Here is a 72,089-nt window from a genome sequence, read left to right as displayed (position 1 = left end):
AAGTTTCAGCCTTCTCAATTTTGATGTTATCTCTACCACAAACTGCATGCATGGCTTGAGGCAAATCACTTTCTCTTCCTGACTCTCATTTTTCTCACCTATAAAATGAAGCATTTTTCTGTGATTTTTGCTTAAGCTTACTTTCTGCTCCAGTAGCCTATGATTCCTATGCAAATGCAAGGGCTACTTATTAAATGGCTCAGAGGCTCCACTAAGCAGATCTTAAAGACTTTAAATTTTGTATACTGAATGTCTGGCTTTAGAAAGGGTTAGGGAGAATGCCAGATTTGAAGGGAATTAATAATGCTAGAACTATTTTTAATATTTATTTCTTATAAATTTTCAGAGAAAAGGAAGAAGAAACACAAAATATCATTTTTGTCTTCTAGATAGACATTCAGAGCTGAAGAGGTAGAGAGAATTTATTAAGTGTCCAGAGATATCTTAGGTGTCCCTTCAAATAAAATGATCGAGTTTCCTAACACATGTAATTTCAATTTTCGTAATGATTGGTCTGCAGTACTAGCTGTATCTGCCAAAAAAAAAAAAAGTTGACATTTATTACAGGCTCAGACATGGAGAAAATGATTCTTCACATGAATACATTTGCCTAAAGCAATGATAGTCTCGGAGGAAAATCATAAACACAGAGAAAATGCTACCTGACTCCCTCCACAATCGGGGAAACCTACAGAGAATGAAAAAGAAATAATTACATTCAGAAAATTTTGCTTCTCTTTTTGCTTAACTTACTATAGCAGCTTTTCCTGGTTCTCTGCTTATACCTCTCTGGAACTTACTTTCCTATATGTGCTAGTAGCTTCCTGTTGCAAACATTTGTGGTTGTCCTCCTGGACTGTCTCAGACTGAGCATGCGGCAAGCCAGGATGATGCCAGAAAGTTGGTGCCAAATGCTAGATGCTCATGGAAGCAATCTATAAGTATTTTTTTTTCTTAGCAACTAGTTGATAAGTATCTTTGCTTTATCATCCACAAGACAAGACAAACTTGAGGTCCCCAGCATGCTGGAGCAAACCCAGTCACGGTGCCAATAGTGCGCCTTTAGTGCTTTTTGCAGTAGCTTCTGTGCTGCTCTAAGAATAAACCCACCAGATCTAAAGCAGAAAAGTAATTGAAAAAGAACCCCAATTGTGAGCTTTATGTTTGTTTGTTTGTTTGTTTGTTATTCTACATCACATTTTCACTATGACTACTTCTCTATGAACGAGACAAAGGACCTGGATACAGGAGTGCAAATGTATGTGCGGCCTTCCTTTAATATGGGCTAAGGACACTCGCTGTTCCTAAGCACACATTCTCAGTAAAATAAAATATTTCTACCCACATATACTTCCCTCTTTCTCTCCTTACTAAACATCAGAGCCCACAGCAATGTGACCACACAGTTCTTTACAAATGTATTTCTACCTAATCATCCCTTTACACATACAATCATGGCTTTGACTTTAGCTTATCAAAGGACCAGGAGAAACCCAGCTTCCTTGCCTTCCCTGTTTTATTTTTGTGCTCCTTTCCGTGGTTTCTGATATGATTCATGATAGTACTTACAGTCAAATGCTAGTTTATTTTTCCTCCTCTGGGAGAATTCAACTTGAGATATTTCTTCCCCTTCAATCCAAAATATACCTTATGTTAATATTTTGACGTCTCCAAACCCATACACACAAATCACAGTGCAGTACTTTAATAAAAATACTTTGCATGAGTTTACCTTGAGAATAGATACAGAATGTTAAACTCTGACTTACATTCGAGATTTAGGAGAAAAATCTTAAATAATGTTAGTGAATGCTCAACTAATCTCCTGTACCTCCTTATCTATGAAAAAGAGCCACTTATCCAATCCACCAAGAGCCACATATCCAAGCCATGATGACTTCAAGTATGCCATTTTTGTCCAATATTTCACCTTTTTTCCTGTTGACTTTACCTCAGTAATTCATTTTCCTGACTTACTGCCTAGCACATGTATCTTCTCTCCTGTTACCCAATAAATTGCCAGTCACCATAATTAATACAAGAGTTCTCATGATATTATAATGTGGCTTATTGGCCTTTTTCCCTCAAGCATTTTATTCACATTGGAAATATAATGAAATTATTATTTTTAACCTTTATCAAATGTTTGCATCCTCGTATAAAATTTATGTGGAGTGGGAGTATAATATAGAAAAGTACTGAAAAGAGACTATATGGAACTCTGCTGGATAAGGTTTAAGTCAGACTTAGCCAATGTAGATCAGTCTATTTAAACAGACTCCCTTTTCTCAGCAAGGTTCTCTACTCCCAAATCCCCCAAATCTGGGTGACCACAGACCTTGTAAAGAACATCACATAGCCCTCGGGGCAGATTACAGGACCCTTTCCTGATAGGAAAACTGGTCCAACAAGCATCTGGATATTCCTGAAAATGCTCCACCCAACTAAGGGGATCTTACTTTTGAGAAGTGACCTTCAATTGTATTTGGGGATTCCCTTGTCCATGGTATAATTAAGTACTCTAGCCTCCTTTTTATGCTAGGACATGATGCTCTTGCCTGTAAATGAGGTACTGAATCACTCATTACATTTAAATCAAGCATCCTTGACTCCTTGATCCCAGTGAATAAAACACATTCACCCTCAAAATCCTTCCCACGTCCCAAGCTTTATAAATTCCTAATTTCAAATAAATGTGCTTCAGGTATGCCTCTAGCACGCAGAATACTGCATGCTGCATGCCATATGATACTGTCAGCCTTCCACCTCGTTTATCTCCCTCTGGGCTGCATCTCACTTAACCTGACCTCTAGTCCTCTGGAACTGGACCGCACCAGGCCTCTTTCTTAATTGCAAGCCCAAGAGGCATAGGCTTTAACACTCGTCTCTGCTGTGCTCAACACAGCAGCTTAACCAAGAGCTGAAACACTTTGGTATCACCATAGGCTTTGGGACAACCAAGTTTCCACTGCCATGAGTGATCTCATTCTAAAAAAGCTAAACTGTAACACTCTGTGGAAATAGTTTTCCACACCCCAGCGTAGTGCACAGGCCTCTTGCTAAAGCACTGTAGCTGCTCCACAGAGAAACAGAACCCCAATCTGGGGGTTGTCCAGTTCTCCATCCAGAAGCCTAGTTCCAGTTCCCCACTGAAATCCAGGCCTCCACTGAGCATTGAATGATAAGACTATGGAATAGTAACTAGATGCTGGCCATTCTACAAATCCCATAAAGTACACTAAGCAATCTATTTCTTTTGTTCAGATATGATATTTCTGTGAAATTCAGACTCCCCTTGAACTTATGATTTTTCTGAACCTAGTGTCCAAAGACATCCAATAAAATTATTGGATATTAAAATAAAGTAGTCTTGGCAAAGGTAAATTTTAATTTTAGAAAGAATAAAATGAGGTACATCTTGGTATCAAAGTCATATTTAGCTAAAATTTCAGCCAAGCATAATAATCATAACAGTCAGGATGAGAAACTGTGCCTTGGGATTTTGCTATAGGCACCCTATGTTCAGAGATGTAAAATGGGAGTCCAATGAGTAAGAATAAGTCAAAATCATTTCTAACTTTTATAATCATAAAATGGCATATAAAATAAGAGTTTCTACTACTTTATATAGATATTTTCAAATAGTCATCTTTAAAAAAAATTCTTACCACTCCCTGAAGTGGAAGTTTCTGGGTTTCTTTGAAGACTCAGTTGAGTCATTTGATGTTTTGCTGGGGGCCATCTTGAGAGAGACATGTTTGTGGCCAAATCCAAACCTCCACTGCCTTCAGGAGCATGTATTAGATCTTCAGTATTACTTCTGATTCTCTAGTTGGTACCTCTTGGCTGACGGAAGGAAGATGGCTCACATTATTTGTTGTGGAGCCTTGAGCTGACAGGCCCCTTCCTTCATTGAAAGAGGTTACCTGTATGTCTCTTTTGGACTTATAATCACTAGACCAATGTTTTCTCTTGGCACAGTGCCTATAAAACCCTAGAAGCTTTTTCATTACATTGCATCCAGAAACAGCTTGTTCCACTCTATGAATACCATTTTCTTCAGAGTATACTGTTTTGTGCCTACTATTTTGAGCTCTGAAGCTTCTAGTTTTACAATTATTATTAATTTTTTTTTTTGGAAATGGCCAAATTCACCACAATTATAACACTGGGCATTTTGAATTCTGGGATTTCTAGCTACAGCTTGTCCAATGATTTTGGCATTATGCTCCTGAGAGCTAATATCAGTTGTCTCTCTTATCCATTCATGTACTGAGGCTCCTTGTGCTTTTAATGGTCTAATTGCTCTCTGACATTCAATATTTGAAGTTTCAAACTCCAAGATCTCTATCAATGACTTTCTGGTTTCAGGGTCTAGAAAGGCTCTATTGACAGCAGAAGTCAATCTCTGCAATAATTCAGTGCAGGCTTCTCCAGGGCCTTGTATTATCTTAATAAAGGGGGTGTTTTTCTCCAGTTCCTCAACCATGTGCAATGCTCTCAAAGCTGCAGCACAACATTGTTCACGAATGACATTATCAGACTGGATTTGCTCTTGTAAATCAGCATAATGCCCGTCACCAAGCAATTGGTCTGAAACAACATCTATCTCCCATGCGATATTATGTTGTTCCATTTTCCTGGCTTTGTTCCTACACCACAATAACCACTGTAATTAGTTGACCAGCTTCTAAACAGCTGAACACTTGAACAGCTTCTAAACAGTTGAACAGCTTACACTAAACTCTTGCAATTTGGGGTAATAAGTCTGTTTTGCATAGTCCAGTTATTTAATACTTATTTAATGAATGGTGAATGCATTCCATACCTTAAAATAAACTCTTTAAAAGATTTTAAATCTAGCATGTCCATTGGATGCCACATCATAAGCTTCACCATCATCATTAGCAGGCATCTACCACACAAAGACTGTGAAGATTGATGTTGCCTGTATAGCCCTAGGCAATTTCTCTGGTGGTACACTTGGATTGACAGTAACACTCCTGCTCTTCCCAGGCCCTTGTCTCAGGGAGGTGCTCTGGGTACCTGGTATCAAAAGTGGGTTGAGCAGGGTGGGGTAGCAGCCTGCCTTACCACCTAGTTTTCTTTCCTCTTAAATCATGTGGGAAACGTGTGGGACACCAAACCTGAACCCTGTTGTTCTCTTATTTTGCTTATTTTGCTTTCCAAGCACCTCAGTCTCTATTCCAAAACTCTCTAGGTGTTTAGACAACTTTGCAATCCTTTCTAGCACCAGAGAACTGAGTGAACCTTCTGTTTTCAGCTCCCCACTCCAAGCTATTTCAAAATGGTATATAGGAAGACCACAAAGCAAAACCAGAAAACCCCTCTGGGAGCAAGACAGGAGACCACACAGCAGCAATAGCTGTTCTTTTGCCAACCTCCTTAAACAACATTGCCAGTTCATCAAAACCTGAATATTCCTCCACTACATTAGAAGCAGCGTTACCCATTGTGCTTAAGCCACAGCTGGGTACCACCTGTAGGCTTAGATTTTTTTTCACCTAACCTACTTTATTTAAGGTTCTTAAACACCTTTACCTGTATTTCACTCGCTCCCCTCCACCCCCGCACATTAGGTAGAAAATTAATAGGGAAAAGGTCTATAGACTTCTTTTACCTACTTCCTGCTGATTAGGGTTGATGGATCCTTAGGGGATTACCAAACTCAGTCTTCAGGATACCAGCAGTCCAGCCCAAAGGCCTACACCAAGCAGTAACATGAACCAGCATGATTCAGACCAGGAAAAGTCAGAGAAAGCTGCAAGACTGTTTTATTGTCCCAAGTTCTCTGGAGCACTCCACTCTTCAAAGTCAAACACAAAGATCAGCGCAGTGATGTTGATAAAAAATAAAAATAAAAAGGCTCTCTGTTTGTGGGCTTTTACATATCTCCTGGTCTCATAATCCACCAATGGATGTTCTCAGCCTACCAAAGTCACACCATGCACATGATAGAGCTCACAGCAAAACATCATGTGCCCTCTCAAAAGCTAACCTCCAGCAAAACATCACATGCCCTTTCACAAGACAGCCCCCAACAAAACATCACATCGCTCAACTGAGTCTTCAAAAAATCAGAAACTTCTATTTCAACTCTCCTCATCCCCCACACTTAAATATACAGCTTCTGGTTGAGTACATATGGATTCAAGTGCCTAAATAGTGAGATAATATTAATGAAGATAATGTGAGAAAAGATGACAAGAGTCCAGCCAGAAAGGACACAGTAAGCAAGATGCTGGAGACTCAAGCAACTACACTGGGATGGAGTAAGAAACCAGCAGGAAGCCAAAGTCCCAAAAGGGACTCAGAACAAAGTTCTGTTTGGATCTATTAGGTTGCTATACATTTATTGGTTAGTAATTACTTATCTCATTGCAGTGACAAAATCCTTGACAAAAGTAACCTAAAGTAGGAAAGATCTATTTTGTCTCACAGTTGGACAGTATAGTCCATTGTAGCTAGAAGCAGTAAAGATGAGAACCGCTTTTCCTCTAGCAGCAGGTGGATGGTGCAGCTGGCCACATTATGTCTAGAAAAGAAAGGTGGGGGAAGGGGAGAAGAATGCTGGTGTTCATTTGGCTTTCTCCAGTTTTCCGTTTATACAGTATGAATCTAGATCATGAGACAATGCCATCCATATTCAAGGTGGTTTTCCTTCCTCAGTTAAACATATGTGTAAATACCCTAAGAGACACATCAAATTCAGCCATGGTGACAGCAAAGATGAACATCTCAAGTCACCCCATAACAACTCATTTATTCCATCTTTGACATCGTAGGATCTCCACTAAAACTTAAGTTATATTTATCACTTCTTCATTCAATGACCTTTAAGGACCTACTTGCAGCAGATCTTACCCTTCAACTAATTTCTCACAATGAACATCTTTCTGCAAGCACCTTTGTCCTTCTCCCTTTTCTACATTATGTGTGAGTGCAAAACCAGTACCTGTGGATGACTCTTCTAATTCTGCTTCCAAATAGAAACTCAGTGTGCCCCCTCCTACCGCAACTCTAGTGACCTCTTTCCATCTGGCTGAGTGACCCTAAGAAAAACATCCTTAGAGAGATTTGGGGGCAGGGAATGTAAGCTCAGGTCTGTCTTTGTTTCCAATGGATTTTTAGAAGCCAGGATTTTTGATTGGTAGGGATCCTCCAAGGAAAGCTTTGCCTATATTTGACCTTTGCTCCCAACACAGTGTGGGGTTTTTCCTTAATTGTGTTAATCTCTTTAACAATTATGTCTACTTTTTTATCACCTTCACAACCTACAGGAGTCATTTTTAAAATGTGTTTGCTCTACTTGCTGTTATTTCTCACTGTAAATCTGGTCCAAAGTCATAAGTAACTACTACACAGCCTAAATGGTGCACACTCTTGAAATTTCTCCCAACAAACAAATTAGTTTATTACTTTTGAACTCAGTCTCACTAAAGTGCTCAGGACAAGAAAGTCATGCACTAACTTATTTAAAGACTATAATATGAATGGTCTCTGGCCCAACACCTGATACAGTCTTTGTTCCCCTGTGAAATATCGTATGAATCCTCCTTATTGTTCACATTCCTATGGGCATACTAGTCTTTGGAGCTTCCACCAGAATGGCCTACTAAATCCTACCTATGGCACTTTAATGCTTCTCTAGGCCACTGCTTTAGATTCTTGCACACCATTCCTATGAGTCAGTTATAGAGATCTAAGAGTCATATGATCAGATTTATTACAGCTGAAGCCCTTATTCTTGGTACCAATTTCTGGATTACTTGTTTTTCTACTATGACAAAATGAATGATGAAATAAGGAGAGATAGTGTTATTTTGGCTTATATACACCAGCATGGTGAAGGAGGTATCACATCAAGAGTGGTCCTATCTGTAACAACTGCAGCATGAGGCAGCTAGTTCAATTGATTGCACAATCATGGAACACAGAGTGACAAATCCTGATGCACAAGCTTGCTATCTAATTTTTTTCTGTCCATTTTGTCTGGAGCCTGAGCTCACATTCAAAATGTGAAGCCTCTCCTGCATTACTTCTTTTTTTCTGGAATCAATTTCAGAGATACAACCATGAATGTGTCTCCTTGGTAATTCCAAATCCAGTTAACAAAGCAGATAGACAATCAAAGGAAGACTGGAAAATCCCAAGAGATAGTGACTCATGGAAAACCATATAATAGACATATTGGAAACATAGATGGTTGTAGCTTCCCTGGGTTTCATGAATAAAAGATGCTAGGGTAGAGACTACTGTATCTATAACCTCTCAGAACCTCAACAATGCCAGTAAGTCCAGAGAAGACTTGTGGTTCTGTAACTGAATAAAGCTAGGCAATGTTGTAGGAGGTCTCAGAGTTTTAGTCCATTGTGTTCAATCTAAATACACTGAGACATTTCCCATCCTTCTGTTTCATTTCTAAATAGATGTAGGGAAGTGGCTCAATATCAAGGTAAAATTTACCTCCCAGTGTATAGTTGCCAATATTTAAAGAAATTTCTATTTACACAGCTGTATGAGTTGTCACTGATACATCACGGGTAGAGAACAAGAGTGTGAATTAACATCCCACAGCATTCTCTACCTCATGACAATAGGATATATACTTCAAAGTACCATTATTTTCAGTAGGGGAAAATTCTAAAATATTGTGATATTTCTGAAGTTCTCAACTGACAATAGCATAAGGACTCACTTGACATTCTCATTGGAAAAACATTACGCTCTCTAAGCATATAGCATGACCAAGGTCCAGAACCTATTTGTCTGTTGTAGACCAAGAGCAACAAAAAAGGAAGTACAGTCACCAGCAAAGAAAGAAATACCTGATAATTCAATTTAGGTCTAACTTTAACACAAATGTTTTTGTTACAGAGTGCAAAGCTGAAACTAGGCCCCTTTCTTGTTTCAAAATGGAAATCATTTTCATTGATTGCCTATAAATTTTAACAAGGCACAAAAATGTCATGGTCTCCATGACTGGTTTTATATGTCAATAACTTTAGTCCAATCTTAGTCACATTTTAATAAATATAGACATCATGATATTGGAATAGTTATTTAATCATTAAGGCTTTTTAAACACTGAAATGTTATGAGTTATTTTATCAGAAAGATTGGACTATGGATTATTTTCATTACAAATTGATTTGCTGAAGTTTCTGATTGTTTTTATAATAACTGTATATTAAAAACTATAAAATTGACAAATGCAAATATTTTAATGTAGTGAAAGTTAGAGATAGGACAAATTACATATATGAGAGATGTGGATCGATTTATTTTTGTATTATACAGATTTTCGCCAAGAACTCTAAAATTTACTACCACTGAGTATTATGTGCACTTCTATCTGTGCCGTAATCATGGAGGTGGGGTGTACAATTCTGTGAGATTACAAATGAGCTCATAAAATGTAGCTTTGTCCAAATCAATTCAATTTTTTGTAGTGCTTCCCCCACGCAACTTTTTTTGAGTTTCTCTGTAAACCCACAGACAACTCTTACTCCATCATTTTGAAAAATATTCCTGTCATTATTGAGTATAATATTCTTCAAAACCCTGGTCTCATAGTCCCTTGCCTGAAAGTCTTTCTTGTGGGGGAGGTAGGAATTTTTCTTAAGATGGACTGTTATTCTGTGGCCCAGGTTGACCTAGATCTCACTATATAGCCTTTTGTAGCCCAGTCTAGCTTCAAACTCCCACCCAGCCTCCAGCCTCACTGGGATTATAGACATGCATCATCATTCCTGACTTTATAATTTGAATTTCCACATAACATTTTACCTGTATTATTCTCCTCCAAATTGTGTGCTTCCAAGTCCAGATTTTGGCCTCATTTAAGTATAAATTCCCTATCACCTGGTGCAGCAGCGTGCATGTGGTATAAAGCAATAGCCATTCATTTGGTTTGTATAATTTCAGCCTTAGGGCCAGGGTGTTAGCAGAATGCCCTCTTCTAGAGTTGAGAGAGGTAGTTACATGTTGCAAAGACTGTCTGTGCTTAGCAGGCACATTTTTGTTTAAGGTTGATGACCTCTGTTTTTAATTTACCTGATTTTTTCACAGTATTGACTGGGGTTTTTTGTGAATATTTCTTTATTTACATTTCAAGATCAGAAGTCATTCACGTTAAAGCCCTTCCTACGCATACATTTATGAGCTGTACTCACAAAATGTTCAGTAACATTAAAAATTCCTGACATGAAAAATGTGTTGCATCACAAGGTCTTAAGATGAACCAAGAAAATAAATATGCAGCTCTGCTCTTTGGAGAGAAAATGGCTAAAGTGCTGCTGCTCAAAGCTTAAGGCTGCCTCCAACAGGTGTTGGCAAGAGCCATCAGAACAGCGAGTCATTCTTGCCATCTACAGGCCATAAGGTGTATTGCTCAGAGAGGCCTCGATCTGGCTGATGAGATGTTGGGTCACACTCAGACATTCCATTACTGAATTAATATTCAGTGGAAGCAACTAAATACACAATTAAAATTGTTTCACGTGTCTACTGCCTTTACCCAATATATCTCAATTCCTTATCCCATTAAACCTACTTGTCTCATTAAACCAAAAAATAAGATTTTGGATCTTTCATTATTTATTGTTATGTCTTGCCCTTTTCCCTTTGTAGTTATGTCTATATATGTCTAAATACACCAGGAATAAGTTATTTCCTACAGTTCATTCAATCCATATTATTTATTTCTGTGTGTTTTACTGATCAGAAGATTGTCTGATATGTATTAAATCATTCATAACGAGTGATAAATGAATGATTCAGATAATTAATAAATAAATATATAGGCGAATGAAGTGGTATAACAATGTCTTAGTATGTTGTTCAAAAATTTTTATAAATGTTTGAATAAAAGTGGTGTCAAGCACATATGCTATGTTAATTTACTTACTTATATGTAAATATGTATATATGTGTGTGTGTGTGTGTTTATACGTACAGAGAGGACGTGTGCGTGTATGTAAATAGTCTGTGATTTTATATACTCACATGTTTTGGAATTTGTATAATACTTGATTATGGCCTATATTTCATTAAAACCCTTGAATCCATATATTTAGAGCCTTGTAATTTATATTTGAGGTCTAGCTCTGACATTGTATCTGACAAAATACTTTGCAAGTATCATTCTACCTATAAAGTTTAAAGGGCACTGAGGTCAAAATTATCACTATACCTTTGTTTGTCCTGTCTGTGACTGACTGCAGAAATCTTGTCAGATGAAATGAAAACCAATAAAACAATGTTTGCACAGCATTATTATAGAGAGTAAAAAAGAAAAAACAAGAGCAATATTGTTTCTTTTAAGAGACTACAAGCTTCTTGGCAGTTTTCCTTCTATAAACACAATTTTGAGACAGATTTTCAGTTTCCAAAATTAATTATATTTAAAGAGAAAGGACTACTATTCTTTGTGCAACATGTTCTGTATAGCAGGTACTATGCACCAAGCACCACTCTTGGAATTTCCATGAGTTATCACATTTCACATGAGACATTTATTGATATGCCCATGTCACATACCACTTAATTGAATTTTGAGAAGACTATTTTGCAACATTACCTTGTAGGAGGTATAGTGCCACACCAGACCTGCCTTACGCTGGGAAGAGATAATGCCCTCTGTGTTGTCACCTTGGTAGATTTATGTCAGCCAAGGGCGTGGGGATATTTACAACATATAGACTGTCCACACCAGTATAAGGATAAGCAGGTACCAGGGATGCTTTTAAAGCAAACTGACTCTCCCTTTCCTAGGCAGTATCATTTGTCATAGCTCATCAACACAAGAACATAATTCCTCTCTTCATGTTGGAGTTTGGTCTGGCCTGAGATTACATGGGTCTTATGACATAGTTTTAAAAAATAATACTATCCTAATAAATTCACAAATAACAGTATAACAAAGTTAGTTTTCTTAAAGCCACTAAAAAAACTTATCCATCAAAAGTGGCTGTATTGTCCTCTACTATGGCCTGGTAAGGCTGCTCCCCCCCAGAGGGAGGTGATCAAAGAGCAGGCCAATCAGATTATGTCAGAGGTAGTCCCTCTTCACATTACTATGTAACCCAATTGGACTCTGAACTGCCCTGGGCTACATCTGTGCAGGGGTTCTGGGTTATCTCCATGAATAGTCCTTGGTTGGAGTATGAGTCTCTGGGAAGTTCCCTGTGTTCAAATTTTCTTGTTCTGTTGCTCCCCTTGTGAAGACCCTGTTCTCTCCAGCTCTTACTATTTCCTGGTTCTTACCTAAAATTCCGTTCACCTGCCCAACAGTTGCCCATCTGGCTCAGCATCTGCTTTGATAGTCTGAAGGGCAGAGGCTTTCAGAGGCCCTCTGTGGTAGGTTCCCAGGTTGTTTCCTGTTTTCTTCTTCTTCTGATGTCCATCCTCTTTGCCTTTCCGGATGGGGATTGGACATTTTAGTTAGGGTCCTCTCTCTTGCTTAGTTTCTGACAGACTAAGATCAGAAAGGAGAGGAGAACCTCACCTATTAGTGGACTTGGGGAGTGGCATGCAAGCAGAGGGAGGAGGGAGGGTAGGATTGGGAGGGAGGAGGGAGGGGCTTATGGGGGGATGCAGAATGAATAAAGTGTAATTGATGAAAATTTTTTTTAAAAAAGGGAAAAAAAAAAAACTTATCCAGTCCTAGAATCTATACAGCCCAGTGTGTTTCTATACAATCACAATGGCCATTCTGAAGGAATGGAATTATTTTTGTGGCACTGTACTTTCACTATTGGTTAAATTTTGATTCATTACTCATCATCCAAAAAAAAAAAAAAACTATGAGGAAGTTGAAACTCCAAAGAAAAATTAACTTTATTAGCTTTATCTCCTCTTTTATAATTCAAATGCCCTCTGCCCACATTCTATTCTATTAGTTTCCTTATTAAAACTTATATTGTATCCTGACATACCTTTGTGTACATAGGCATATTTATATGATGGAATCCACATATAAAGGATAACAAATAGCTTTATTTCATTCTCAGTTTAGCTCATATCTCTTAATTCTATGCTTTCCAAGTCTATCCATTCTACTGTATATTTCATAATTTCAGCTTTCCTGGTGTCTAAATACCACTCCATTTTGTAGATGTATAACATTTTCATTGTCTGTTCGTCTATTGATAGACATCTATCTTGTTCTATTCCCTTGTTATTGTAAGTAGAGCAGCGATGAGCAAGGATGTGCAGGTATATAGCTCTGTGCTAGGCAGGATACAAAGTCTTTTGGATATAGGCCTGGAACTGCAATAGGTAGAGCATGCAGTAGTGTGTTTTAATTTCCCAGCGAATCTCCAACCTGATTTCCACATGGCTATGTTGATTTGTGTTCCTAAAAGCAGTGATAAGATCTGGCTCTAAGGTGGCAGTGACCAGCATGCATTGTATCTGAGGGGCAGACGATCTGAAACTCAGAAACTGGTGAGTGAAGGGGTAGCTGAAGCCAGAATATCTATATTGAGGCTTTCTGGGCTAGAGGGGACAACCCATGATCTGGGACAATTTGGATCAAAGCAAGGGCCTCCCTGCTCCACTGTTACTGCAGAGGCTACTGCTGCCCCAAGTGACTAAGGCAGTGGAGGAGGCCCCAAGTACAAAGTATTTGTAAGACAGAGAGGAGTCCCTGCTCTGCTGCTGCAGAAGGTGGCCCCTACCCCAAGTACAAGCCTCCATGCTGCCTGCTTGAGACAGAAGAGGCAGCCCAACTACTGGCCTCACTGCAAAGCAGACAAATACTGGACACCACTGACAGATCTCCTACCTTTTATTTGCCCCTACCCCTACTGGCCCAAATCTGAGAGTAGAGAACCAGGAGAGAGGAGGGGACTCTTGTGCTTTTCTTAGTCACTCATAGGCTTGCCAGTGAGTGAGTGTGCCTTCAAGTAAGTCTTGTAGAGCCCTAGATTCAGGGTCACTCTACATTAACAGCCAGGCATCTGATCCCTCCCACCCACATCCCCACTGTGGGTAACATAGGGATTCTTGGGACAGCGTTCTCAACATTGAAGCCCTTGTTTTGTGGGTCTCCCAATGTAGTCCAGGCAAACAATTCCTGGAGCCAAGATTGTGCAACCCAGACAGATCTGAACTCTTCGACCACAACACCGCCAAAGGTCTGTGGGCCACTGATCCATTCAGGGCATCTGCACATGTGCACAGTACCCGCAAAAGGCCCAGCAACTTCACCTCCACTTATGCTTCACCCTTCCTGGCATCAACATGCACTAACACGCTGTCCTCCAAGGCACACCTACATGCACACTCCTGCATTTGCACACATGCACCTGGGACCTTCCACCTTTAGCTAAAGCTGAAACACCAATCCACTCTCAAACCAGTGGACCTCTCTCATCTTCCTGAAGAGTACTTGTGACTCCAAAAACAGATGGACCTAGTCTGCAGTACAGGCTCCAGGAACAAACAGCAAATGTTACAGATAAGCAGATGGTTTGAGGCCAGCTAAGAACATATCCAACAAAAATCAGGACATCATGGCTTCAACAGCAACCCCAAAAATCAACTGATATTTTAACTTAATGGAAACACAGGAAAATGAGCTCAAATCTAGGCTTATCCAGTTATTAGAGGCACATAAAGAGGAAGGGGTCAAAGCTCTCAGAAAAATACAGTCAAATACAGCCAAACAAATAGAGAAACATGTAGAGGAGCATATAGAGGCACATAGAGAGGCAAAAGAGAGGAAACAACAACAAAAAGAGACCATCATGGACAGGCAGGAATCCAAATACAGAGAAATGAAGGAAATGGTGGAACACATGAAAACGGAATTAGAAGCAATAAAGAAAACACACAGAGAGAAACTCTTGGAGATGAAAAACCTAGCAAAGAGATCAGAAAACACAGAGGTAAGCACTACCAAAAGAATTCAAGATATAGAGGAGAGAATCTCAGGTGCTGAAGACACAATTAAAGAAATCAATAAATCTCTTAAAAAAGACATGAAATCAAAAAAGGTCCTGACACAAAATATCCAAGAAATCAAGGACACAGTGAAAAGACAAAACCTAAGAATAATAGGAATAGAAGAAAAAAATAAAGATTCGAGGCTCCAAGGTCCAGAAAATATTTTCAAGAAAATCATTGAAGAAAATTTTTCCAACTTAAAGAAAGAGATAGCCATAAACACACAAGAGGTTTACAGAACACCAAATAGACTAGACCAGAAAAGAAACTCTTCATGTCATTTAATAGTCAAAACACTAAATCTATAGTTTAAAGGAAAAAAAAACATTAAAAGCAGCAAGGGAGAAAAGCCAATTAACACATAAAGGTAGACCTATCAAAAATGATACTTCTCAACAGAAACTATGAAATCCAAAAGGTCCTGGGCAAATGTCATGCTAAGAGACTCTAAGAGAACACAGATGACAATCCAGGCTACTATACTTGGCAAAGCTTTCAATCAACATAAATGGAGAAAACAAAAATATTCCATGACAGAATTAAATGTAAACAATATCTAGACAGCAACCCAACCCTACAGAAGATACTAGAAGGAAAACTCCAATCTAACAAAATTAACTACACCCAAGAAAACTCAGGATATAGATAGTTTCATAACAAAAAAAAATTTAAAGAAATCAACCACAGAAACACATTATCACCACCAACTCCATAATAATAGGAACTAACATTCATTGGTCACTATTATCTATCAACATCAATGGACTCAACTCTCCAATACAAAGACACAATCTAACAGAATGGTTGCAGAAACAGGATCCAACATTCTACTGCATCCAAGAAACACACAGCTGCAACAAAGATAAACACTACCTCAGAGTAAAGGGCTAGAAAAATGTTTTTCAAACAAAGAGACACAGAAAACAAACTGGTGTAGTCATCCTAATATCTAATAAAGTGGACATTCACCCAAAATTAATAAAAAAAATGAAGAAGGACACTTCATTCTCATCAAAGGAAAAACCCACCAGGAGGATATCACAATCCTGAACATTTATGCCCCCAATACAAGAGCCCCTGCAATTGTAAATGAAACATTATTAAAGATTAAATCACACATCGATCCCAACACCTTAATAGTGGGAGACTTCAACACTACACTTTCACCAAGGAACAGACCATCGAGACGGAAACTAAATAGAGAGGTAATGACACTTACAGAGGTCCTAAACCAAATGGACCTAATAGATGTCTATAGAACTTTTCACCCAAACCCAAAAGAGAATACCTTCTTTTCAGCACCTCACAGAACCTTCGCAAAAATTGACCATACAGTCAGACAAGCTTCAACAGGTACAAGATATAAATAATCCCTTGTATCCTATAAGAACTAAAACTAGACCTCAGCAACAACAAAAATAACAACAACAACAAAAAAAAACATATATACAAGGAAACTAAACAACTCTCTCAGGGAAGAAAAAAAGAAAAGAAAAGAAATTAGAGACTTCCTAAAATTCAATGAAAAATGAAGGCACGACTTACCCAAACTTTTGTAACACAATGAAAGTGTTGCTAACAGGAAAGTTCACAGCACAAGGTGCTTTCAGAAAGATGTTTGAGACATTGCATACAAACAACTTAATTGCACACCTGAAAGCCCTAGAAAGAGAGAGAGAGAAAGAGAGAGAGAGAGAGAGAGAGAGAGAGAGAGGCAGACACACCCAGGAGGAGTAGACAATTGGAAATAATAAAAAAAGTGAACTATGAATTAGACACAAACAAAATAAAAGAATTCAAAGAATCAATTAAACAAAGAGCTGGTTCTTTGAGAAAATCAACAGGATTTTCTTAGCCAAATTAACTACAAGGCAGAGAGAAATTATCCAAATCAGCAAAAGCAAAAATGAAAAGGAGGAAATAATGACAGATGCTGAAGAAATCCAATCATTACGTCTTACTACAAAAGCCTATATGGCACAAAATTTGAAAATCTAAATGGAATAGAAAATTTTCTTGATATATTCCATTTACTCAAGCTGTATCAAGATCAGGTAAATAGATTAAATAGTCATATATCCCCTCAAGGAAATAAAAAGAGACATCAAAATTCTTCCTTCTAAAAAAAACACCAGGGCCCTGTGATTTCAATGAAGAAATCTACCAGATCTTCAAAGAAGAGCTAAAATACTCAATAAAATACTCCTAAACTGAATTCAAGAACACATAAAAGATATCATCCAACATTACCAAGTACAACTTCATTCCAGGCATGCAGGAGTGGTTCAATATAAGGAAATCCATCAGTGTAATCCAGCATGTAAACACACTGAAGGAGAAAAACCACATGATCATCTCCTTAGATGCTGAAAAAGCATTTGACAAAATCTAACACCCATTCATGTTTAAAGTCTTGGAGAGATCAGGGAACAAGGCACATAACTAAACATAGTAAAGACAATATACAGCAAGCCTATAGCCAACATAGAACTAAAAGGGTAGAAACTTAAGTCAAACCTACTGAAATCAAGGACAAGACAAGGCTGTCCACTCTCTCCATATCTCTTCAACATAGTACTTGAAGTCCTAGCTAGAGCAATATGATAAGTAAAGGAGATCAAAAGGATACAAATCAGAAAGGAAGAAGTCAAAGTATCACTATTTTCAGATGAAATGATTGTATACATAAATTACCCCCCAAAAAAATTCTACTGTAGAACTCCTGCAGCTGATAAACACCTTCACCAAAGTGGCTGGATACAAAATTAATTCAAAAAATATCAATAGTCCTTCTTTTACACAAAAGACAAGAGAACTGAGAAAGAAATTAGGGAAACTAAACCCTTCACAATAGTAAAAAATAACATAGAGTTCCTTGGTGTGACTCTAACCAAGCAAGTGATAGACCTATTTGAAAAAATAAACTTCATGTCTCTGAAGAAAGAAATTGAAGAAGATATCAGGAGATGAAAAGATCTTCCATATTATGGATTGGAAGGATTAACATAATGAAAATAGACACACACTGTATATACTCACTCATATAGACATATAACATAGGATAAACCTACTAAAATCTGTACATCTAAAGAAACTAGTCAAGAGAGAGGACCCTAACTAAAATGTTCAATCCCCATCCCGAAAGGCAAAGAGGATGGACATCAGAAGAAGAAGAAAACAGGAAACCACCTAGAAACCTGCCACAGAGGGCCTCTGAAAGGCTCTGCCCTGCAGACTATCAAAGCAGACGCTGAGACTTTTGCCCAACTGCTGGGCAGAGTGCATGGAATCTTATGTAAGAAGTGGGAAATAGTAAAATCTGGAGAGGACAGGAACCCCACAAGGAGAGCAACAGAACCAGAAAACTTGAACACAGGGGTCTTCCCAGAGACTCATACTCCAACCAAGTACCAGGCATGGAGATAACCTAGAACCCCTGCACAGATGTAGCCCATGGCAGTTTAGTGTCCAAGTGGGTTACATAGTAATGGGAAGAGGGACTGCCTCTGAGATAATCTGATTGGCCTACTCTTTGATCACCTCCTCCTGAGGAAAGAGCAGCCTTACCAGGTCACAGAAGATGACAATGCAGCCACTCCTGATGTGATCTGATAGATTAAGATCAGAAGGAAGGAGAGAAGGAAGGACCTCCCTTAACAGTGGACTTGGGGAGGGGTATGCATGAAAAAGGGGGAAGGAGGGTGGGACTGGGAGGGGAGGAGTGAAGGGCTTATGGGGGGATACAAAGTGAATAAAGTGTAATTAATAAAATTAAATTTAAAAAAATGGCCATCCTGCCAAAAGCAATCTACAGATTCACTGCAATTCCCATCAAAATACCAACACAATTCTTTACTGGATATCTACACACAGAAAATGCAAGTAGATTCATATTTATCACCCTAACAAACCTAAAATCCAAGTGTATCAAAGACCTCAGCATACACACTAAACCTGTTGAAGAAAAAGTGGGAAAGAGCCTTGAACTCATTGGCACAGGAGACAATTTCTGGAACAGAACAGGCTTTAAGATCAACAATCAATAAATGGGACCTCATAAAACTGAAAAGCTCTGTAAAGCAAAGGATACTGTCATCAGAATGAAATAATAGCCTACTATCTTCACCAATCCTATATCTGATAGAGGGCCAATATCCAGAATATAGAAAGAACTCAAGAAGTTAAACAGAAAAAAAAATCAATTAAATAATGGGGTACAGAGCTAAACAGATACTTCTCAATAGAGTAATACCAAATTGCAGAGAAACACTTAAAGAAATGTTCTCTGTCCTTAGTCATACAGGAAATGCAAATCAAAACGACCCTGAGATTTCACCTTATACACATCAGAATTGCTAAGATCAAAAACTCAAGTGAGAATAGATGCAGGGAAGGCTGTGGAGAAAGGGGAGCCCTCTTCCATTGCTGGTGGGAATGTAAATTTGTACAACCACGTTGGAAATCAATCTGGCATTTTCTCAGACAATTAGGAATAGTGCTTCCTCAAGATCCAGCTATAGCATTCGTAGGCATAAATCCAAAATATGTGCAAGAATACAACAAGGATATTTGCTCAACCATGTTCGTAGCAGCTTTATTTGTAATAGCCAGAAGCTGGAAATAAGCTAGATGTCCCTCAACTGAGGAATGGATACAGAAATTGTGGTACATTTACACAATGGAACACTCCTCAGCAATGAAAAACAAGGCAATCATGAAATTGGCAGGCAAATGGTAGAAACTAGAAAAGATCATCCTGAGTGAGGTGACCCAGAAGCCAAAAGACACATATGATATATACTCACTTATATGTGGATATTAGTCATATAATGTAGGATAAAAATACCAAAATCTGTACTTCTAAAGAAACTAAACAAGAAGGAGCACTCTAGGGATGTTGCTCAATCCTCACTCAGAAAGCAAATGGGATAGACATTGGAAGAAGGAAAAAACAGGAAACAGGACAGGAGCCTACCACAGCAGGCTTCTGAAAGACTCTAACCAGCCGGTTTTCAAAGCAGATGCTGGGACTCATAGCCAAACTTTGGGCAGAGTGCAGGGAATCGTATGAAAGAAGGGGGAGATGGAAAGAGCTGGAGGGGACAGGAGTCTACAAGAAGAGCAATAGAACCAAAAATCTTGTCCCAGAGTTCTTTTCAAAGATCAATACTGCAATCAAGGACCATGCATGGAGATAACCTACACCACTTGCTCAGATGTAGCCCATGGCAGCTCAGTCTCCAAGTGGAATATCCTAGTAAGGGGAGCAGGGGCTATCTCTGACATAAACTCACTGGCTGGCTGTTTGATAACCTCCCCCTAGGGAGAGTGCAGCTGTAACAGGCCACAAAGGAAGACAATGCAGCCAGTCCTGATGAGACCTGATAGGCTAGGGTCAGATGGAAGGGGAGGTGTACTGCCCCTATCAGTGGACTGAGAGAGGGGCATGGGAGGAGATGAGAGAGGGCAGGATTTGGAGAGGATGAGGGAGGAGGTTACAGCTGGGCTACGAAGTGAATAAACTGTAATAAATTAAAAAAAAATAGAAAATCAGCAGTGAATAAGTGAATAAGGGTTCCTATTTTCCACATTCTCTCTAATATATGTTTTCAGAATTTATGATGATAGCTATTCCTACTGAGGTAAGGTGATATCTCCAAATAGTTTTAACTTGTATTTTCCTCATAAATAGGGATAGAACACTTTAAAAAATAGTTACTATCCATTTGTGTATCTTCTTTGAGAAGTCTGTTTTATAAACCCATTTGCTGATAAGCAGTTTTATTTCTTTGGTGTTAAATTATTCAGTAAATGCTGGGTGTTCACTCCTTGGCCAAAGCTAATAATTTTTTTCTCTTTTTCTATGACTGGCTGCATAGCTATAGTCAGAAGAAATGAAAACCATATAGGGGCAGTATTCATGATGCTGATTAATATAAGGCATGTGTTAAGTAAGCATTTTAGATAGAACCAAGGGATTGGGGATTTAGCTCAGTGGTAGAGCACTTGCTTAACAAGATCAAGGCCTTGGGTTGTTCGGTCCTCAGCTCTGGAAAAAAAAAAATAAGCCTAAGCTCCGAAACACAGGCAAATTCAGAAAGAGTTCCTACTTTCTGTCCATACCCTGACTCCTGTAATTTCTTCCCAAACATTACCACCCCACTTTCTCCTGTAAACATTCAGGGACCTTCTTCCAACCCATTAACTTCTTCAAGAAATGTTTGCTCCAGTAGCTCAAGAAACAGCTTTGAGGTCAGGAAGGATCACTACCCTTAATAGTGTCCAATCTATTGTGAGGAGACAAGACAGAAGTGGCAGTGATGATAGCCCAGCTGTGAACCAGAGGGCTTGGTTATTGTGTGATATAGAGAAATGTCTTAAGTCCTGTTAGCCTCAGTTTACTTTCTTATGCTAAAGGGGAAATATAGCATCCCATACCTCTTAAATTTTTCATGAAAGTAATTTTCTGCCATTAAAAATGTTTAGTTTTTAATAAATACTTACTATACATTAGCCACTACTTTAAAAGAAACAAGTTTAGTTGCATCTTTCTTTTAGAACTATGAAGAAAACATACAGCACAATAGGACTAAAATAAAGTTGGACCATTTTAGATAAGATAATCACTAACATGCTCTTGGAGGAACTAATTAGAGAATGAGACGGGTTCCCTCTCATACAGCTACAGGAGACAGTTCTACTGTAAGAAGCAAAACTGGGCCCTATAAAGCGAATATATTAGTGTCTCAGCGAAAGGTTGAAAGGCAAGTACTGCCCAGGGACTAAGAGGGTACCAGTGTTTGCAAGGGTACACACTCTCCTTCCAGAGTTTCTACTTTATTGTAAAAGAAAGAGACAACTTGGATCTTTTCCTTATATCCTTTCGGTCTCTTTCTCATAAAACAATCAATCTTTTTTGCCTCAGCTCTCCCCAAGATATCTGGTGAAAGACATGAAAATGTCCTCAGTTTGAGAGTCTTACTGTTATTGATTTGGCAGGAACATTAAGAGATAATGAAAGACACCTGGTAAGCACCCCTCCCAGCCTCTGCCCACTAAATCCCCTGAAAGCACACCCAACAGCAGTAAACTGAACCCCATACCCTATGCTCCATTTTATACCCTACAATTTGTCTGCTTTCCCAGAGTTCTGACAGCAACAGGGACATCAGGTAAGGTGGCCTCCAGTCCTTACCAATCAACTCCCCTGTAAGCAGACACAAGATCAAGAAACTGCACCCCATTCCCTGTGCTACATTTACATACACCCACCATTCAGCCTGCTTTCTTGGAAGACTGCTGGCACCAGGGACGACCAGGTAAAACCCTTCTCCAAGCTTTTGACTTCCCTAGCTCCTTAAAACACACCAAACAGCCTTCAACTTCACCCCATCCTCTGACTCCATTTTCCAAACCACAACTCTGCCTACTTTTCAGGAAGTCCTCCAGCACCAGAGACCACAGGTCATACTGGCACTAAGAACCCCAGAGGCAAGATTTGTACACAAAACTCCAGAGGCCAGAAAAATGCTAGGAGAGACTATCTACTGGACCTGAAGACTTGCTAGTCACCAGAATCCCAAACCAGTCAGGTCAGAAGATAGAAAGGAAACAAAAAAAAAAAAAAAAAAAAAAAGAAAGAAAAAAATCCCCCCTAAAACACCAATCTAACAGAGAAAAACTCAGAAATCAGTATCTAAATTTATAATAACTGCAAAACTTAAATGTCTGAAGACCAGCATAAGTAAAATCAAAATCAGCTAGGGCAATATGGCACCTACAACAAGTCCTGGATATCCTAAAACAAATGAAGCACAAGAAGATGACCTTAAATCCAATCATAGCACGACGATAGAGGTCCTTAAAAGAGGAAATGAATAAGTCTCTTAATGAAATACAGGAAAATACAGTCAAACAGGTGAAGGAAATGAATAAAACTATCCAAGACCTGAACATGGAAATGGAAGCAGTAAAGAAAACACACACTGAGGAAATCCAAGAAACAGAAAACCTAGGAAAGAGAACAGGAACTATAGATGCAAGCATCACTAACAGAACACAAGAGATGCAAGACAGAATTTCATTTCAACCCTAGAAGATACAACTGAAGAAATTGGTACATTGATCAAAGAAAGTGTTATATCTAAAAATTTACTGACACAAAATATTCAGAAAATCTTCAAGAAGTTAAAAAACACCCAACCTAAGAATAATAGTAATAGATGAATAAGAATACAAACTTCAAGGTCCAGAAAATATTTTCAACAAAATCATAGAAGAAAACTTCCCCAACCTAAGAAAGATATGCCTATAAACATACAAACCCGGAAAGACAAACATGGTGCATACTCATTGATAGGTGGATAGTAACCATAAAATACAGGATACGTGTGCTATAATCTATAGACCAAAATAAGCTAAATAACAAGGAGGTCCCAAGGGGGAACACTTGAATCTCATGTAGAAGGAGAAATACAATAGATACCAAGGTTGGGTGGAGAGAAGGAACTGGATAGGGGAAGGAAGCAAAATTGATCAAGTCAGAGGAAGATAGTGAGAGAGAGTATTCAGTAAAAGAACTGGATTTGGTGGTGGTGGGCATCTCTGGCATCAGCTAGAAATATAGAACAGTGGAACTCTCAGGAATCTATCATGGTGACTCTAGCTAAAACTCCTAGCAATGGGGAATATGAACCTGAAATGCCCATTTCCAGTAACCAGAAAAGACTTCCAATGGAGGGATTCAGTCACCAACACATCCTCAAAACCTTTGACCCACAATTTGCCTTACCTACAAGATTTGTGGGGGTAAAGATGGAGCAAAAATTGAGGGAAAGGTCAATCAATGACTGGCTCAGCTTGAGACCTATGCCATGGAGAGAGCCAACCCCTGACACTATTGATAATATTCTCCTATACTTGCAGATAAAAACCTAGCATAACTATCTTCTGAGAGGCTTCACCCAGCAGGTGATTGAAACAGATGAAGAGATCCACAGTCAAACATTACGTAAAGGTCAGAGAAGCTTGTGGAAGAGGGGGAGGAAGGATCAAGGACACCACAAAAAAAAAAAAAAAAAAAAAACCACAGAATCAACAAACCTGGACTCATAGGGTCCCACAGAGACTCATCCACCAAACAGAACATGCATGGGACAGACGTAGGTCCTGTACACATATGTAATAGTTGTGCAGCATGGGTTTCATGTGGCAAGCCTAACAGCATGAGCAGGGGCTGTCTCTGACTTTGTTGCCTGCCCTGGTTCTCTTTCCCCTATCTTGGCTGCCTTGACCAACAACAACAGGAGAAGATGCCATAGTCCTACTGCAGCTTGATATGCCAAGACTAGTTGTTATCCATTGGTGGCCTCCCCTTTCCTGTGCAGAAAGAAGAAACAGGAGGATTGGGAAGAGAGGAGGGAGGGGAAGCTGTGATGAGGATATAAAGTATGTATTTAAAAAAAAAGGTGATTTTAAGAAATTATTTGGGAACTAGTTTTTCAAAATACCCAGGACTTTTATGGACAGAATATTTGTCTTTCATTCCTGAACACTTGGTTTTACTAAGATCCAACAAACCCATTGTTGGATTATGCAGAACCATATATTAACGAACTTTCTAAAGAAAGTTATCAAAGCTATTACCACGTTCCAGGAAGCTTTTTGATTCCAGAATAATTAAAAAAAAATGGGATTGGGAGAAATTAAATACTACTTTCTGCTAAAGCAACATAGAAATAAAATGACCGCTAATTACAGTCTGCTATAGCCATACAGTACTGGGTTGTTCAGCCATCACCAGAAAAACTTCCTCTTATAGTAGATGGTAACTAACATAGACCCACAACTGGATAATGTGCAGAGAGTGAGAGATTTTGAAATGCTCAGTATTACATGGGATGTCTTCATCAATGCCCTCTCCTCATGGCTCAGGGAGCTATATAGAAAAGAGGTGGAAAGAGGGTGTAAAGGACACCAAGGAAATTGTCTTTCAAATACAGCAGGACTTACACACAGATGGACTTACGCAGCGTGACAGCATGAGAAAGGTCTGCATAAGTTCAAACCAGATGGGTCCCAGCCCTGAGAGAAGGAAGGAGAAAAGCCTCAAAAGCCATCACAATAGTCAGAGACCCACTATTTTTCACAGTCAAGAGTTTTGTAATAATAATAATCTAACAGCTATAATCAATACGCATAGAATCTGGTACATTATAATGTATTACTTATATTATTATACAATATACATTATTTATTATGTTATAATTCAATAGTATTAATATTCTCATATATAATTTAATATATGATATGTGTTATATATAACATATTCTCATATATAATTGAATTATTATATAATATATGATTAGATAATATATTTTATGTTATACGTGAGAATATATTATATAATATAATATTCATTTACATGTCTGAAAAATATTGTATTCTTCCAAAAGTTACTTCTCTTCAGTTCTCACATCTTTGCATTTCTCAGAAATCTTCTTGTTGACAGAATCCTCCAAGCCCTATCAGTTACCTCTCATTGTTTTTAAATTAATGGCCTTTAAAAATTATTTTTCCATGTATTCATATATATACATATATGCATATATATGTATATTCCTAAATATAATCTGCTCTGTCTATATAAAGTTATTCATATTTTTTTTCAGGGATAACTGGTAGGTAATGGATAAACAACTGATTTACTATTACTTGGGGAAGACTGTTTCTCTCATGCTCAGCACTTCTTAGTTGCCAATAGTTATTTGTGTAGGACTCAGACATTGTAGGCTTTTCCCATATGTTTAGGAATTTCTATTGGTATCTTATTTGTTTAGCTCATGTTTAGACAAGTTTGTGAGAAGTTATAAGTGTAGCTTGTGACATTATTTGACATTATTAGGAGACAAACTCCCTGATCCTTTGGCTCTGAGCTTCTTGCCACTCCACACTGTTTCACCGTGTTTCTTAAACCTTAAGGGTAGGAGTAATATTTTAGAGACACCCACTGGGATTGGTATCCACAACCTAGTACTTTGATTGATTGTGGATTTTTTGGCAATGGTCTCCAACCACTGCAAGGAGAAATTTTCTTGTCAAATCAAAGCAATTAGCTAGGGCATTCTAGAGATTAAATACAACTGCTAAGAAAATTAACATCAACTTTCTAGAATAATCTCAGTTTTTGAATACTCTCTAGCTATTCTTAACCTTTCTGACAAACTGCTACCTTGCTTCTCCTTCTCAAACCTAAGAGTCATATGCAGTCATCACTCAAACCAATCTTTTCACTTCTTCCATTATTCAAATTTTCTTGAGGAAAATAACAGTGGAGATGAAAAAAATAGTATCTGCTTGAAAAAGCATGGAATCCTCTTTCCACCCTAGCTGTGCACATGCTCCTCGTAAGCTGTCTTTTTGAACCAGAGTCCAAGAACAGATAAAATTCAGGTATTATTGCAAGATGGAGGAGGTGAAAGTATAGCAAGGTAAAAAATTTATTGTGGTAGGAAGGTGGACAGGGTAAAGATTCACATGTTAATTAAACTAACAATGATCGCTCTAATGTTGAGAAACTAAATCCTCATTGGTGGAAGATAGCTGGTCTTGGACAATCTTAACATCTGTATTTCTTAATCTTGCTCATTTCTGTGCCTCTTCTTTTCCCTCCTCTTTCTCCTCTCCTTCCTCCACCCTTCACTTCTTCCATTCCTCCCTAATTCACTTCCTTCTTCTCTTGATCCTAATCCCCATCCTTCAGTCTCCCTTCTTCCTAATTACACTTTTCTTCTTCCTCTTCTTCCTCTTCCTTCCTTCCCCTTTACTTCCTATTATATAGCTAATAAAAATTACAGCTCAGAAAATATTTTTTAAACCTAGTGCTAATCTTTACTGTCACCAAAACTAACTTTGAGGACAGTTTCACAAAGTGACATTTAGAAACAATTTTCTGGGCAACAGATGCTTTTCAATAACTGCTGTGAAATTCAGGATATGGGGTCTTAAAGGTGGAATTACTGGGGAAAGTGTCTATACCAAATTGCTGTTATTCTGACCTTATAAAAACTATGCAGGTTCCTGTCTCTTTGGTCTTCTCAAATTGCCACAGAGAGAGGCAATGACAATTTTGTTTCACCCAGTCCCCTGAGTTGTAAGTAACTTTGCTAGACTCTGATCATTTTCTGGCAGATTACATAAAGTTGTGCTGAATTTGCAAACAAAGGCAAAAGGCAAACAATGGTCTAAGTGGCTTTGAGATTGCCTCATTAAACTCTGCTGCCGGAAGCTTTCAGCTTACAGTAATGAACACATCTGAACTCTGCAATGTCACTGCCTGCAATTCTATTCATGTTGCTTTGAAGATATAAAGCTGCCCCATCTGCAATCAAGAAAAACATAAAATAATTAAGGAAGATGGAAGGAAAAACAGAGAATTGTTCTAACAAAGAGTATTGTCTATTCCTAGGAAAGCTGGCTTGGCTTCCAGTTCTATAGCTGTGGATCTGCCTGGTAACTCATGAACAGCTTCCCAGAATCTCTCAAGGCTCAGTTATCTGTATGTACTAGACATTATTCCCATTATTTCTATTTGAGAAATTCATTGAACTCTAAGATTGCCAACATACAATAAAGGAAGGTTTATAGTAGCTAAGTTGTAGTTCATCAACTCTTGGCCCCACCATCTTTGGTTTGTCATGGGATAGAACATCATGTTGAGAAGTACATAGTGAAGCAAATGGATCACTTCACAGCAGCTGGGAAGTAAAGAGAAAAAAGAGACCAGAGTCCTGCAGTGTCCTTCAAATTACAGGCCCAGTGACTTAAGATTTCCTGTAGCACCATCCTTTTCAAGGTCCATGACCTTCCAGATGCATCAAGTTCAAGGCCAAGCTCTTACATAAGCCTTTGGAAGGCAATTCAGATAAAACTAAAGCTCTCTCCAGGAATGGCATCTTTCCTACTTATGGTTAGTATTGCTGTAATGAAACAGCTTGACCAGAGCACATTGTAGAGGAAAGTGTTTATTTCACTTACACTTCCAGGTAACAATCCATCACAGAGGGAAGTCAGGGCAGGGACTCAGGCAGGGCAGGAACTTGGAGGCAAAAGCTGATGCAGAAGCCATGGATGTGTGCTATTTACTAGCTTGCTCCCCATGGCTTGCTCAACCTGTTTACATATAGAACCCAAGACTAACAGCCCAGGAATGACATCATCCACAATGGGTTGGGCCCTTCCCCATCAATCACTAATTTAAGAAAATGCCTTTATGGCCGAATATTATGAAGGAGTTTTCCTATATCTTACTTTAAGATAACTTTAGCTCTGTCAAGTTGACATAAAACTACCTAAAACCGGGCCTTTCCAGAATTGGTCAAACTACCATAGTTACTGAAGGAGCCTTAGGCTTCTGAGCCAAAGTTAATCAGGAGGGAAGCGAATTTTGCCAGCAACGTAAATTTTTCTGAACAGTGCTACCATTTTCTCTCTGTTTTCACAGGAATATTTTCACTCTATAGGCTATCCCTATCTCTTAGGTTGATTATTTCTCTAAACAGCATGAAAAACTACATTTTTCCTATTAAAACACTTTCTAGATAGACTCATTCAAGTTATAGCCTAGACTTCCAAAGTCTACCCATGCATCAAAATAGAAAAAGGCAAAGACCTCTCTTCCTCTGCTCACTGGAAAAGAGCTCACCTTACTCACCCTGGTCATTTGAAGTTCTCTTTCCAAGGTCAAGCTAACATTATACCTGTCTAAGAAGAGGTGAAAGCCAATTCTCATCACAAGTGGCTTCTTGGCCAAGGTAAGAGTCATCTTTCATAAGCTTAAATCCAATGATTGAGAAAACAAAGTACCTAGCCAACTAAGCTGAATTTTACCAGGATACTTCAATGGCTGAAATCCCCAAAGACAGTTTCATACTAATCTGACTACAACAAATGGCATATGAGCATTAAACTTATCCTAACACCTTTATTCCCAGGGAAAAGTTTTCTATATCTGGTGAGCCAAATACTCCTATTGTCCTTTTCTGTTAGGGCAGAATCTACATGGACCATGAACAAATTATAAAAGGAGATTCTTTTTTCCGAGTCGGTAAAGCTAGGTTAATACTCATATCATTGTTGTTGAGAGCGTTGTTTGTTATGGTCTTCCAAATGCATATTCTTCTTCTGATTGTTGTTGTTTGTTGCTATTGTTATTATTATGTAAAGCTTAAAATAATGACAGTAAAATTACACCTTAGCCACTGAGAATGCAAGAATATAACAGTTCTCAGGCTTGAGGCTGGGTGCCTCCACAGGTTGAGGAGTCCCAGAATAATTGTCTCTTACCTGGGAAACAATGATATAAAGTTACTCAGTCTGAGTAGAGGGTGTCTTTCAGTAGCTCCAATCTGGCACTAGAAGCCTGAAACATCCTTGGGTACCTGCTGGTCCCCATTGTATAAAGAAAACTAGGAAACACGGCTTTTACTGTCAGCAAAGAAATTGGCGGCGGCAGCAGCAACAATGGGGCAGATCAACTCTGGTGGTAAGAGGGAACGCTAAGCGAGCAAACTGCAAGAACAAACTTTTTACTTCGATTTTTATCTATGCTGCTACTTGAGGGTCCCTCCTGCAATCAGTATCCTTTCCCTCTACAATCAGGACAATTTGTCAAGCAAATCTCCTACTCAGGTGATTCCAATTTTCACGAATTGACATGAAACTAATGATTCACAAGTAACTATAGGCAACTGAAGACAGCAGGGAACAAAAGACATAATCTTCCTCTTGGAAGAACACCAATTGCGTATCCGGTGCCAAATGGTCAGCCCTAAAAACCTACACACAAACAAAATCAAACAGACTGAACAGGCTGAATTTAAGAATACCTGTCTGTATACCTATACACATATGCATGCCATATCAACTAGTGATAAAAAGAGGCCATAAATTTGAGTGGGAGTTGGGGATGGTATACAGGGGGTTTGGGAAGGGAGAAAGGGACTATAAAAGTGCTGTAATTATCCACTTATGAGTGAGTATATACCCTGTGTGTCTTTCTGCTTCTGGGATAGCTCACTCAGGATGATCTTTTCCAGTTCCTACCATTTGCCTGTAAATTTCATTATTTCCATGTTTTTTATCACTGAGTAATATTCCATTGTGTAGATGTACCACAATTTCTGTATCCATTCCTCAACTGAGGAACATCTGGGCTGTTTCCAGCTTCTGGCTATTACAAATAAAGCTGCTACAAACATGGTTGAGCAAATGTCCTTGTATACTTGAGCATCTTTTGGATCTATGCCTAGGATCTTGTTGGATCTGTGCTGGATCTTGAAGCAGTGCTATTCCTAATCTATGCCTAGGATCTTGCTGGATCTATGCTGGATCTTGAAGCAGTGCTAGTCCTAATTGTCTGAGAAAGCACCAGATTGATTTACAAAGTGGTTATATAAGTTTCCGTTCCCACCAGCAATAGAGGAAGGTTCCCCTTTCTCCACAACCTCTCCAGCATGTGTTGTCACTTGAGTTATTAATCTTAGTCATTCCGATGGGTGAAAGGTGAAATCTCAGGGTCGTTTTGAATTGAATCTCCCTGATGGCTAACGATGTTGAGCATTTCTTTAAGTGTTTCTCTGCCATTGCATATTCCTCTGAGAAGAATTCTCTGTTTAGCTCTGTATCCCATTTTTTTAATTGGATTACTTGATTTATTGCTTTTTAACTTCTTTAATTCTTTATATATGCTGAATATCAGATAGGCAGTCATTTTGTTTTGACAGCAATGTCCTTTGCTTTACAGAAGCTTTTCAGTTTTATGAGGTCCCATTTATTGATTGTTGCTCTTAGCACCTGTGCTGTTGGTGTTCTATTCAGGAAGTTGTTTCCTGTGCCAATGAGTTCAAGGTTCTTGCCCACTTTTTCTTCTAACAGGTTTAGTGTGTCTGGTTTTATATTGAGCTCTTTGATCCACTCAGACTTCAGTTTGTTCAGGGTGATAAGTATGAATATATTTGCATTTTTCTACATGTAGGCATCCAGTTAAACCAGCACCATTTGTTGAAGAAGCTATGGATATTAGACATATAATAAAGGATAAACATACTAAAATCTGTACACCTAAGGAATCTAATCAGGAAGGAGGACACTGGAAAAGATGCTCAATCCCCATTCAGAAAGGCAAAGAGGATGGACATCAGAGGAAGGAGAAAGCAGGGAACAGGACAGGAGCCTACCCCAGAGGGCCACTAAAAGGCTCTACCCTGCAGGGTATTGAGGCAGATGCTGAGACTCATAACTAAATTTTGGACAGAGTGCAGAGAATCTTATGAAAGAAGTGGTAGACAGTAAGACCTGGAGAGGACAGGAGCTCCACAAAGACAGCAACAAATCCTAAAAGTCTAGGCACAGGGGTCTTTTCTGAGACTGATACTCCAGCCAAGGACCACTCATGGAGATGGCCTGGAACCCCTGCACAAAGGTAACCTAGGGCAGTTCAGTGTCCAAGTAGCCTCCATAGTAATGGGGAAAAGGACTGTCTCTGACATGAACTGATTGGTCTTCTCTTTGATCACCATCCCCCTAAGGCGGGATCAGCCTTACCAGGCCACAAAAGGAGACAATGCAGCTACTCCTGATAAGACCTAATAGACTAGGATCAGAGGGAAGAGGCGGAGGAACTCCTTTATCAGTGGACTGGGAGAGGGACAGGGGTGGGGAAGAGGGATGGTGGGATTGGGAGAAGAGGTGGAAGGGAGCTACAGGGGTGATACAAAGTGAATAAACTGTAATTAATAAAAATAATTTTAAAAAGAAATATACAAATGAAATCTGTAATTAGTCTACATGATGGAGTAACTAAATTTTCTTTAAGAACTGATAACAGTAATAAATAAAAATGGAAAAAAAGTGCTGTAATTACAAATAATTCCAAAATTAAATATATATATATATATATATATATATCCACAATAATGAACTGTATCAACCCGTGGGCTACATAAGAAAGCTTGCTGAATGTGGCACTCAAAAAGAGAAAATGAGCAAACTGGAAAGCAACAAACCTCCATGTTTCTGCTTCATTTCTGCCCCTGACTTCCCTCAGAGATAGAGCATGACGGGTACATAGGAGCCAAATAAATCCATCCTCTCTAAGTTGTTTTTTTTTTTTTTTTTTTTTGGCAATGATATTTATCACAGCAACAGTATGAAAGTAGAAAACTGTGTCCATTTGTCAGTCATCAAGTATCTTCATTACATACTAACGGAAGAAATGATGTTTGTCTTCTAAAAAAAATGAAAAATACTTGTTTGATATTTCCCCCTACAACTGAAGTTATTTTTATGTATATTTTAGAATCTTGGAAGAAGAGGACAATGAGATATAGAGTATAAACATACATAGATATTCATTTAGGCCTGGTTATGGAGAAAATCTAAATTTGTTTGGGTTGGGCATTAATTTTATGTGTGAATTTATAATTTAATTTATATTGCTAAGTGTTTGTATACTTCCATCTATGGAGATTTCTCTATCACTAAAAGAATAGGTTAATGACGTTTATAACTTGAACAAACACACAAAGTTTAGCAATTGATAAAATGTTTAATAAAATTAATTGGTGGTGAAACCCATGATTAAATGCATACTCAAGATAATGGAGACAACCAAACTAGAAGCTAGAAATGTCAAACTTTTAGACAAAAGTCAGATAAGGAACAAAATAAATAAGACCAACCAAAGTAACAGAAGTGCAGGGCATCCCCAAGAAATGGAGCTTTGGGTCAAGACACACTGACTGTCCTAATTTAAACTCAATTTCCTACACTCTGTAAGATTAATCTCCATAAGATGACATTAGTTTCCTTATTTGGCAATTGTAGCAAGGCGGTTAATAAGGACTGTAATCGGAAATAATATACTGACTTCATTTAACAGAATACTTAATGTACAAATATATTTGAAACACACATTAATTTTGTTGTAAATCTAATGTATTAAACAGTGACTCTGAGCCAGGCATTCTCATGAGTCTTTGACACATGCTTTTTTATTATTTTCATAGGCTTGGTTTTGGAGACAGCGTCTTTGTTTCCCACACTGGTCTTGAACTCACTTTATAGACAAGCTGACCTTTTTGATTTTCAGCAGCACCCCATGCTAGGTGTGGAAAAGTTCTGAATAAACCCAAGGTGATGGAATCCCGGGTATATGTCAGCATGCCTAGTCCATCTGTACCCTTTCTAGGATAAACACGCACCTAGGCTGCTTTAAACTATATTTCACCATTTTCCCAAATTTACTCAGGATTTTTCTACTTTTCTATCAAGAATACCATGTCTCTGAAAAATCAATCTACCCAGAATAATTCAAGATGGTTCTTAGCCCTACTTAGAGTCTATATCATTCAGCAAAATTTCTATAAGCCATTGTTTTGAGAGAGGAAAAGTGACTTGGTATTTCACTGGGCATCTGACGGCAATCATCCCTGCATCATCTCTTTTCACTGCCATGTGAAAAATAGAAATAAGGTCCGTGTAGAAGGTAGGATAAGCAGCATTCTGTGAAAAACTTTGGGAGTTATATATGGGCTGGTTGAACACATTAAGTAACAATATGTTTGAAATGTAAGAGAGGAAAGGAACACAGATGTGCCAACAGTGCAGAAACCAAGTGTATTCTTAGGTTATGTGACATGAAATGTATTCTTCCATTCTGACCTACCAAAACCATCATCTCATTTACTTCATGCTGTCCTACAGCGGATGCTCAGTTCAGAGCAACCCATCCTCTCTGGCAGTAGTTCTGCAGTGATGAGGATACAGATCACATGGCCATCTCTTCACCATATTATCAATCCAAATGTAACCAAGGTATGAAAAAGACAGAATCTGAAAGACAACAACTTTGAACTATGGAATTGGAGCCTCCTGAGTAGAATATCCAGGCTTCATCTGCTTCATACTGGAAGCCTTTATAATTATTTTTATTCCATATTGTCACTGTCCTGTTTTATTCTAGAGGGCACATGAATACACTTCCACACATTCTCCTTTTTTATTTCCTAAACATAACTAGATATTTATGACTTATATCTCAGTACCCAACATAGAAATATTTTGAACAAAATGGACTTTTTACCTCAATGCCCTGCACAAAAAACAAACAAACAAAAGAAAAAATCTTTTGCTATTCCCCAAAGCCCAAGGGTGCTCAGAAGAGAGACACCTAAGTTCCTACCCTAAACTCCAAAAATATATGATGGAGAAATGGAAAAGAGACAGTATGTGGCACAGCAATGAGAGAGAAAGCAAAGCCAAGTACTTTTTTGCATTGTGGAGAGAGGTAGAACTCAAGACTAAATGATAGTGAGCAATAGACAGATATGAGGAGCCTTTGCAACCACCTGGAGCCATGGTGATATCTGAGCTTGGGCTGCCACTGAGGACTATGTATGGGCCCATGGCACTGCTGCAGCCAGGGTCTGTGCTAATGTCTGTGGAGTGAGTTATCACCAAAGGTCACGTGGATGTCAGTGACCTGGGTTGCTACCAGAGACCATGTGGATGTCTGAGGCCCATGCTGTAGTTGAGAGACATACTGATCTGAGTGGCCTGTGCTGCCCCCTGAAGTCATTGTCTGGCTGTCAATGAGGGACATGTCTACTTCTGTGGTTATGCACAGCTTGGGTCTATGCTGATATCTGTGGCTCAAGTTACCAACAAAGGCCTTGTGCATATCAGAGGTCTGGGATGTCAGTGGTCTGAGACCACATGGAAGTCTGAGGCCCATGCTGCCAATGGGGGACATACTGTCCTGAGTGGCCTGTACTTACCTGAGGCCATAGCAACATTCAGAGCCCATGCTGCCACCAAGGCCCATATCTGGGTCTATGGTCTTATCACAGCCTGGGTTCATTTGGATGTCAGAGACTCGTGTTAATACCAAAGGCATGCAGAGGTCCCTGGTCTGGGCTTTCTCCTGAGGTCATGTTGATGTCCAACCACTGTGTTGAGCTGATACTGCCCCTTGCTGGCCACCATACTAGGGAGGTCCCACCCCTTGTCTGCCTCTGTCCTACCTGTGGGGTATGCCCTCCCTCCGCACCCTCAAGCCTCCTGCACGAAGGGCATGAGAACTAGAGAGCTGGCCCTGCTTCTTACCTGGGCAATACAGGAAAAATCTGGCCCTTGTGTGTGTGTTGGGGGAGTTGGAGCACAGGAGAGATGGTGGGATGCCCACTTCAACTTCTACCTAGGCCCAGATTCAGAGCTCTAAATTGGCCCACTCTAATATCCACCACATGCATGAACTTCTGGAGCACGTGAAGAAACGAGTCCTGCAGAGCCGAAGGGGCAAGATCCCAATGACACAGGGTAACAACAGAATGTCCACCAAAAGTCCAGGTGAGAATTCAGTGTTGATAGTGTGGCAGAAGCCAGAGTCCTGGAACCAGACCAATGACTCATTCCAATGAACGTTTGCAAGAAAATCTGCACGGGCAAATGGAGATACTGTGTGACCACTGTGGCACACAGCTTCCAAGGTGAGAATTTTGTTGTTGTTTTTCTTTGTGGGGGTCGGGGAGGATTAAAAGGGTAGAAAGCAATTATGAAGGGACAGGGAGATGAGTGAGATTGGGCTCATAAGTTCAAAGACACAAAGAATCAATAAAAAATTAATTATTAAAAGAAAATAACTAAAACACAAAAAGAAAAAAAATCTGTTCTTATTATGATGCCATCATTGCTGTCAGGGTCCTAGTCATAGGTAGGAATTTAATCAACAGCAAAAGAACAGATAAACATATAAATAAAAATAAAATATGTATGAGTAAGAGCAGTTATTTCATTTCCTTTTCATGCTTGTCTTCACTTGGGAGAGGAAACTAACAATTGCCGCAGAACTCCCTGGGAAACCACTACACCTAGTGCTATCAGAAAGCCTGAGGTGAGGAGTTCTCACAGGATTTGCTCATGATTGCTAGTATTGGAGATAAGTGAGAATCAAGCTTATTCTTCAAAGCTCTAGCACAGAAGTAACGGTGTGTGTGTGTGGGGGGGGTCCAGATAAACTGAAACACACCACTAAGAACACTGGATATTTCCAAAGTTCTATTTCATAGTTACCTGGCCTTCCCAATAATCAATGAAACATGTCTGTGTTACGACATCATTTTAGAAGTCTTTTTTTTTTTTGACTTGTCATGTTGAAGAAAACTCAAGGAAAATTTGTATTTTCCTCTCTCAATTTGAAACCAACTGTGAAAGAATTATACATAAGGTCAAGGGAAATGCAAATATTTTCTTTGCTTCTGTTAAAAGCTGTGTAGGTGCATTTGGCTAAGGCTGAGGATCTGGCTTGCTTCCATGTATGTGAACCTATCTGCATTGCCCACGTGGCACGCCTGGGTTGGCTACCCAGAGGCTATTTAAGCTGTGGGCTGGCTTTCCCCAGGGTCCAAGGATTGTTCAAGGTTTCTGAATAAACTGCATTGAAAAAAAAAAAAAAGAAAAAAGAAAAAAAAAAAAGCTGTGTAGGTGGATGTGGCTAATTGTAAAGGAACAGTTGGTTTTTCTGAAAGCCTCTTTAGCATTAGGCAGTGCGTGCAGACGATTATACACAGGGTTTACCCCAGAGTAAGGTCTTTATGACCTGACTCACTGCAGAGCTACTTGCATACCAAGCCACACAGTCTCTATTGATGGGCAGATTCTAACGGATGGAAAAGAGACAGCGAAAGCCACCCCCCTCCCTCAACAGGTGATTGAAATTGGAGAGAAGGAATGAAAGATATTTATGAATGGTCCTTGGTTGTTGCTTCAGCCTCAGCAAGCCCCTCTGGGCTCTGGTTAGTTGGTCTTCTTGTGGAGATCCTGTCACCTATAGGTCTTTTTCTCTTTCTTCCCACTTTTCCAGAAGACTCCCTACGCATCATCTAGTGTTTGGCTGGGAGTCTCAGCATCTGCTTTGAGGCACTGTGGTTTAGAGTCTTACAGAGGACAACTCTGGTAGGCTCTTGTCTACAAGCTTAGCAAAGTATCAACCATACTGTCGGGGGTTGGTTCTCTCCCATAGGTTGGGTCTTTGGTTGGGTCATGCATTGGTTGGACATTCCCTCAATCTCTATTCTATTGATGATAATAATACCATAAATTTAACAAGACTTTGTTTTGAACTCTAAAATATAATTCAACTGCTTTTTTTCTTTGTCTTATTTACTGGAAGTAATAACCTCAGAGTGTAGTAGGTATCCCTTTATGCGGAGAGAATAAGTAAGGGATAGGAATTCAGTGCTTGAGCAGGGTGTGCAAGCTACTATGTTATATTGCTTCCTCACACTCAAGGGTTAAAGAGAATGGAGTGGATGAATGGGGATAAGAAGCTCCAGGAAACTGGGGGTCACTAGTTTTGACTCTGAAACAGAGATGGTTCATCTGATATGTGCACTAAGGATTACTCAAATAGCTGGTAAACATTCCTGGTTTAGTCAGTAAGATGGTGCTGAAGATGTGAGACTTAAATCGATTGAATCAGTGAAGAGCTGCTGTCAACAGTGAGAGCTATCTTGGATAGGATGAGAACAGACAGCTTAAGCAAGGTCATCTTGTACTCTTCTGCTTCCAGGCCATCCACTCTGGCCTATAGATCTGAAGGTTATCATTTAAATTCAGCTGAATCTCAATGCTGCTTTGTCCTGATCCAATTCACTTATGACATGCCCATTGAGCTTCTGATTCTCCACTATTCAGTCTACCAAATTCCATAATGCTTTTCATGCATACATATGATTTTTTTCTTCCATAGAAAATTTTAATGTAGGGACTAAGTAACTTCTTGTTCATGTTCTTCCCAAAGACTGATTTTTATTTTCATGTGAAAGTTTCCTGTTTTTCATGACCTTGCAAGACTACACATCTGCAATGATGTGCTAAACTTTGCTCACTGGAAAAGCTCAAATAGTTCTAAGATTAAAAGTTCAGGTGGGTAGAAAAAGACTGACTCACAGCGGCAATGTTTAAAGGTAACAACAGTGAATTTCAAAGGCACTTCACATCGTGGCCAAGTGACAAGAACAAAAAAGGCTGACTGTAATCTGTGCATATTTAAAAAGGTTGGAAAAGAAGACAGAGTGGACTACATAAAGCTAGTTCTTCTTTTTTCTCTTTACATTTTTATTTTTAGTTGCATTTAGAAAGCTGGGATAAATCCATGAAGAGACCTCAGTGGGGCTAGAATGGAAAAATACCTTCAGATATTTAAGGCCAGACCTAGAGCTAAGATTTGGCAAGACTCCCACCGAGAAAAAGAATAATGATTAGAAGGCTGGGAAAATATCCCTTGGTTTTCTCTTAAGGATTTTGTCCTGTTCAAGCTGGATAAAGAAGGCTAAACCCTGAGTCAATAGCAGGCTTATGTAAATAGTACATTGTTCACAGTGCTGAGAAACAGAATAGCTAAAGCATCCTTAATATTTTTTCTGCTTCCACTGAGAAAGCGGTCTTAAGTGACAACAAGTGAGATCGGATATAATACCTAGTTTGAGTAAACTAGTGTGAATTCATTGCTTCAGGAATCAAGGAAATTTAGAGGCGAATGCTTCTCATGGGTGTGTCTAGAAAGACAGGAATTGAGAACATTCATCATATAGATTTAATGGCCTACATAATGTTTGACAGCATATTAGTTGTTCAGGAATAATGATTTTCAGGTTGAGATTCAATTTTCCCATAGAGAAGTAGAAATATATAAGAGATCTCAGTGTAAAACAGGTGAAGCAATTTTTGCAGGGCTACAGTAGTGGCTGTGGTTGCCATGCAGGCTGCTTGTTGCCTGTTCAGTAGAGAAATAAGCAACAAGGAATTCAGAGCGCTGAAGCTGAGAAGCCCTTTGCTGCTGCTTATCTGTGGGTAGGATACTGCAGAGTTTGTTTACAATCATTGATCCCTATGTGGTCTACCCACACTTGAGCTCTTGGTGCATCCTTCTAGCAGAAGACAATACCCAACTCCGTTAGTTCTAAACTGGGCCACCTTACTCAGTTGTTCAAAGGAATGTGTCACCCAACTAAGCACAGTTTGAGTCTCTCTTTTTTCTCTTTCTCTCTCTCTCTCTCTCTTCTCTCTTTCTTTCTCTCTTTTTCTCTTTGTGTGTGTCTGTCTGTCTCTCCCTATCATTTATCCCCTCAATAATGAAAATCATTTCTCTATTCTGTATCAAGGAATTAAAAAAACCCATATATTATGAACAGCCACAATCAATTTTTAACCAACACGTTATTTTTTTTAATTTTTAATTTTTCCAGAGCTGAGGACTGAATCCAGGGCCTTGCACTTGCTAGGCAAGCGCTCTACCACTGAGCTAAATCCCCAACCCCTAACCAACACATGTAATTTGAGAACAAAATTAACTTCTTGGGAAAGAAATGTACACTGATATTTTTGTGGTTCTATATTTATAGTGTCTCTGAAATTTACTTATACATAGCTTCAGAGAAAATAAAACATCTGTTTGTGAAAGTCTAAATTCTATGGAACCCTAAACACATCCAATAGCAAGCAATTAAATAAATCTACTAGGTGGAAAAAGAACCAAGTATAGCATACTCTCCTCTTTCAAAATAGAACCCTGGACACAATTTAAACTTAGCTACATTACTCAATACCACCATGAATATTAATTAATTTTGCCTTAAGAAGAGCATGAAATCTCTGGCTATGCATGAATAGAAGCCCAAAACTAAATAGCCATATAACCTTAAACAATCGCCCTAATTTTCTTACTGTCTCAAAAATATCTCAAGCTATAAAACAAGACTAATATATTTAAACACTGTACACAATTAATACATTTGAAGTACATAGGTGGCATACTAGTATGCAAGGCTTCCAGTGACACAAGCATTCCTATAGAATTGCATACAGGTGCTGTGAGTGCTCTGGCCTTCACTTTCTGTATTAATAGAGTCTTCCCACAGATTGTCACAGTTTCTGTAAAAATCCCTAAAACTTACCCAGTTACTGCTTCCAGCAATTATTTCTAGTCTCCTCCTGTTTTAGAGGAAATTTTAATTAAAATAATAATAATGATAATAATAATAATAATAGAATGAACTAGTTCTTTATGGGTGAGAATGTGTCCCAACACAAATTTAATTTTTTAATGGGTCATTACATAAAAACTCAAAATTCTAAAAGAATTTATAAAGGTTTTCAACAACATACTCTGCTTTTTATAAGCTTCTATTAAATAGTAACTACATTTGAGATTTGACTGGTCTTTTAGACTTCTGTTAATTGAAATTTTCTGTCCAAAATAAAAAAAATCAATTGCTTAGACAAAACTTTATTTTATCAAGCAAATAGTGGGTTTAATCAAGGGATATTTATAAACACGTCTTTAAATTGTATTTTCATTTGTTCCTTTTCATTTCACCCTTGCCCTACTCTGTACTCCTAACCAGATATATTTCAGTAGTTAATTTTTCACTACTTTCAAGATCACTCTAACCCCACTGAACACCGCTTTTCTATTTTTATAACCTACACATACATATGAATAGACATGAATGCACACGTGGTATAACCATACACACACATATATATATATTCATCCATCCATATATATATATATGTATATATATACATATATTCATACATACAGGTAAGCATTAAGATCTGCTCATGATCTTAGTCATTCTCATGGGTGTAAGGTGAAATCTCAACGTCGTTTTGATTTGCATCAGAATGACTAAGATCAAAAACTCAAATGACAACACATGCTGGAGAGGATGTAGAGAAAGAGGAACCTTACTCCATTGCTAGTAGGAAGGTAAACTTGTACAACCACGTTGGAAATCAATATTTAAGTTTTTTTTAATTTAATTTTATTGATATATTTATTTATTACAATTTATTCACTTTGGATCCCTGCTGCAGCCCCTCCTATGTCTCCTCCCAGTCCCATACACCCTACTTCTTCTCCTTGTATGTCCTTTCCCTATTCCGCTAATAGGGGAGGACCTCCTCCCCTTCTATCTGACCCTAGCTTTTTAGGTCAAATCAAGGCTGGTTGCATTATGTTCCTCAATGGCTTGGCAAAGGTACACCTCCTATGGGGAGGTGAACAAAGAGCCAGCCACTGAGTTCATGTCAGAGACAACCCCTGTACCCCTTATTAGAGAAACCACTTGGAAACTGAGCAACCGATGGGCTTCCTTTGAACAGGGGATCTAGGTCCTCTTCATGCATGATACTTAGTTGGAGTATCAGTTTGGGCAGGCACTTCTGAACCCAGATATTTTGGCTCTTTTGTTCTCCTTGTGGAGTTCTGTCCTCTCCAGATATTTCTATCTTCCTCTTTTTCCATAAGAATTCTGGCACTCCTCCCTAAATTTGGCTGTGGGTCTCAGTATCGCCTCCGATACCCCGGTGGGTCCGGTCTTTCAGATTCCTCTGTGGAAAGCTCCTGTCCTATTCCTTGTCTTCTCCTATTTCCAATGTCTATCCTGTTTACCCTTCTGAATGAGGATTAAGCATCTTCCCTAGGGTCCTCCTTGTTGTTTAGCTTCTTTAGGGATACAGATTTTAGTACGTTTATCCTATCTTTTAAGTCTAGTATCCAGTTATAAGTGAATATATGTGTGTCTTTCTGTGTGTCTTTCTGCTTCTCGGTTACCTCACTCAGGATGATCTTTTCTAGTTCCCTCCATTTACCTGCAAATTTCTTGATTTCCTTGTTTTTAATTGCTGAGTAGTGTTTCATTGTGTAAATGTACCACACTTTCTGTATCCATTCCTCTATCCTTAGACATTTGGGAAATGCATATCAAAATTACCCTGAGATTTTACCTCACACCCATCAGAATGCCTAAGATCAAAAACTCAAGGGATGATGCATTCTGGAGAGGATGTGAAGAAGGGAAATCCTCCTCCATTGTTGGTGTGAATGTAACCTTGTACAACCACTTTGAAAATCTGGTGCTTCCTCAGAAAATTAGGAATAATGTTACCTCAAGATCCAGCTATACCACTCATAGGCATATACCCAAACGATAAGGACCATTCAATAAGGAAATTTGTTCAACTATGTTCATATCAGTTCTATTTATAATAGTCAGAATCTGGAAACAAGTTAGGTATTTAAGGTCTTAACGTTCTCCGATATAGATATTGAGATTTAAAAGCAAGTAAAACTTTTCAATATACAATATTAAATAGAGAAATATCCTGTCAAGGTATAGACTGGACCCTCATTTCATGGGAATGTGCACAGCTCAAGACAGGTTTTCACATGCACCATTCATAGCTGAAGAAAAAAAAAAAACACACCTTGGTAAATTAAGAACAATAATCATCCAAATATCTTCCAAAATCCATTTTGAATAAATTACTTCAAGATCATCAATATATGTTGATAAGATTATGTTGAAATACTAACAAGCTATGTCCGCTAAAAAGGAATAGGCTTTCCTCCCATCATTCCCAAATCTGAGCGTCTTAAGGCAACTAAAGTTTTCTTGTTCACAACTCTTTGCAGATCGACAGAGAAGAGAATTCACCGTATGTGAACAAATCAGGACTGGGGCCTGGACACAGGATTACCAATGCAGTTGATCACTCACCTTCTTATCACTTAAGTGGACAATATAGAAAACCACGGATCAGACCTTACATTCTTTTGATCATAGTGTTGGACAAAATTAAAGTCCAACATGCTGATAGGGCATCACCCAGTGTCTTGGGGCTGCCAAACAATGCTTTTCTTCTAGAACTCATACTGTTTATAACACTGCTTCAATTTTAACAGGGATTGATCTATTGGCTACGTACATTTAATTCATTTGACTATTTACTTATATTAAGACAATATTATTTATTCAAATTCTGTAGGAAGCATTAGTGTTAAACTGTTTCTGTTCTCAGTTTCCCCAACCTTTCAGGTAAGCTCAAGAGTCTCTACGAAGCAGGACATACTCAGCTCAAACTGGCAGGAAAGATAATTTTGACAGGCATTTCTGTGGAGGTACCAATGAAAAGAATGAGCACAGAATATGTAGGTGTTGCATAGGCACCAGGAATAGAAAAATGACATGTCTCTGGTTCAACTATATTTGCATTGTTCTGAGAAAACACCCTAGGAAATCATCTTAAGAGGAAGAGAAGTATACCTTGCTGCATAGTTTCCCAAGTTTCAGTGAATGAGTAAAGAGAAAACATTGATGATGTAGTTGCTCTTGGTATAGAAGGAGAAAGAAAGAGGGGAGACAGAGAGTGAGAAAGAGAGAGAGAAAATGTGTTTAATTTCAGTCCCTAAGGCATCTCCTCCTGAAGATCTCACCACCTCTAAATTGTGTCACAGGCTACTGAAAAAGACTTCAAAGTGCAGTCATTAAGGGACATATAAGAACCAAACCATGACAAGGTTCTATGTGTTTGAGGTAGGCTGATTCTTGAGATGTATTCATTAAAATTTCATGCTTTTGGTCTCAAGTAAAACTTGGAAAACATTGACAATTTGCAAATCTGTATTTGCTGTTTTAAAGGTCAGAGCTCTGGATTTGTTGTGAAGACACAGCTGCTAAACACTCATCACTGAGCTGCCATCTGAAAGGGAACTGGAGTCTTGCAAGAGGTTTTGATGTGCACCAAGGTTCACTATAGGATGCAAATCAAATCCTTCTAGGAAACTCAGAGTTTGCCCTGAGGCCTGAAAAGAACTTTCTTCTATTTTCAGTATTTCCTGCCTTCCTTAGAATCGCTCTCAGAATGCTGAGAAGCCAGACTGCACTTACAGAAGGAAGGACAAGCAGATGGCTCCAAGTATAAGGAAGGAAATTTGATAATAAAGTTTTATTTAAGTTGTTATTTTACATTATAATTCTTTCTTACCGAAACATATCTCTGCTTCAAGTAATGGATTAGTATTCCTCTGTGCTACTAAATGCAAACATGTCATTCAGTACCAAGGATACACTCATGGTTAAGAGAGGAGAGAGTAGTCAAAGGAGCATGGCTTCCTGAGATAATCTAGTCTTGGATCAAGCAACCATCAATATTCACCTTGCCTGGACCTTTGTTTTCTAAACTATATGGGAGACTTGATAAAGACAGATGAAGGCTGTAAAGACTAAGTTTAACTATATGATGTAGATTACTTTATTTTGGTTATAATCTTCCCTGTCATACTCTTATCTTTCTTTTTCGTATCCTCCTGAGGGTAACACTCCACATTCTATTTAATCTTTCCTTACACGCAGCCTGTGCCATCCTAAGTCACACATGCCATCGTGGTGTTTCATAACGGAACTTCTATTACATGCAGTAACTCCTTTCATGTACTTGACCCTTGCCAGTATGTGAGTGAGGTAATTTTTCACCTGCGTTTACAAATATGTAAACATGCCAAATTCAGAATGTATTGACAGTTGGATTCATGAAATACCCTACAGCTCAGATCACATGCTGACATATGCTCCATGTGCCAGATCTTAGAAAGGAAATGCCTCTGAGTGTCAGTTGTGTGGGTAAAAGAGGAGCAAATTCAATTCACCAACTGCATATAGTTGGAGTGAAAGTTATTCAATATAAGCTGTAAATCAACAACTCGACATATGTTGTCTCTTTTCTGTGGAAGTTTCCTTCAATAGTCTACTATAAATTCTTATCGTTTTGATGTTTTTCTTGCTTGTTTAATACAACTCAATGTGCCCAGAAAAGAAACCCCCAAGAACAAAACAGTGATGACTGAAAAAAAAGTCTGTATATCAAATGTACATATTAATATGCACATTTAATATGGTCATATAAAACTATTTAATATGTTTGCAAATAATCTAATTAACATTATATGAAAACAATATTCATGTAATATATATGATCATATCATACAACCGTAGTATAGATTATTCTAAGATATTAACTTTGTAGATCTAATATACATTTATATATACCTAGCTTGGTATGTTAACAATATGACATGCATAATTTATTTGTATCATTTGTGCATGTCACATGTATTTTTGACAATTTTTTTAGTTAACTGGACATGAGTTATATATGCAGAAACAAAAACTTGTCCTAATATTGTAATGAACGGATGAGATGAATGTCACAGCAGTCATATTCTCAGCACTGAAACACACAGGAGCACAAATTCATGTGTAAACCTATGTTTACCTGAATGAACAGAGGCCTTCTGAGGTGAATAGGGCCAGTGCTCATAGAGTTCTCATACTAGATAGCAGGCAATCTTGGCATTTTTTCCTGCTGGGGCCTTTATAGCTCTGGCTCCTCATAATGATATCTGAAGGTTGTAGCGATTCATAGAATAATGGCTTCCCCTAAGTGTCCACACTTTCATCCTAAACTTGTGAATATGTTACTCTACATGAGGAAGGGTCTGGTTAAGAATATTGAGATGCAGATATCACCCCAGAATAACCGAATGAGTGATACAATTGTAATACAATTACACATACTTTGTGATTGCAGTTATCCTAAAAAGTGAAAACTGGGAATCTGTGACAATAGAAGCCCAAATCAGAGTGAAAGAATGTGGGTTATTCTTAGAAGGAAGAAAACTCAAGGAGTACAATCTCTTCCCGAAAACCAGATGCTTCTCTCTTGCACATTCAGAAGCAACGGCCTGCTGGCGCCTTCATTTAATCCTGCCAGCGCTATTTCAGATTTCTGACCTCCCAAACTGTGACTTGATCAGTTTCTGCTTTAAGATACATGGCAATTTATTATACCAATAGGAAACATTCCATCATTATTTTCTGCCAGTATAAACGCTGCTTGACCAGACTCTCAAGGTAATAGGAAAAGTAGCCATGATGTGCGTGAAATATATCCTGGTCTGTGCCAAAGTGTTTCAAACTTTACCTGGTCTTTGTGTTTTATAGAAATACACTGTTTTTTTGCTATTCATATTTCAGAAACTGTGCATGCAAGCATCCCACTGTTTTTTTTCTTTTCTACTCCCTATCTCTGGGGATCCAGGCAGTCTGGATAACATGTTCCACACTATAGAGATGTTTGGCCTCTCCTTTCCCTTACCATCAAGTGCCAGACCTTGCCTGCTATATCCATCAACTGCCCAGCAGTTTCTTCCAAACTGAAACATTTACTCCAAGAAAAAGAGGAGAGGCTTATGAGACTCAGGAAGTAAACAACTCACAACTTCAGGAAGTTCCTAAAACTAGTAATACATTAAAAGCTTTTCCCCAAAACTGCATAAGCAGTAAACAACTCTGAAAGAGAAGACATTTAGAGGAACCAAGCCCTAGAGCTACAAAGGCCCCAGAAGGATGAAATGCCAAGGTTGCCTGCTATGTAGTAGAACTCATTGCACATCGGCCCTATTCACATGAGGAGATCCTATGACCTATGAAGCTGCTTGTAAGCAGTGCAGCAAGTTCCAGGATCACAGCCCTTACGAGTCATCAGTGGTGTTTGGAATGCTCCTGATCTTCCTCATGCCATGAAATACTGAGCTACCACAGGTCTAAAGTTGTACACAGTTGCTTTCTTTCTGCCTCAGATGGTATATCTCTTTACTGTTTCCCAAAACAGAAGAAAAAATGTTCTTCCTTCTCCACTTCTTAAACATGTTCATGTCATCCAGAACCTAAAATGGAGAGATGTTTGAAAAAAGAGAAAAACATGAAAATTTGGGAGTGGACTCAAACTAAATGAATATATCCATGCCTGGGCAGAGGCAAGGACTGGAGCTATGCCATCACAAACCAAAGCATGTCAAGTGAGGCTGGGGATTGTCAGAAGCAAGGACAGAACCATGGCACTCCACTTTCCTCAGAGCTCCCAGGAAGAGCCACACTTGCTCATTTTCAGACCCCTAGTCTCTTGTCCTGTAGCATAACACAATTCTGTTGTATTAACGCCCACATGTGATCATATGTTTCAGTGATCTCAGTAAGGGAATGCACATAGTTAACCTGAAGCCAGAATCTTTGCTTCTTAACTTTACCTCCCATCACCTACACACATGCATCCATTCACGTGCACAAATCCACTCCACTTTCTGATTTGAGATTGACAAATATGAATCTATTTTTGCCCTGAAGCAGGGGGGTAACAGTATGTACACTTCCCTGCCTGGCAGAGGCCCCACTGGGGTAACCTGCACTTATTGACTTCATCTGGTTATAAAGTGAGAGTTAATGTGTTAGCACAGCGGTGTTCCTGTTAACTACTGATTTGTTTTCTCATTTGCGTAAATACAAACTGAACTATGTGAGAAGCCAAGGGAAGGAAGCCTCATCAGGGAGTTTTATAGGCCACATAAGTGTTTCCGACACCTGGGACTCGTTGTAAGTACATAGTGCCTACTCTCAGCTACTCATTTTCTTTCGTAAATGAAAAGTCTAAAATTCTTAGCGCATGTTATTCATCACAGTCTCCCAAGAAATAGCTATTATGCTTCACACATGAAACCAAATGTCCCCACCTCAGAGGTTCAATATATACACATGCCTTAGTCCTGTGATGGAAAGACAATGTGCTGTGGTCACATGATCTAGGGAACACGAATATATCCAAAATGGCTTCCCAGGCCTCAAAGGATGGAGCAACCATGACAGTGTCCAATATTGTTGTTGCTGATGATATTTCAGGAGGCTTTGCTCTTGACAAAGACTCACTGTCAACAAAGGGGACATTTTCCCTATGTTCTTTAATTTTTTTCATTGTATATATTTGTTGTACATAGAATTCTACTAAATACAAACATTTTTCACACACATTTATACTATGCATTGAAAAATCTCCTTCTCCAAGCCATTACTCTCCCATGTCCTTTACTGCATTTAGATAATAGCAAAATGATCAAGTAGCAGGAATTCTTTCTAAAAACTCATGACTATCCCATATGCTAGGCTTTGGAAATTCAATCTCTGCCCAAAGCTCCAGACACTCAAGACGTTATGGCCACTTTGTGGTATTCCTGAGAAGTGTTGGGACCATTGGTGTATGGGTAGAGCACTGACAGAAAAAAAGTTTGGTCAGTGAGATTCACTCTTGAAAAATATAATGGACCTCTAGATCTTTGTGGTTTCAATGCGGATTGTCTCTCAAAGGCTCATATGTACAAATACTTGGTCCCCAGTTTGTAGTACATTCAGCAGAGGTTACAGAACTATTTGGGCATGGATCATTGTTGTAGAAAGCCATCACCATCACCAAGGATTGGTCTTGAGAAGTTATAGCCCTGCCCCTCTTTGAGTTCACATTCTGCCTCGTGTGCAGGTGACATATGATCCTCCAGCTTTCTGCTACTGTTGCTTGCTGCAGTGACTCCCCATCATCATAGCTTTTTACTCCTCTGGATCCATAAGCTGAGATAAACTCTTCTACAAGTCACTTTATGTCACAGTATTTTATCTTAGCAACAAAAAGTAACTCTTCATAGTCACCAGAAGATAACATAGTTCTTTTTCCACCTGTTATCATGGTGAAATACTGAGCTGGCACAGGTTCAAAGACACAGGTACATGATCTATCCACTGAAATCTTTCAAGCCATGAGCTGAAATAGATCTTTTCTCTTTACAATATAAATATTGCAGGTATTTTATCATGGCGGCTGATAGATAACTGACAGGACACAAAGTCACAACTCTGAAACTAAGTTTCTTAGACCAAAGAATCTGGGGGGGGGAACATGCCTGTGTTTGAAGATACTCAAGGCCTCCTTCTAATCTCATGCTCATGTAATTGTTCATTAAGAGTGCCTTCACCTACCATTTAAGAGAGAAGATATCACTAAGGTATTGGAGATGCCCTCTGCTTCAGGCGATGATATGTTAATGGACATACTTTTGTTTTAAAAAGATATGTTTGGTGTCTAAGAAATAATGCTTTGGTTTATTTAGACTGTTAAAATAAAATGGAATTGCTTGAGACTTTTACGGATGATATACATTCATTTCTAAGAGTTCTAGAAGCCTGAAAGCTCAAAATCAAGTTATTGGTAAAAACATTATCTAATGAGTATTTGCTTACCAGCTCATCTATGGCAGCTTCCCCCAAATTCATTAATGAAGGATGAGTTATTACGAATGGTAAATTTTTATAAGAACTGTATCACATACAAGACATGACTTTGTATAATCATGATATATAAAATCTCCTAAAGGCAGATTCCCCAACACTATTTACTTGAGGGGTACAGATTTTAGCGTACTGTTAGGATTGTCCTGATGCTCTATGCATGAAAATGGTGAATTCTGGGTCCTGAGATCTGGTTGCAGTCTGGAGTAGTGCATTGCCATGTACTCCAATCAAATTTGTGTAAACTTTGCTCTCCAATTATCTCTTGTTGGTTAATAAAAAGGCTGAACAGCCTAAAGCTGGGTAGAAGAGAGGTAGGTAGGGCTTCCCTTTCCAGGCTTAGGGTCTCAGAAACCATGAAGAGGAAGAAGAGATAAAGAAAGACCCTTGCCACAAGGAATTGATCTGCTCGACCAGAAACAGCCCAAGCCCAACTTATAACCAGACTAGCTTAAAGTATTAATATAAATGGATATCTGCCCAGTTACTGAGCCTAAAGCTTAATAAGTCTCTGTGTCTTTTAGGTTGTATAAAATAGAAAAGCTTCCTGAAATATCCACAGCAGCATGCAGATTTTGTGCTTATTCAAAAGTTCTAACCATCACAAAGGCTAAGAATATGGTAACAAAACATCTATATTTATATGTATTCCTGAGAAAATATTTTCTTTCAATGTAATCAGTGCTAGTTTCTAAAGTGTTTTTTAAGGCAGTCACACTGATATCAAAAGGGAAAAAAAGGTTTATTAATCAGATAAAGCACAAGAAGCTGCTCTGAAATTGAAATCCTTTGCAAACTTTAATGTGTGTATGGTATGATTTTTGACAGAGTTCTTCACTGTCTGCTTTCTTTGATGTGCTAGGCAACCCTGGATTTTATGTACTATAGTATTATTATATGTAACATTTTCTGTAGATTGTCTGTCCTTTGGGAATAGACATTTTTTTTTTGTACCACAAAATAGGAAATGTAAAAGTTGAAAAACTTCTGTACTAATGAGTAATTAATTATTCATATAATATAAATAGGGATGAAAAAATTCTCATCACACACTACAAAGAAAAGCAATAAAGGGCTAGGGTGTCTGGAGACATTGCTCAGTGCTTAAAGGAGCTTGCTCGTCCATTAAATCTGAGCTCAGCTTATAGAACCCAAGTCAGAAGACTCTGTAGGCATCTAAACACTCATAGCGCATACACACACACACATACACGCACACACACACACATGCACTCGCACATGAACACGCATGCACCTTTTTAGAAATTTAAAAAAGAAATTACTATTATCCCTTAAGCCCTTCAACAACTTTGATACCTCCTAGTGGGCAAACTTCATTCTAGTACTGTCAATACAGCTTTGTTTCTCCATCTCCTCACCATCTCCTGTCTGCATTTTGGCCTGTTAGTAGTTCTGAAGTAGTATGTCACTGCTATTTTCATTTTAATTTTTCTTTCATATAATTAAGCATCCTTTCATGTAGTTAGTGCCCAAAAAATAGTCTACCATCTAATTATTTTGTCATATTTATTATAAGTTGTAAGAGATGCTATTTTATGTTTTCTTAGTGATAGTCAGATCCACTTGCTTTACATTATGTAGCCTCAGATAGCCCTGCTTAAACAAAGATACTGGTTAGTTTTATGTCAACTTGACACAAGCTAAATTCATCCTAGAGATGAATTCTTAATTGAGAGAACCTCAATTAAGAAAATTCCTCCATAAGACCTGGCTAATGCAAGTCTATAGGTCATCTTCCTAATTAGTGATGGATGGGAGACAGGCTTAGCTCATTGTGGCTTGTGCTATTCCTGGGCTGGTGGTCCTGGTTCCTATAAAACAAAAAATAAGGTGAGCAAGCAATGAGGAACTAACCAATAAGCAGCACCCCTCCATGGCCTCAGTATAGCCCCCTGCCTCCAAGCTCCTTCACTATTTGAGTTCTGTCTCGACTTTCTTCAGTGATTAAAAGTGAGATGGAAGTGTAAATCCTTTCCTTTCCAAGTTTGTTGTGTTGTTTTATTACACCAATAGAAACCCTCATGAAGACAATGGTTTTCTTTGTTTTTGTGTCTTAATCTGTACAGCAAATCATCATTACTAGACTAGTGTATTCACATTGGGGCTCTGGGTTTCTTTTAGGCCACTCAAAAATTTTAATTATGCCATTTACTTAGAGTATGTGTAGCTTCCAGTCTTCTGTCATAGTCTAGGTTTAACATCATGAATCATTCCTGGGAATCCAGACCATCCTTGAATCAAGGTAGTTTAAATCAGACAGAACTTTGTACAAGTCCTTTTTGCCATTAAGTGTTTTTTTCCTATGTTGACATTTGTCTTTGTATGATTTGGCTTTGAGTCTGCTTACCATCTTACAATGGTTCTTCCTGACTCCCTGAAGCTCAACTCAGGTAAATATAAAGAAATCTTCAGAGCTCCAATGCTGAAGCTAAACAGGAGCCATCCTAGTTGTGGCCTCTCTTTTCTTTGTTAACTTCTAGCTGATCTAAGATCCTAAATATGCTAGGAAAGTTACATATCATTTCTCAGACAAGCTTCTGAGAAATACTCAGAAACTTTTGTGTTCATAAACACACACACATATGAAATTAAAAAAAAAAATCTTTATCTCACAAGATACAAACTTCGGAAAAAAAGATACGTAGGTTTGGACAAAAGGTGAAAATGTCAGCTGGTTCTTTCCATAATACAGCTTCGGTGATCAGAGACTGGACAGTGAAGGAAGTAGGGAAAAGAATAGAGAGGTGTGCATAAGTAAAGGAAGTGAGGGTTTTTTTGCCATGCTTTTGCTTTGCTTATGATTTTAATGGATATTCCTTTGATGAACATATTGTAACTATATTGAGTATGCACACTTGGTTATAGATGATAGACATATAACAACATATCAGTATCTGAGATCTCTGAACTAGAGGGTAAGGTTTCCCTCTCTACATTATTGTGTGCGTGATCTGCATGCTGTTGGTTATGCGAAAGTTTCCTGCCCTGAAAGCATGCCTTCTGGAGTCTCAATATTTGGGAATTAGAGACACGATAAGAGACGGTGCTTAACTTAAGAACTTCAGGGGCAACTGAACTATTTAAGATTAAAGAATTTTTCATGGGTCCCCTAAAATCTTGTGAGAAAAAGTTGTCATGAAGACCTCAAGCTTGTCACTGAATTCTCTCTGGCATCCTGTTGGGTTATGATCACCTGCTTCTCAAATTTTGCCCTTGCATTTAGCCATGGTGTGATAAAGAGAAAGAGGGTCCTTGAAAGAACCTGTATCATACCAATAGGCTTTCAAAATTCAAAATCGTGAGCTAAATAAGCACCATTTTCTTTATAAGTAGCCTGCCTCGGTAATTTCATTATGGTACATAAAACTGATTAGTATAACACATTTGTTGAAAGGTCATAGCTACTAAGTAGATTTCATATTTGCATTGCCCTATGCTATCCTGAATGCCATGTGATATAATTTTTAAGCTAGTTGAAGCAGATTTATCATAAATTTAAAACTTCTTGCTCTTGTGGAACTATTAGCACATTCTCAGAAAAATGCTGTACATGAGTTGTTTCCAAATAAAGGCTTTCAATAACTTTAGTTAAGAAAAATATTTATGCCTTAACTCCCATTCTGCTATGGTTTTCTTCTTACAGGTCAGTTTCAACACCAGACAATTTGGAGCTTCTATACAAAAAATGAAAATTGAATAGAAGTCCATAAACTTTAAAATTTGTTAGAGCCTGGGCTGGAAAGATGAATCAGCAGTTAAGCACTTACTTCTCCCATTAAAGACATGGGTTCAGTTCTCAGCACCCACATGGTAGATCACAGCCCTCTGTAATTCCAGTTCTAGATGATCCAAAGCCCTCTTCTGGCATGTGTTGGCATCAGGCACGAAAGTTGTGCACAGCCATACCTGCAGGCAAGACACCAACACACATAAAATAAAAACAAATATTTAAAACTATAAAGTTAACTGGAGCCATTTTTGATACTATGAACCAATTTGTCAGTGAAGGACTGGCCATCAAGAATATTCCTATTATCCCTGTGTCTATTACTGGGAATACCATGTACCAGTTGAGGACCGTAGGCTTAAATCACTTTAACTGAGCCAGCCTTATGCCACCCAGAGCCTGAACAACACTGGTAATGCAAGATATGCATGAACTCTAGAGGCAAAAGTCACCCTATGAAAATTACCCACGTTATCATAAAAGTAAGTTCATAAAGGATCATGTTTCATAGTGACTCATCAAAACTCATTTATCCTGCAAAATATATATTCAACAATTCAGCATATACAGATTAAAATACACATGACTTAGAAATCTTATAGGTTTAACAAGACGAGGAACTTATCAGACTTAACATACACATGTGGAATGACATACACATGTGTATGTCATGAACTTGAACTATTAATGAAAGCCATGAGCATGTTTGTAACAGATACTGAGGGAAAGAAACTCAAAAGGAATGCAGTCAAGTCCTCAAAGTCCTTAGAATGTATAAAACCAGTTCTTTGGGCTCTTAGCCTGACAATTTTTTTAAATTAACATTTCATTGTGAAGATGCATTTTGAACAGCTTTGGTAGAAAAATATTACATTACCTTTTTATTCATCCCATATAAATTATAATATAATACTCATAAAAAATATAACAGAATTATAAGAGACATGTCCCTTCTAACTGTGAATTATGAGTGAATGAAGAAGTGTGTTCTTGTCTAAGTCTGTCAAGGTTGCTATAACAAAAATACCATAAACTGTGAGGTTTATAAACATCAAAAATGTATTCTCACACTTTTTGAGACTGGGAAGCCTAAAACCAATATGCTACACTATCTGGTGAGGGAGTCCTTATTTTCCACAGTGTTACCTTTCCAGGAAACTTTGCTTGGGAAAGGCATGCGTTTACTCTCGTACACCTCTTTTATAGTAGCATTAATTCCTGAAGCTGCTCCACTTCTCACTTAAATGTTTTCCCAAAGCCCTAATTCTTATTATGATTATATTGGAGATTAGTTTTCAAAATATGGGGGAAGTAGGGCAAGAGGAAGCATCAAGGGCACAATAGCAGTTATTTTATAAACTTTCAAACACTAACAGTGTTTGACCACCTGCTTCCATTTGATGTTTGACTTTCTATCCTTTTAATTAAACGTTTCTTTGTGTCTAGTCTGCATTTATAATGTCTACATTATTCTTAAATTGTTGTTGTTTTCTTTGTATTTCCTAGTCTCCTTAAACTCTGGGTCTGCTTCTCTGTTGCACTACAAGCATCATACAAGCTCTTTATTCTTTCTCACAGCCAAATAAAATGAGCTTCACAGAAAAAAAAATGAGAGTAGACTAGATTAGGACTTGACAAATGTTCTCATGCCTTGTAATTATCCAAAGGATGTGACAGTGCTTCAGATGCTGATCTAGTCGAGACAGATCCTGATTCTGGATTTTGAGTGAGACCGGAAATATACGCCTCTGGAAATTTCAAGGGGATGCTGCTACAATGGGCGTACCACACTCAGTGGTCTAGTGTAAAGGAAATAAATCTATTAAACCGTAGTCAAGGATGTAGGTGACAGGTGAGGAGTATAAAGTTAATATTTATGGTTGAAGCTTGAACTAGCTCATTAACAGTAAAATACTGAGATATGACAAAACAGCAAATGACACATATAAAAGTTTTGTTAATGGCATGAAAGTTATGCTTAGTAAAAGAATCTAGAAGCCCGTAAGTAAAAAAATGTACCACAAATAAAAAGGAAGTTTAGTTGAACTGTACAAAATTATTCCTAATTTAGAAATAAAGAAAAAAGAATGAGTTTAAAGAGTAAGGCAGCATCGTACTTAAACAAGGTCTATGAATCCCATAACTAAGTTCTGTGGGAAGGGCATGATAGGGACTCTCCAAGGGCAAGCACCTCTAATATCCCATTTCAGTTCGTGCTTCTGCATTATAAATGTGGCTTTACACATTCAGTAGAAAGCAACCACAGGTACATAATCAGTGTTGTGAAACAGACTGGAAGGATGGAGAAGCAAATGAGGGGAAGTAAAATTAACTACTAAGCCTTGCCCTGTGATGATCACTTAGTTGGAGGTTGTGGATAAGAAAGGTCTTAAACCTTGAATTTTCAGTTGTATACAAGAGCAGAGTTTGTCATTACTAAACCTACATAATTTATTGTGCAAGGAGGTACACTGCAGAAATGAAAAGTTGTTTTATTACCCATTCCACAAGGACAAAGCCTTGTAAACAAAGACTGTAATGGGTTCCTCGGGTATATTGTTCCTATAACCATAGCAGATTCTGATGCTTGAGAAATGATTGTTGGTTGCACGTAGCATGGAGCTCACATAGGCAGATTTGAGGCACAAATCTTTTCTTTCCAAGCTACACCAGAATGAAAATAACCATGTTAGGTTCCTAGGGCCTTTTGAATAACAAAGTTCTACCCATTGAGGCTTAACCAGAAACAACCTGTCTTCTTATATTTTCACGAGCAAAGAGTCCATCATCAGTATCTCCACAGGCTTACAATCCTCTGAGGTATCTCTCTTTGTTGTGTAAATGGTCATCTTTGTCCTGTATCCTCATGTGGCCTTTCCTCTGTGAGAATCTTTGTCCAGTTCCCTTCCTGTTGTGGAAGGATATCAGGGATTTCGGAATAGCACTTTTTCTCATGATAGGAACTAAATGTGTGTGACTCCCTAAAATTTGTAATTGGGGGGGGGACCGGATTTGTCTCTACCTGTAGAGTATTAGAATTAAGAGTGTGGGGCAACATACCTGGCTTATTCAGTGCTGAGGTTAAACCCCTGGGCTTCATTGTATATTAAACAAACACTCTGTCAGATGAACCATCTTAGCCCTCAATATGCTATGATTGGGTGGTAGTCCTTAGGTTAAGAGATAGTATTCTCAGACTCTTCTGGATCTTTCTTCATTCTCTCCTTTTCTTTTGTTCAAGCTTTTCACTGCCATGAAGCAAATTATCTTCTGCCGTCCAGTTCAGAAATTATAGTTCATCATGGAGGGAAGGTTACAGGTACTAGAGTGGTTAAGATAGTGGGGAAACTGAAAAAAAAAAAATCTGCTTTTTTTCTCTTCTTCCAATCGAGCTCCCTTCCTATTGGAAGGTACCAGTAACCTTCAGGGAGGGTTTTCCCTTCTTAGATCATACTCCATGTCTTCAAGTATTAAAAGAAATGTGATGTACACTTAGGTCTTCTAAAACAAATTAAATTAAGAATCAAGACAACTATCCCTATCCCCCTTTTTCCTCTTCCATCACTTTCTCCATACAATTAAGCCCATCACTATGACCTCTGAAGAAATAAGGTTGATTAGCATAAGAGAAAAATAGTAATAATATTTAAGCCAACAATTTTTTCGAGCAAATAATAATTCTTAAAACTGAGAAGTGAACATCAACGGAAGAAAACATGAGTTCGACAAGTAGAGAGCAATAAACCAGGGAGTGACACCAGTGATATTGATAAATACACAGAGGAAAGTCTGTTGAGAATGAGAATAGAAAGGATTGGTAGCAAGCATGGTCCTGCATATGTTAAATATGTTAACCAGGAAGGTCACAATAAGAAGAGATACTTGCCTAATACTCAATTTTTATTATGATAACAACAGTAGCAGGGGATGTTTACCATGCACGCTAATTTAACAACTTTTGGTAACATTTGCATAACAGATGTAGGACTAAGCACTGTACATCCATCATGTCATCTTTATTTATTTATATGACCTAATGAGATTAAAGATGACATTGTAGTCTTTTGATAACCAATAAAATTTGAATTTAGGAGCTTAGTATCTGGCTATTCGCACAGAATACACAATGAGGGGTGCAAGTTTGGTTTGGTTTGTTTTGTTTTTCTTCTATTTTTGTGTATATGTAGTGCATATCTACATATGCGTATTGTTCATGTGTAGGCGCGCATGGATGTGAGTTCATATGCGTTTGTGTGCATGTATGCGGAAGCTCCTCTATTATTTAAACCTTTAAAATTGTGACAAATCACGTTCATCTCATAGATTTTTAAAAGAGGAGAATTTCAGACAGATTTTGAGGACTGGGACGTGGTTTGCTAACCCATGGTCCCAGAAAGCCACGGTTTTGTACAGAAACAAAACAACAAAGAATCTGAGTAAAAACACAATAGCATACAATGACACCTACCTGATACAACACTATGATCACAGAGAGGAGAGAACAGCTGACACAGCATTGCTAACTGCCAGGATCTATAAGCTCCCTGTTTACCGGTACTTTTCGGCAATACAGACAGTCAAGGTCACTGCTTGTTCCTCTTGTCGATGGAGAAGTGGAGCACAGAAATACTGTGGGACTTGGCCAAGGTCACACAGCCAATGAAAGAGCAACTTGTGTTTGACCCTAGTGAAGTGTTGGGTGCAGTACTGCCATTTTTGTCCCCAACTGATGAACTTTAAGCTACTATTTTTCTTTGTTCTATTGCTCAGAGTTCTCTTGCAGTAACATGTGAAGGTCTTGAACTGACAGCCCATCCATTTTCATCAGTAACCGTCTCTGAAGTGATGTGCTCTGGAGAAAATCTGCAATGAAGAGATTGGCCAAAAGTTTAAACTATTCAAACATTCTGAAAAACAAAGGCTAAGGCTCCCATCCTATGCAGTACAAACAACAAGATTCATAATTTTCAATAATAGCCAGAAATGTGTTTTCTAAAGGGGAAATATCCTAAGAGCATGTGTCTGTGTCCTCATTGAGATGGCAGGGAGGTCATTTGGCAGAAGTTATGTTGAGGGTGAGGTCTCTCAATCAAAAAGCTAAATACATGTTTTGTACCTTATTTCTAGCATTTTATCTTTCATTCCTTTATTACTTTCTAGCCTTTGTAGTTTTTCTCCAGAATATAAACCCCAAATAGAGATGTTCATGGCCATCATAATAAACTCTAATCTTTCAATTTCATAAAGTACTTAAAATGCATGAATGTGTATATTGACTTTTATTTGGAGATAATGTTAAGATTACAGAAATTGAGTAAATTGTGGAAAATTACATCGCACAGCTGGTAAGCAGCAGAGCCAAGTCTCATATCTGCACATGGGGAATGAGCCCGCTGTCGTCTCCGTGTGTCATATGCACATGTGTGTGACCTGTGGAGTAAACAGTGAGCTCACAGTGTTGGAAATTCCATCAGACCTGACGATGAGTTCACCTCTCCCACCTCAACATCTGACAAGCAGGTTACATCAGCTTCCTACGCCTTAGATTTTCCACCTGAAATGTGAGATTATTTAAATAGATATAAAACTTCATGACGGAAGGCATATACATCAAATTCACTTCAGTGAAGAGCACTGAATGCTCACCTCCTTCCTTCATTTTAAAGAGTGATAAATCAAACCTTACACATGAAGAGGAGAATGAGGGCATACAGGCTCTGCTTTGCCTGTTGCAAAGTTCTTGCTCTGCCCAGTAGGTGGCACTGCCTGCATTATCCCAGTAATCTAACCAGACAAACTGCTAAAGGCTTGGGAGAACAGCTGATTTTCTAAGGAGGCTGCTGGAGCTGATCTGTCCTTGAGTCTGTGAGCTAGATCTCTCTCTCTCTCTCTCTCTCTCTCTTTCCTTCAAAGCATTTTCAAGCATAGAGTGAAAAACTGGTCAACTATGGGTAGTTTGTAAACTACCTAGATTTCACTGCTTATTTTGAGCACTTTCTGCAGTGCTCACGAATTAGCATTATAGAATACCTTTCAAATGTAAAATTACACCTGCACCTAGAAGATAGTAGGCTACTTTGCATACTTCGAACTGTACTGAAGTGATTGGCAGATAGTCAATCAGTGATTTCTGTTCCCCACCAGTTGCAATGTTATCCTATGATATAATGAGTGGGCAAACTTTCACTTTATCACTATCCCTGAACACCTTATTATTGATTTTGCAATAAGAGATGGCCAAAGGCATCCCTGTTCCCATTACTATGGAACCCACTTGGAACTGATTGGCCTGCTCTTTGATCACCTCATGCTGAGAGGGGAGCAGCCTTACCAGGCCAGAGAGGAAGACAATACAGCCACTCCTGATGAGAGCTAATAGACTAGGATCAGAAGGAAGGAAAAGAAGAACTCTTCTATCAGTGGACTTGGGCTTGCATGGAGAAGGGGGAGGAAAGGAGGAATTGGGAGGGGAGTGGGGAGGGAGCTACAAGAGGAATACAAAGTGAATAAAGTATAATTAATAAAAAAAATTAAATAAATAAATAAATAAATAAATAAATAAATAAGAGATGGCCAAAACTCTTTCTCCAAGAGGCCCCTGAAGTCCTCAAAATAATTTACAGCCAATCTTGTTCACCAAGAAACAGTCATCTTGAGTTTGGTCAATCTTCATTTTTCCCTTCATTTTTCCAGTTCAAGATTAGTACAGATTTAATTTTTAGTTCAGTCTTAAAACTTATCATTTGAGACAAAAATGAATACAATTCACTTCCTTAAAGTTGTAAGGGGAATATGTGAGGGGATGACCCCCTTTTTCCCCCAAAGGAAGTTTGAGCAAAACATCTGCTGTAAAAAATAAACAGATGTGTTAATTGTGTGACCAAGGCAAATTATTTGGCAAATATAGGTCGAATTGCAAAGTAAATTATGCATTGTTATGTAAACAAATCTTTCAGAAACTCATCAGCAGTGCTTGTCCTCTGAAAAGCATGGAGCACAATAACTAGACAGCAGCAGTGTGAAGGTGAATGGTCTGCTGTCTCTGCGCCATCTTCCAGCCAGAAGTTCTGAACGGTTCCGTTAGATTGATTTCTCTGTTTCACACAAACACACTACACAGGGTCAGGGGTTATAATTACAAGTAAAGTAAATCTGAGAATGACAATGTTTAAGTTTCCAGGTGTACCTAAAGAACTTTGCTAAAAACATTGTCTTGCAGTTTCTTCTAGTTTTATACACAACTCCAGTACTTTATAGATAACATGTTTTTCTACTGTCTAGCTGTATCCTCATGTACTTGCCTCTAGTAAGTTATTTATAACTTTTTATCATTATAGTAATACTGCTTTGCTGATGAATCTTAGTGCTTTATTTTTGTCCAAATCCATTCTCTGGACACTTTTTTAATTTGAATTTTAATTTTTTTTTCTTCACAATTTATTCATTATACATCCTGATTGAAGCCTCCTCCCTCAACTCCCCACAGTTCCACCTTCCCTCCTCTTTCCCGCATCCTCTTCCCCTAGTCCACTGAAAAAGGGAATTCTCCACTATTGCCATCTGCCCATAGCTTGTTAAGGGTCATCAGGACTGCCTGGATCCTCCTCCTCCATGGCCCAGCAAGGCTGCATCATCAAGGCAAGTGATCAAGAGCAGTCAACTGAGTTCATGATAGAGACAGCCCCTGCTCCCCTCACTCAGAGATCCACATGGAGTTTTTTAAAGCTTTATTTGTATTTATGTGTATATATATAAAATTGTGAGTGTTTGCTACACCACACATGGGCCAGTGCCCACAGAGGCCAGAGAGGGAGTTAGACCCCGTGGAGCTGGAATCACAGGCAGTTGTAAACCACCTGCTGTGGAAACTAGGAACTGAATGTAGATTATCTGAAATAGCAGCAAGTGCTCTTAACTACTGGGTCAGCACTCCAGCCCTAGACATGTTTTTAATCAGTTAAGACGTATTTTAAATATTTGCAAATTGTCTTCCTTTTGTTTCAAAACTAAAATTTAGTTCAATCACTGGGATTTAGGAGTGTGGTGAGGACTTGAAAGTAGAGAAGGGTGACAAAGATTGTTTTCCATAATAATTCAAAGTTTTAGGGCAAGAGATGTTTTTGCATTACAAAAGGCAAACAAACAAACAAATAAACCAAAGCCCACAATCCCTGCAGGCTCAGAATAAAGTCTTTATCCTTTCACCAGCCAAAGACACAATCCTTTATACAAGAATAAACCGACATAAATTTCTGCCTGTAACCTTGCCAGTAACTTTTGAATCCCACCTTTCTCTACTGTTTCCCATCTGAGACATATCATGGCAGCCCTTCTGTTTACAGGACACTCACCTTCTTTTGCCCTTCAGATTTCAGTCAGAGTGTATCTGACCACAGTTGTGTTAAATAAACCTTCACTTCTGCCACATAACGAGAACACATGAAGGCATTTTACAGGAAACAATGTAAGGATTCACCGTAATTTGATTTTGTGGCTGCTGTGTCACAACTCGGGCACTCTGTTATCTTCTATTTTGTTTTCTCGGATAGAACTGAGTATTAGCTCTGAGGCTGGTGTTTATGTACTTATAAACAATTTCATTGGCAGCCCACACACTGGTCTTTAAGTAAGGCACTCCTATAAATATTCTGCAAGCAAATTGGAGAAGCCATTGTTTCTTTTTAAAACATATTTATTCTCTCCTGATTTCCCATACATATATGTATGTATCAATATGTATATAAATATAAAATGTACTTGAAAACAATGATGATCCTAGGTGAGCCCAGAATGACCTTGAGCTCTCTATATAGTCCAAGTTGGCTTTGAAGTCTGATCCATAAGTGTTAGTTTATAAAACTGGACGCAGTAACCCACTCCAGGGTTGCTTAGGCACCTGTGATGTCATCATTGGTCTCTGTCCACAGCGGCCAGGGATAAAAGGACTCCTGCCTTTTACTTCTCTTTCTTGTTCTCCTATCTTGTTCTCTCTGCTTTCTTTTTCCTCTGTTGAGGCATACCCACCCCCCATTTCAGTCTCTGCCCTCATGGCTCACTCTGGCCCTAACTCTCTTCTGCTTCTCTTCCCCTGAATAAACTCTTTCATATTAGATCTTTTGTATGTGACATCATTTTTTATATAAATCCTAATAGTAAGTTCATCCTCCAGTCTGCTAAGGACATATTTTAGAATGCTCCTCTTCCATGAGTTTGGTTATCCAGTCCTTCTCTTTTCTGACATTATATACATTTCCTCTTCCCTTCACAATACACTAGTTCCTTGACTCTGAGGATGACCTCCTCCTTACCTATCCCCTAATCTGTAAACCTGGTATAACTACAGCACTGGAAATCTTGGAAGTGTGGCAAATTGCAAATTGCCCCTAATGCAAAGTGCCCTAGGATATTTGTTTTTCCTTGTTTCTCGGATAAACGCCATGCCTAAAAGCAACGCGGGGAGGGAAAAAGTTTATTATTTCTGCTTACTGGTTACATATAGTCCATAATAAAAGGACACCAGAGCAGGGACTGAAGGAAGGAATTTAGAAGCAGGAACTGAAGAAACAAAGATGGAGGAACATACTTATTGGCTTACTTTCCCCCTGGTTTGTTCAGGCTGCTTTCTTATACAACCGAAGACCACCTGCATAGATCTCTAACTACAAACTGTAGCTAGGCCATTAATTACTACTACTGCTACTAATAATAATAATAATAAATACTTATAGACTTGCTTATAAGCCAGTCCAATTTAGGGAATTTTTCCCAATAGGATTCTCTCAGATAAATCTGGGCTACCGAGTAGACATATTTATGGTTCATGGAAAACAGAAGAAAAGTAAGTGAACAACAGTGGCATTTCCTATCCCAAAATACTTTTGTGACAAGACTGGGTGACTACATGAAAATAGGATGCCACTGTCAAAGTGTGCCATATTTATGACCTGGTATGAGCTGAATGCCTGTGTCCTCCTCCACTTTAAAGAAACTGTAATAGTATTTGGAGATGGGCCTCTGGCAAGTAATTAGCCCATGTAGGTAAAGTCCTCATGATGAGATTCATCCCCTGTGAGAAGATATTTGAAAGATGACCCTTCCTCTCTTTTTTCTCACTTCTCCTTGTATAAATTTATGAACAACAACAACAAAAAAATTTCAGATACATGCTATGAAAACAGATAAGTATCTTGTTCTTAAATTTTTCCTGTGGTCTGAGTTAAACATTTTACTGGGAAACTGTACCAAGCATATTCTCAGCTTCCATTCACTTCACAGTCTGTCTCAGCAGTGAGACTCTGTGTGATGCTTAGAAGAATATGTCAGCTTTCTGGCAGATGTTACATGACTTAGGCAAAATGCTCTCAGGTGATAGCAAATGCTTCAGTGAGTGAACACATGCAGGTCCATAGGGAGAAATAGATACTAACACATGTCAGTGAATGTCTGTGTGGTAGTTTGAATGAAAATTGCCCCATAGCTTCATAGGGAGCATCACCATTAGGAGGTATGGCTTTGTTGGAGTTGGGTGTGGCTTTGTTGGAAGAAGGATTTCATTGGGAGTGGGCTCTGAGGTTTTAAATGCTCAGACCTGGCCCAGTGTCACTCTCTCTTCCTGCTGCCTGCAGATACACATGTATAACTCTCTGGTCTCCCTAGAGAACCATGTCTGCTTGCATGGTTCATGCCTTGATGATAATGGTCTAAACCTCTGAACTGTAAGCTAGCCCAATTAAATGTTTTTCTTTTTTTTTTTTTGACTTTTTTAAAATTTTTCATCAATTACACTTTATTCATTCTGTATCCCCCCATAAGCCCCTCCTTCCTCCCCTCCCAATCCCACCCTCCCTCCTCCCTCTGCATGCATGCCACTCCCCAAGTCCACTGATAGGGGAGGTTCTCCTCTCCTTTCTGATCTTAGTCTATCAGTTCACATCAAAAGTGGCTGCATTGTCCTCTACTATGGCCTGGTAAGGTTGCTCCCCCCAGGGGGAGGTGATCAAAGAGCAGGCCAATCAGATTATGTCAGAGGCAGTCCCTCTTCTCATTACTATGTAACCCAATTGGACTCTGAATTGCCCTGGGCTACATCTGTGCAGGGGTTCTGGGTTATCTCTATGAATAGTCCTTGGTTGGAGTATGAGTCTCTGGGAAGTTCCCTGTGTTCAAATTTTCTTGTTCTGTTGCTCTCCTTGTAGAGACCCTGTCCTCTCCAGCTCTTACTATTTCCCAGTTCTTACATAAAATTCCCTTCACTCTGCCCAACAGTTGCCATCAGGCTCAGCATGTGCATTGATAGTCTGTAGGGCAGAGGCTTTCAGAGGCCCTCTGTGGTAGGTTCCTAGGTTGTTCCCTGTTTTCTTCTTCTTCTGATGTCCATCCTCTTTGCGTTTCCGGATGGGGATTGGACATTTTAGTTAGGGTCCTCTCTCTTGCTTAGTTTCTTTAGATGCACAGGTTTTAGTGGGTTTGTCCTATGTTGTATGTCTATATGAGTGAGTATATACCATGTGTGTCTTTTTGCTTCTGGGACAACTCACTCAGGATGATCCTTTCCAGATCCCACCATTTACCTGCAAATTTCATGATTTCCTTACTGAGTAATATTCCATTGTGTAGATGTACCACAATTTCTGCTTCCATTCTTCAGTTGAGGGGCATCTGGGTTGTTTCCAGCTTCTGGCTATTACAAATAAAGCTGCTACAAACATGGTTGAGCAAATGTCCTTTTTGTGTACTTGAGCCTCTTTTGGATATATGCCCAGGAGTGGTATGGCTGGATCTTGAGGAAGCGCTATTCCTAGTTGTCTGAGAAAACGCCAGATTGATTTCCAGAGTGGTTGTACAAGTTTACATTCCCACCAGCAGTGGAGAAGGGTTCCCCTTTCTCCACAACTTCTCCAGCATGTGTTGTCACTTGAGTTTTTGATCTTGGCCATTCTCATGGGTGTAAGGTGAAATCTCAGGGTTGTAGGGAAACAACACCCTTCACAATAGCCACAAATGACATAAGGTACCTCGGAGTAACCCTAACCAAGGAAGTCAAAGACTTGCATGAAAATAATTTCAAATCTCTGAAGAAAGAATTAGAAGAAGATATGAGAAGATGGAAAGATCTCCCATGCTCATGGCTTGGCAAAATTAACATAGTAAAAATGGCCATCTTACCAAAAGCAATCTACAGATTCAATGCAATGCCCATCAAATTACCAACACAATTCTTTACAGACCTGGAAAGAAAAATTCTCAACTTCATATGGAATAACAAGAAACCCAGAATTGCTAAAACAATCCTCTACAATAAAAGATCTTCTGGAGGTATCTCCATCCCTGATCTTAAGCTGTACTATAGAGCAACAGTTTTAAAAACTGCATGGTACTGGCATAGAAACAGAATGGTGGATCAATGGAACCGAATAGAGGACCCAGAAATAAACCCACACACTTATGGACACCTGATCTTTGACAAAGACGCCAAAACCATTCAATGGAAAAAAGATAGCATCTTCAACAAATGGTGCTGGTCCAACTGGATGTCTACATGTAGAAAAATGAAAATAGATCCATACTTATCACCCTGCACAAAACTAAAGTCCAAGTGGATCAAAGACCTCAACATAAAATCAGACACATTAAATTGGCTTGAAAAAAAAGTGGGAAATACCCTAGAACTCATTGGTACAGGAGAAAACTTCTTGAACAGAACACCAACAGCACAGGCTCTAAGAGCAACAATCAATGAATGGGACCTCATGAAACTGAAGAGCTTCTGCAAAGCAAAGGACACCGTCATCAAAACAAAGCGACCGCCTACAGATTGGGAAAGTATCTTCACCAACCCTTTATCTGACAGAGGACTCATATCCAGTATATATAAAGAACTAAAGAAGCTGAAAAGCAGGAAACCAAGTAATCCACTTAAAAAATGGGGAACAGAGCTAAACAGAGAATTCTCTTTAGAGGAATACCGAATGGCAGAGAAGCACTTAAAGAAATGCTCAACCTCACTAGCCATTAGGAAAATGCAAATCAAAATGTTTTTCTTTATAAGAGTTGTCACGGTCATGGTTTCTCTTCACAGAAATAAAACCCTAACTCAGACAGACTGTAAAGGAGGTAGAGGAGGCTGTACACATTAATAGAAAAGTTATGTTGAAGTTTTCCAAACCTGCTTTAAGTTCTTGCTCTGCCATTTTCAAATCATTTGACTTTGAAAAGAAGACTCAATATTTCTGGCACTCAGTTCTTATCACATTTTAAACTCTTCTACAACACTTATAATCAATTACATAAGATAGACCATACTAATGCTTGGTATGAGATGCTTATATGCCTACTTCCTAAACCTTAATACCTATGGATATGACTATGTTTAGCTACTAGTTTTTTAAGGATCCAGTTATATTAAAACAAGGTGAATGTAGATGAGACTTCATTAAATATGGCCAACATTTTCATAGGATGCAGAAGTTATGTAGTGATAAGAGAAAAGATGACAACCTACATGTCAAACAGAGAATCAAAGAGAAGTTACTCCTGAAGTCAGCTTGATTTCATATGAGAGAAGTTCCTGTGGCCTGTGTCGCATAGACCATGCTCCTATGCTATATAGACCTACACAAGTAATAGAATATAATAAGTATAGTACTCAGGTCAGCCATAGGATTCCAGTACATGTTAGCTCTGTTTATTTACATAATAACATGTACACCTCAGTATAAATAAGCATAAAAATTTAAATGCAAATATATGGATAATTAACTATGAATGACTCCTTGCTTGCAAAGCTCTACATAGAATTTTTCTGAAATTAGTTTCTTAAATTAGTCCTCTTTTTTGCATTGAATATTGTTTCAAAATATTTTTAGGGTGATGACACATATTGTATCTTTTTTTTTTTTTGCTTTCCTTTCTCAATGTTTGATGAAATCTCTAAAACCAAAAGCTAACACCAGATTGAAAGAGAACGCATAGCCAAGTTTCTTTCATCAGAAGATGCCAGTGTGGTTGTCAACAAGAATGATGGATAGAGCACCCAGGTTTGTGTAGAAACTGAAAAGGCTATCCTAGGCAGGTCCACTACTGTCAACAGCAAAACGTTACCTTAGAAAACACAATTCAGAAGACATGGCGTTTGCTGAGACTCAGCTACTACCCCACTCTTGGCTAACTATGCCTTCTTCACGCTTAGCACCCCACCCTATCTTAGAGCTCAGGCAACATTGCAGACCTATTTTTCATCACTCCAGACTATATCCAGTTCCAACTGGATGGAATTCTTTTCATTTAGTTCAAAATATGTTCTTTCCAGCACCTAGGAGTGATAAAATGCACCCATGGTTCCCAGTGACAAACAACTGTATTCAGTAACAGAAAAAAGAACTGAGTTCTGGAACCAGACTTTCTCACCCCAAGTTCTCTCCTGTTAGGCAGATGGCTGCAATTCCAAATGGATAAGCAAGGATCATAATGTGTATACCCGGGTTGTATAAGTTTTAAACTAATAAAAATAGGTTTAGTATTAATATATATTTCTGAGATGAAGCAGAAAGGTGTCCTTTTTTTCTTTTAACAATTACCCTATTAATTTTAAAAGAATATTATTGGCATTAAATAACTATGTGAGAAGAACTGTACTTTTGTATTTTATTTGTATTTTAGTTGAAGTTATAGTTGAGGAGATAATTGTAGACTTTGGAATCTTAAGACCCAAGTTATGAATCTCTGCTCTCTCATCATCAGTATTTGTAGCTGAGGCCCATGTTCTGAATGTCTTTAAGTATAAGTTTCCTCTGTTATAAAATTAAATCGAGACACAGAGATATTCTGAATAAATAACAACAACAACAACAACAAAAAACAACAAAACAAAACCAAAAATATCTATGCAACATCTTGTTACTTTTTAAAGTTAGTACCCTTTACTTCAGATTATGTTTCTTTATCTTCTCCAGGGAAGACTCAGAAATATAACGTTGATCACTAATATTCTTTGGAATGAATATTGGAAAATATGAACAGCTACTTCAGGAATTCAAAATTGACCCCAAGAAAAATTCCAATACTTTGTTGTGTCATTTGGCTTCATCACATCCCAACTGTAATTCACTGCCTACCATGTTGGAAAATGAAATGGAACAAGAAAAAAATAAACTCTGGTCCAAAGTATATGCTGGAACTGCTCACTCACTCATTTTAGGTAGCTGGAGGCTTCATCTCTTCTGTGCCAAAGCAACCAGTCTCTTTAGACATGGCATCTCAATCACTGTTCATTGCCACTAGGTATACACAATTAACCTAAGTCCATGAAAGCATGGCGTTGTTATTTTGTCTTTATCTGGGACTGTACTTTGAATGTTGACAGCAAGCTCTGTTGAGTCATTAAAAGGAAAAGCTTGACTGGAATTGAATTTCCATTATCTGTATTTTAGCCTGTGTGGTTCAGGAGAACCAACAATTTTACTTGTGTGTATCTTAAGGGTTTGATATGGACCAATAGTCTAATCATTTCCAAAATGGATTTAGCTCTGAAATAGTAAATTATGAACCAAGTTTCATAAGTTTCACTATGATTAAAATAAAGGTCACGTTCAAAGGAGGGGGGCATGAGCTGCAAATTAATGCAAGGTTTTAAATGTTTGGGGGATTAAAAATTTAAATTGCACAGCTCAATTTTGCTAATATTGAAATGCATAATTTGAAACACTGGCAGACTCAATAAAGAGGATTCAAATGAAATAGAAAGTTTTAAACTTTCCTCCAACTGATTGTGAATATAAATCATTCAGGAAACTCATTTTAAATACAGAGTCCCTTTCCCAAGGACTCTGACTCAAATTTGAGATAGAAATGTTGTTGAAAAAAGATTCCAGATGTTGCTGATTATCTTTGCTGCAAATTAAGTTGCAGTGTGCTCCCCACTCCACCCATTCCTACCCATCCCACACCCAGTCACTGCCATCTTTATCCCTCTGGTCCTAGATATTATTGCCCCAGAACCTTGCAACAGTCTTTATCCTTTATCATATTTGAAGCTCCTAACCTCAAATATAAAATACCCTGTGTGCCCAGTGACCAAAGATAACAATCAAGGCTAATATATGAAGAGATTTTCTTTTTTAAAGGTTCGTGCAAGAGAAGCAAAAAGGAAGGCAAACAGAGGGTGAGATTTTTTGATTACAGAACCAGAGGGCTTGGATAATGTCCAGCATTTTCATGAGCCACTGTTTGCTGGACCCTGTAACCCCATCGATAGCTATTGATCACTATAAGGTTCCTGAATTTGCTGTTAACTGTGTGTGGATAAATAAACAATCATAAATTCAAGATGATTGCAGTAGAATCAAAGAGACAGGTAAGATCAAAAGTAGATTCAATAAATTATACTCCAAGAAATGTGTGGACTATTCTAAAATCAAAAGAAGGGGCCAGAACTCTCTTTAATTCCTCTCTTGTTATGTTTTGTAGGAGAAAAATAATTTGTTCTTAATCCTAGTATCTTGATATCTGGTCTTCTTGTAATAAGTCTGATTATTTTAAGTACTGAAAAAGAAAAAAGAAAGTAGAAACGTGCTTTTTTAGAAAGGAACCTCAAGATGGGTGCAGCAGTGCACACCTATAATCCCAGTACTCAGGTAGTCAGAGGAGGGCACATCTCTGTGAGTTCAAGGCCAGACTGATTTATAAAGCAAGTTCAGGACAGCCAAGGCTATACAGAGAAACACTATCTTGAAACATCCTACCCCCCCCCCAAAAAAAAAAAAACACAAGAAAAAGTCCACATTCTCTATTTCTGATAATCCTGTTCAATACAAAAACCCACCAAGGAGCAAAGCTTCTTGTAAGAAGTCTGATTAGTTCAAGTACTGAAAATAAAATATATAGAAAAATGTCTTCTAGGAAGATATCACATTCTGTTTCTGATAATCTTGGTGAATTCAAGAACCCATCAGGAGCGTGGTGATTAACCACTGTTACTCATAGATAGATGGGTTATTATACTTGGCCACAGGGGTAGCATCAGAAGATAAAATCCATAACTGAGAAGTCCCCAACCCATTTATCACTTTGCCTGTGTCACTGTTGTCTCATCTTCATAGTATTTTCTATATGGTAAAAAGAAAATGCTGATTTACAGTATTTGAAGTTTTCATTGATGTAAACTCATGCATTATGGCCCAATTTCAAGTTACCCAAAACACATCGGTCATAGCATTGAGATAAGATACCACCCAGAACTACCTGCTCAAGGATGGTACCTTCCACAATGAGCTATCCCCCTCCCCGTATCAATCAATAATCAGGAAAGTACTCCACAGACTTTCTTACAAGCCAGTGTAATGAAGGTGTTTTCTTAATTGATGAGCTCCCTCTTCCCAGATAACTCTAACTGTGTCAATTTGTGTTAACAAGTTAGTTATGTATGTGTGTGTGTGTGTGTGTGTGTGTGTGTGTGTGTTGTGTGTATTTGAAGACCAGCTTTTCCACATGGACCACTTCACTGCTGAGCTCTTTATGATAGCAGATGCTATCTCTGGGAAATCAAGTTTAAGGCTGAGTTGACACTGTTCTTGTATTCGGTGCCCCAATCCACATTCATACAAGAGAATGAGAATAGAGTACGCCAAGAAAAAAATAGCTCCTGTGCTTGAGAATCCATAAAAAGATGATCGTTGGTTCTGAACAGCTCATGAATTGCAGATTTTCCTCTCTTTATCTGTAGAGTTGGGGGATGTGATGGACAACTCGACATGCACATGTCATTTCAGACTTCAGCTTACGACTCTTAGAAAGCCATCATATGTACTCTATATAAAAGACTTATATAACTTGATTGGTTGTTAACCATATCTACCATGATGACTCAGTTTAACTGTGGTAAAAATTACATGGACTAGGAGAGAAAGTAGAGACATTCTCACACACTCACCTCAATGAAAGCTTGTACACATGGCCAGCTGGCCAGAAGAATGAGTTCCCCCTTTAGCTCTATCCTATATTGCACTGAATCCTAGTACAGGATTTCCTATTCCAAGATGACTGTTGTTGCACACCAAGAAATGATTTGCCTTCTTGAGTTCTTCCTGATGGGCAGATAGACTTGTGAGTTCTTTTGTATAGGCTAGGATGCTCATGCCTGAGGTAGAGTGCATTTTTCAAATTAAGAATTTGATTAAAACTGAAAAGTATTCAATCTCACCTTCTCATTGATTCTTCTGGTTCCTTGTTGTTCCTGTGTGTACCCTTCCTGCTGATCTAAAAAGGGTTTGGTGTTGCACTATATGGAAATTTCACATTGTCTATACCTGCAGGGTCACATGGTCAGGTACCAACACCCCTGTCCTAGAGTAACGTGGCTCACCTCTTTAATGTCAAGTGCTCCTATGCCATCATCCAGTATGCTACAATGAGTATTCTCCCTTGCCTACAATCCCCCCCCCCGACACACACACGTTTATTACATCTATTCTGGTTTTCATATTGTCTTTCAAGCACTATTCATTTTACTCAAAAAATTAGAAAGTTAGTTTCACAAACAAGGTTTTCTCACCACCTCATTTCCTAGCTCCAATCTCAAGGAGAGATGAGTGAGGTGAAGTTCTAACTCTATGTGAAATGCTCAAGGAATAAATATATTTAAAAGTTAAAATTTTCTGTTATAACTGTCAGTAATTGCTGTCTCTTGAGAACAGTGGTTGAGGTTCATACACTTTTGCTGATCTTAGAGTTTTAATGACAGCATGCGTGATTTTCTGGTGATGATCTCTGCTTTCCAGTATTTTCCTCCCAATATAGTCTGAAGTTGAATCAAAAGCTTTAAAGAGAGAAATTAATTAATTATTCTATGTAAAAATCTCTTTGAATTCTGCTTATATTCTCAAATATATGCCTTTCCCAAGTTGTTAAGATAATTGTATATATTAGAAGATTTTTTAATGCTTAGAAGATTTACATTTTCCTAATGAATTCAAAACTCTTGGTATTTTAAGTAGTCATTAATTGTAATGCTTAGCCTATAAAACAGCAATATAAGTAAACAAAAAATGCCATGGGAACAACTAGTGAATCCCTCAGAGACAATGAAAAGAACAGGTTTTTCATGGCTTTAAGTGAGGGGGATTGCTTTATTATGAGTATGAAGCATATCGTGGGGTAGGATTTGTTTAAAGCTAATTATTTTATTCAGAGTTTTCCAACTTTTTAAAGAGATATTTTCATGTTTGACTAATTATTAACAAAATATATGCTCACAGCAAAGACTGTGAAAAACCTAATGAAATAAAGAGAACATAACAATCACA

The sequence above is a fragment of the Meriones unguiculatus genome, chromosome 12 (assembly GCF_030254825.1).
Source record: "Meriones unguiculatus strain TT.TT164.6M chromosome 12, Bangor_MerUng_6.1, whole genome shotgun sequence".
Lineage (NCBI taxonomy): Eukaryota > Metazoa > Chordata > Mammalia > Rodentia > Muridae > Meriones > Meriones unguiculatus.
This window is presented reverse-complemented; position numbering follows the sequence as displayed.